Below are 72,089 nucleotides of genomic sequence, written 5' to 3' on the forward strand. Positions count from 1 at the left end.
GAGACCTCAACTGGAATTTTGTGTATGTGTGAGTGCCACATTATAGGAAAGTAAAATACATTGGAGAGAATGTAAAGGCAATTTACTGGAATGGTTGCAGAAATGAGAAACCTTAGCTGCATGCATAGATTGAAGAAGTTGGGGCTGTTCTTCTTGAGGAGTACAAGGGTAAAGAGAGATCTGATTTCCAATTCATGAGCAGGCTGAACAGAGTAGTTGGGGTGAAGTAGTTTCTGCTTGTGAAATAAAGAAAGAAAAAGCAAGATTTAAAATGACGTGCAATAAAAATAAGGGTGATGTGAGAAAGAAAAACCTTTTCAGACAGTGAGTTGTTAGGGTGTGGAATGCACTGCCTGCGATCACGGTGGAGGCAGCTTCAATTGAGACATTCAAAAGGGCATTGGACGATTATTTGGATAGAAGTGGTATGCGGAGACATAGGAAAAGGCAGGAGAATGTCACGAGGTAATACAACTGGTACAGAGAAATGATGGGCCAAAGGCCGCCTCCTGCTCTATAACAATTCGATGATTCTGTAATTAACTACATTTTGGGAGTGGGGAGGGAGGGTTAACAAGAGTTGGAATTGGTGATAATGAAGCATTGTTTTACACTAAAGTAAGAAAATAAAAGTGTGGTAGTATTTGAAAGGAAGTTCTATGGTCTGCCATGGTGTCAGTGGTTCAGAAATAATGAAAACAGTAGGTTGAAAGAAGCATTTCTCTCTGATATCCTAGATCATATTTGCAGCAGGTATTTTTAAAAACACATTTTCACCTTAATCTCTGTTCAAACTGAACTCACATAAATGACACTGAATCACTAGGAAGGTGCTATGTATTACGTTCCACTGGTATTGTTTAAAGCTGGATATGCATCAATCTAATTTCCATACTGGTAGAAGGACACCTTGTGACATGCAAAACATTCCATGAGCCTGCGTGTTTGCTACTCTTTCCCTTGACAGCCTGATTTGCAGCGACCCTTTCACATTGCTGGGGACTATACTATGCAAATCACTGTTTCAACATGTTCAGTTCATTCGGGGCACTAAAGTATTTCCAGTGGAAAATGTGATTGAACGGGGCTTTTTTTTCAACAGGGAGTTGAAGTTTTGATATGTGATAACGGTAATAAAATCTAGTGGAAGTAACAGCCTAGAGCATGTTCCATGTCATGTTGCTACCGCTGTGGCCACATCCTGCAAGTGCCACAAGGTTTTTTTTTGCTCTCAACAAGTCTAGCACTGGGCAGAAAACAGGAACTTGCAGTTATCTATTTCTCCTCTTCAAAATCCACTATACTGCCTACTCACTGTCTACCACCATAAGGGCCCATCCAACATGTTCCATTGTGACTCACCTTTAACCTATTAAAGACAATCTAAATGTGTTAGAACAGATGAAAACCCCAGACAGACAGACACACACAGATGTCTAGGTTGAATTGTAAGACATTATTTCAATGCCTCTGTATCTCAGTCACATTTGCAATGTTTGCTTTTAATTAAGGTGCTTCCCCAAAGCTTAGGCATTTCTACAGGCTGCTACATCCTAGCACTGTCATAGCATATCTGCAGTAGTTCTACTTTTGCTAGTCTGATGTTTTATTTAAATGTTAAGCTGGATCTTTTTTTAAAAAAAAACAGCATGACTCCATATTTTTGACTGATTCTGTTTTAGTATTTAGCATTAAGAATTTTTGTTTTCCATTCAAAAGACATTTTACTTTGCATTTTATGTTCTTAGGAAGAGAAGTTTCATGCTATTTTTGAATTTGATGCATTTTAATTTCTTCGCTTGTCCAGAGGGAGCTGATGGACAAAAGCTGTGTTGGCTAAATAAAAAAAAAGTGGTTGGTAGAAATCTGAAATTAAGGTGCTGGAGAAATCCAGAAGACAATGCAGCATAGAGAGAAGCAGAGTTAATTTTTTGAGTCCAGTTTGACTTTTATTCTGAACATAAAAGAAATTGTTGAATTTCTCCAGCACTGTTTTTATTATTGGTTCTTTGGTATCTAAGTGGATTTTGCATCAACTTGAATCATGGTAGGGTATTCAACTATGGAGTCGATAGGCAAGTATAGTTCTGCTGAAGCCAAATACTGCAGATGTTCAAAATATGAAATAACAACAGAAACCACTGAAAGTCCTCTGCAGCTCTGGCAGCATCTGCAGAGAAAGAAACAATTAACGTTTCAGATTGATCGCCTTCCATTGGAACTGGAAAATGTTAAAGATATAACAGATTCTAAACAAGTTCAGAGAGAAAGGTGTGTCTGTGGGTAGAGGAGTGGGTTAGTGGGGGAGGGGTAGGATTAGATCAAGCTCAGTAAGGGAGACTGAAAACAATGAAGATAAGAGAAATCCACAGCAATCCTATGAAGACAGCACATCTTCAACATCAGCATTCCTAGAAGTGGCAATAAATGAAACATTAATATTAAAGAAAAATACTGCACATTTTGGGAAGACTGAAATATGAAGAGAAAATGTGGGGAATATCCAGCAGGTCCAGAAACATCTGTAGAGAAGTAAACATTTATTAATGGGTTGAAGTTTACCAGAAATCTACTAAATGTCAATTTTGGCAGATTCCAAGGAGAGTCTCTCTCCATGATCACTAGCCACATTTCTCATGTCCTCTTCCCAGACTTGCCTCAATAACTGTGCACCATGCCCCAAGGTGCTGTAATCTCCAACTCATCACAGGCAGAAGTACTTGCTACTGGCATCATCTTCAAGCTGCAGTTGTGCTGTCTACGTGGTCCCTGTCATTTTCCATGCCCAACAAAGGGGAAAGCAGGCAGCTCACTTTGCAGATGGAGCGCTGGAGATCCTGATGGATAGGGTGGTGTGGAGGAGAGCAGTCTTCTTCCTCCAGAAATGGCAAGGAGACCATGACACCACACCCTGCCAGCCTGCTCTGAGTTTGCTATCCTGGTCAGTACAATACTCAGTTGAAAGGAATACCCAGGAAGAATATCAGCATCAGGGCAAGTGCCTCTATCTTCTACTCATGCTCTACCCTTCTTTATTCCATGCAACAACATCTTCTCCCACTCGCTCTCACCCACACCTTCCTACCCTCTGTGCTGCCTACTCAGGGCATTGTTCAGGACCGTTCATCTCCTTTCACCTATTTGCACTAGCATCAGCAGCCACTTCAATCCCACTCAATGCCTCCCTTTGATGCACTCAGTCCACAATGTGTGGCAGATAGCCAGAACAAATTATGGGGTGCCCAACATTTGGCTCCTCAAACTTTCACACAGAGTATCCTGGCTTTGGTTAGTGCAGCCTGTGACCCCTCACATACTGATGCTGAAACTTCTAAGTGAAAATCAGTGTCCATTTCTGAGCTGGTCTCCCCATTACCACCTTTTTGGAACATGCCCAAATATCTACCCCTTGTCTGCGATGCATTTACTTTTGACTTCTTCAGGAGTGGGAGTGGTGTTGGCACATTCTCAGCAGCAGCAGCAAAATGGCCAGCCCCACAAGACATTCCCTCCTCTACCTCTGAGGAACAAATTACAGATCCCTCCAAGGATATAAGCCAGGGCTCTCTCCTGCCCACAAATACTGGCACTTTGGTCTGTTTAAAGAAGGAATAGCTCAGGATGCTGGCACTTAGAGGACTTCCAGAGACCAGGCACCTGCTGAGGCCCAGGCAGGACAGCAGTCATGGTGTCAGCAACAAAGAACTCTATTCAAGTGCCCAAGCAGACACAGGAGCAGCAAGCTGGTTTGTCAGAGGCACTGAGTAAACTGAGTCAAAACTAATGCAGTTTGTATCATGCTTTACTGAGCCTGACTACCTCCATGGGCAGATTGAATGTTTGCCATGGATAGTCAGGTCCAGTACACTCAGAGTCTGCTCGATATATGTGCAGACCTACATTAAACATTGATGCTCAGCACCAACAATAAGGTGACAGGGGGATGCAGGAGCTTAACCACACTCCAGGTGCCCCTTCCTCAAAAGGAAACAGGGCAGTGCCAGGGTGTGAACAGTCAGAGGAGAGATCACAAGAAATCTACTGCCAGGATAGTTGTAAGATGACCTGGTCTTCCACCTCCACACCCTGCCTGCCACCCTCAACCCTGTGGGAGGTCAAGCTGAGGAGGGTGTATTTGCCTCTGGTCAGGACATACACAGCAATCTTTCGGCCTACCACAAATGCCTCTGAGGTCACCAGACAAAAACTCAAAGGCCAGTGGGCTCCAGCACAGGCAGACTCCCTCCAGCCCAGCCCTGGGACTGCATGGAGACATGGTGGCAAGGGAAGGAAGCAGACCTTGTGAGGGCACGTGGATGAAATTTCATTGCAAATAAGCTCTCACATTTGTGAGTACACATTTGCTTTTCTTCATCAATTTTGTGAGTTAATGTCTTCTATCCACAACTATAACATTGAGGGTACAAAGCCCAAGCACTGCGGGATGTTTGATGGTCCAAGCCATGAACTGAGCATCGTGTAGAAACCTGGAAGGTGATTATTAATTTGCCAACCAGGATAAATCCTTTGAGTTATGTAAATATTCAGACGAGATCAGAAACCTGGATGTGCATGTGCAGGTAGTGTCAGATCTCAATGTCTCAGCCATAGCTAAGGTTCTTGTAATTAACTTTGTGTCTAATGCACTTTGCCTGCAGAAGGACCGTGATAGGAATGTTATTAATTTTCAGGATGGCCTTCGGCTTTCCATTATGAGCTATGTCAAAGAGAGGCCAAATTACCTCGGGCTGCTCTGCCAGCAGTCAGTGAGCAAAATTATTAGAAACAGCCTGGCAGAATTTCACCTCTCCTCTCTTTGTCAGGAGATGTGAAGACAGGAGTACACATAAAAAGAAAAGGTTGTATAAATCGCAATGTTTTGGTAAAAAAAAATTTAACAATGGAAAACACGAGATTTATTATTTTAACATAATGAAGTTCCCATAAATTTGGATTTTTTTGCCAAAATCAAATTTGAGTGTCATACAGTGAAACCCAATGCCTACTTTTACTTACCAATTTTTTTTAAAACAAATGATAAATTCCACTTTATAGCCTATTGCATAAAGGATGGACTGTTTGTGGTTAATTTGATTTTCCATAATGGAACATACTGCTGTGGCTACAAAGAGGGATCAGAGACTTTGTTTAGAAATTGGAGGTAAATATTTCAAGAATCTCAACTACTGTCCTGGTAATATTTCTCTTCCTTTCTAAGATTATCTTTTTCTTAACTGATAACTTTAATGAAGATTAGTCAAGCAAATTCACTGCTTTAGACCTGCATCCACTTTTCCACTACAACTGGCAAGTCGAGGAGAACAGTCATTTATTGCTATAGGTATAAAAATGCATCTCAGGTGTCTTTATTTGTGCTCAGTAAAGTGATGGCTATGGAATGGAACACATTACCAAATTTTCCAGACACTATCAGTCTGAAAAATCTCCCAAATTGAGAAAATATACACAGATGGGATACTTAATTCAGAAACATTGATAATAAAATAGGCTATTCAGCCCATTGGGCCTACTCCACCAATCAACACGCGATCATGCCTGATCCTTGATCTCAATACCATACATCCATTCTCTCCTCATATCCCACGATGTTTTTAACCTCTGGAAATCTATCCATTTCTTTCTTAAGTATATTCAGTAACTTGGCCTTCATTAGGCCTTCTACGGTAGAGAATTCCACAATTTCACCATCATTTAAGTGAAGAAATTTATCCTCATCTCAGTCTGAAATGGCCAACTACTTATCCTGAAATTACAATCCCTTGTTCTAGAACTCCAAACCAAGGGATGCACCATCTCTGCATCCAGCCTGTCCAGCTCCAGCAAAGCTTGAAATCATTCAATTAGGTCCCCTCCTTCTTCCAAAATCCAATGTATACAGGCCCAAATAACCCAATCTCTCATACAACAAACCTATCATTCAGGAACCAGACTTGCGAACCTCCACTGTTCTCTTTCTATGGTAAATATATTGTTTCTTTGGTAAGGAGATCAAAACTGCACACCATACTCCAGGTGTGGTCTCATCACTGCCTGAGATTTGGCATTTAGAACAGAATGCTCAACATGTTTACTTCAATTATAAGTCATAGCAGCAGCATTAGGCTATCCAGCCCATCACATTTGCTCATCATATTTTGGCTGATGAGTTTCTCATCCTCATAACCCCTAATCCCCTTCATAATCAAGAATGCTTTTGACAGTATCAAAGCTCATTTTATTCATTAAATTTATTTAAGACTATTGCACTTTATAAACAAATATCATCTCACATTGTGGGTAAGAATGAAGTCAAGATCATGAAGATGAAAGGACATAGTGCTCACATGGTATAAATACGTAATTTCTGTACAATGGTTTGATTTGCATTTTGGGGAGTCTGAAGAACAAGATTGGATGGAGATTAAAAAAATTCAGTGAAAATCTTAAGCAAATCAAGAGACGTGATAATGGGTGGTATTTATTGGCCTGTTCTATGTTTGAAGTAGGAGTATCTAATCAAGTGACTGGGTGCTATGTGGGATCCCACAAGGGTTCAGGCAAGACCCAATTAATTTTGTGAATGGCCTTCATTATTGAGGCCATTATGTGGGTAACTACAGCCCACTGTGGGTCTCTCCTACAGCATTAGGTTCTGAACACCGGGAGGCGGGGCAGATGCCATGCAGAAAGTCTGAAAAGCAAACCTTATTGCCTTTAGTTGCAAGAAACTGGTCAACAGGGTTTGGAGCCAGGATGGTAGGTATGCACGGTGGTGGGGGGAGGGAGGGTCCCCTCATTCTCATGTACTCAGAGCCTAGTGGAGGAAACCAGCATTGGTCACCCCTAAAAGAAGTTGGTAATGAGCTGTAGGCTATGTAAAATACAGACACCCACAGTGAAGTTAAGGAATTATAGGATTTTGACCCAGCACTATTGAAGGATTGGCGATATTGTACCAAGTCGTGTATGACTTGGAGGGCATGTTCTCATGCATCAAATGCCCTGGTAGAGGCAGTGGGTCAGGACAGTGTTGTTGAAAGAAACTCAGTGAGGTGCTGTGACACATTTTTAACATGGCACACAACTGCCATGAAGGATCAATGCTGTACCTGTGGAGGGTGTGATTATATCAAGCGTTGGATAAGTGTTGATTAAAGGGATAGTTTTGTCCTGGATGGTATCGAGCTTCTTGAGTATTGTTGGAGTCTCAGTCGCACAGGCCGGTGAGACATGTTCCATCACACACAAACACAGAGCTGAAGAAACAAAGCAGGTCTGGCAGCACCTGTACTAAGAGAAACAAAAATTATCATTTCATGTTTTGAGTCCAATATGATTGTGCTTCAGAAGTTCTGAAGCACAGTCACATGAGATTCAAAATATTAACTCTCTCTCTATCTCCACAGAAGCTGCCAGACTTGCTGAGTTTCTCCAGTGTTGTTTCAGATCTCAAACATCCACAGAAGTTTGCTTTTGTGCGAATATTCCATCAAAATCCTGAACTGAGTCTTGTGGATGGTGGACAGGTGGTGAGTTACTTTTGTAGTCACATTATTCATCATGTTCGTGGACATAGAATGCTTCACTATGAGGATGTGAATGGCACTGAAAAACTGGTCATCAGCAAACATTCCCACTTCTGACCTTATGATGGGTGGAAGGTCATTGATGAAGCAGTTGAAGATGGTTGTGCCTAGGACACTCCACTGAGGAACTCCTGCAGAGCTGTCCTGGAGCTCAGAGGATTGACCTCCAACAATCTTGGTCTAACAATGACTCAAAATAATAGGGAGTCTTTCCCCAAATTCCAGTGATGCTCACTTTGCTATAGCTCCTTGATCCAAAGCTTAGTCAAATGTTAGCTTGATGTCAAGGGCAGTCACTTTCACTTCTCTCTCAAGTTCAACTCATTTGGCCATATATGGACCAAGGCCATGAGGCAGTCAGGGGTCAATGACCCTGCCAAAATCCAATCTGTGAATCAGTGAGCAGGTTACTATGGAATGGGGTCAAGAATATATAGGAGTGGAACAGGGATTTAGGGCAGGATGTCTTGGAGTAACCGAGGAGGGCAATTGGATGTGACTGAATCCTGAATGCGGTGGAACAGATGTCTGCAACAGTTGGGAGCGAGAGCGCGAGAGAGTGAGAGAGCGAGTCCTCAGGACGGCATCAGTCCATTCAAGGCGATGCCAATATCTAAGTGCTGGCTGGTAGAAAATTCACAGGCTTTAAGTTCACCTAAGCCACCTCAATTACTCTCAGGCAACATCCAAGACAATTCATTGGGAGGCTGCTGAGCCTACAAGTTCCAAAGAATTGTGAATCGAACACTAGATGTTTAACTTGATAATTCGATAAAACGTGAAGAAAATAAGGACATTGTTCCTTCCACAGTACAGGAAATGTCCATAGCTCCCTGTAACAATCATGTGGATATATTTAATTCTCTGATTAAGGTAGTCTTAACAACGAAATAGTGAAATTTAATTTTGAAAAACTGGCATTACCTTTTCAGGTTTGACCTTAAATGGTAACATCGTTGGACAGGCAAGTTGAGTTTGTGATGCAGAGCCTCTCAGTTTGACCAGGGATGTAGCATTATCTGCTGACTCAGGTTTCACCAATGAAAAGTTTCCTCTGCTGCTAAATTGAACGTGTTTTGCACACCCCTGACACTTAGAATTTTAATGATCAATCTTACAGAAAGAAAGCAGAATTACAGCATGGATCTGTTACAATCTCAGCAATGACACATTGTCAACAAAATCCCTATTAATTGTTTCACTCCACAGATGCCACCTAAACTACTGAGTATTTCCAGCATTTTCTGCTTTCCTATTCAGCTTTCACACTTGCTTTATTACCAATAATTTAAACATCAGCTCTGAGATGATTGAGACTGGTTTCTTAAAAGATTGGGACAAAATCATTACTTAAATGAGAAAATTAGACTCAGTTGAATTAATATGTGCATTAAAATGACAAGGGAAACCATCTCATTATCAGTCCCTTGAGGATATCCGGTATCAGTCTCTCCTCAAGGATGAGACAAAATTCATCAGGTTAATGATCAAGTATTTCAATGAGAGTAAAATGTAATCTGTGCAGGTCTGTTTTCGATCCAGAGTTTCATGTTGTTTATCAGGCTGCTAACACTGGGTTGGTATTTACAAAAACTGTACACAATGTATAAAAGGATTTCACACAGATTGAAAGCTGATACAAAAGAAAACAGTTTTTATAGCTTTCCCCTCCATTAAAACCAAGTGCAGTTCACAAACTGTTCTGAATCCTAAAGGCTTCAATCATTTAAACTGATCAAGTGACAGGAATGTTTTGCTAATTATACAGCAGCAATGTGGATACTTTTATTTTGCTTCCAGTAACTAATTCTCAAAGAAGGGCTGACTGTAGATACCTTGGCAAATAACAAAAAATAGTAGGTTTTGCTCATGAAATCAAGTCATTTGTGTTTGAGCAATAGCCTCACTTTATGTAAAAGTGATAAACATATCTTAGATATGTAGTTTAAAACAAGAGCTGTGGGTACTGAAGATCTGAAACAAAGATAGCAATTGTTGGTAAAACTCAGCAGGTCAGACAGCATCTGTTGGGGGAAAGAAGAGTGTTTTTTCAGGTCTGGTTATTCTTCATCAGAACTTCATAAACGTCTTAGTAGCAATACCCTTTTTCCAGTACTTCCCCAGAAGCAAGAATTAAAGGAGAAGCAAGATTAAAGGGTATGTGACCTCAGCAGGATAATTGGATTCCCACAGTAGCAAGGCGCCACTGGTTCTTTGCTGGTGGGTGTGCAGCCCTACCACATCCCACAGAGTGAGGTACAGGAACCACAAAGGGTTCCAGTCCAGTTTAGGGCAACATGGTCATTCAGTGGTTAGCACTGCTGCCTCACGCCAGAAACGCGGGTTCCATTCCATCCTCAGGCTGTGTGGAGTTTGCACATTCTCCCTGTGTCTGCATAGGCTTTCTCCTACAGTTCAAAGATGTGCAGGTTAGGTGGATTAGTCATGGGAAATGCAGGGTTACAGCAATGGGGGTGGGGGTCGTTCATCTGAGTGGGATGCTCTAAGGGTTGGTGTCGACTCGATGGGCTGAACTACCTGCTTCCACACCGTAGGGATTCTATAATTCAGTTGTGTGACAATGCCAACTTCACATTATTGCTGCCAGGTTGCATTCAACAATGCGTTCAGTTCTTTGCCACCTGGCTCCATCCATCTACTTCAGCCCTCTTAAAAGTACGAGAGGGTGGCTATTTGGGGACAAGGACTAAATACTCTGCTCATCGTTCATTACCTGCTCTGCAAAGAGCACATGCATACAACGAAAGCCAGGTATTTCACAATTCCAATGCTGGCATTACATCAGGGTTACACGTTTCCAAAGAATCAGATTGTAAACATTTTTTAAAAAAAAAATCATTCGGGGATGAGGGCATTGCTGGTTCGGCAGCATTCATTGCCCATCCCTAACTACCCAGAGGGTAGTTAAAAGGCAACACATTTCTGTGGGTCTCGAGTCACGTGTAGGCCAGACCAGGTCAGGATGGCAGTTTCCTTCCCTAAAGGACATTAGAGAACCAAGTGGGTTTTTCCTGACAATCGACAATGGATTCGTGGTCATCATTAGACTCTTAATTCTAGATATTTATCGAATTCAAATTCCACCATGTGCCATAGTGGGATTCAAACCTCGGTCCCCAGAACGTTACCTAGGTCTCTAGATTAACAGTCCAGCAATTAATATTACTAGGCCATCCCCAGTATCATAAGTCAGGAGGCAGACGGGGAGAATGAAAGCAGTACCCCAGCTCTAGCTTTGAGGCCCTCCCACTCCACAATGGTGACTCAGCAGCCACGGCTAATTTTAATTACTTCTCTTTTAAAAAGTTGCTCAGTACCTCAAGTTAGAGGCTCCTTCATTCTCCGTTACGTCCAGTGGTAAGCTGAAGAGCCTCCTACTGGTGCTGCAGCTTTGACCTGCCATGGTCAGCACATCATTTGACCACTAACTGACCCATTCAGGGATGATCACTACCTGATAAATAGTAGGGGGCACCTTTACTAACCAATATCTGGGTAAACTGTAGTGAAATTCTGCAAGAGTAATGATAACACAAACTCAACATAATGTATCACATGATCTCCCACTCTGAACATTCACTGGATCTACTCTCATAACTTGGAGCTTTTGCTATTTAGGCACTGCATCAATACGTGGTTTTATTTATTTAAAATACTTGATTGAACAGTAACTATAAGACCATGAAAAATACATCACTACATTTTCAAAAAATATTGATTAGTAAATGTGACTTTGTTAATGTAGTCTTTCAACAAAAGCTATGCAGCCTGAATTTAGTTTAGCTTCCATGCTGTGCTAGCACAAAATTTAAAAGACACATCTGTTCCACTTTTGATCAGAAGACAAAAAAAAACTTATTGTCAAGCAATAAATTTGACTTAATAAAACCTATATTTTATTGAATTACCAATTAAAAGGTAATACCTGGCATTTTATATAGTGCTTTTAGCAATAAAATATCCTATAAAATATCCCAAGATATTTTACAGGATCAAACAAACATTTGATATCCAGGTGCACAAGATGCTATTAGATCATGTGACAATATTTTATTAAAAATATATTTTAAGGAATATCTTAAAGACACAGTGTAGGGACGGAGCTCAAGAAATTAAGACATCTAAAGGCCGAGCTACCAAGCTTGGATCTACTAAAACCAGAGACACCTCAAGAAGTCAAAACTGGACAAGAGGTATCAGAACTGGGATTTGAGAGCATTACAAGCAACCTCAGATAATCGGAATGCACAGTAGGAAATAAATGCAATCTAATTTGCATAAGCATAATGTATTGGCATATCTTTATTCCATCATGTCTACTATCTGGAAAAAGGAATGGAGGAAGCAGGATATGCTGTCTTGATATTTATATTCCACATCTTAAAAGAACAAATACAAAATGAACATCCAGGTTTTTGTTCTAACCTTCAAACGGGTTCAGAAACAAGCACAAATTAAAATATCATTTAGAATAGTTTGATGACTTTAAGGCAACCCCCTAAAGACAACAATTATTCAATAATGATAATGATATGTCATTTCTCTATGGGCCAACAGTTCCCACAGGCATCATTAAAGACTGTGGTTATTAATACCTTATAAGTTGGTGAGTTCACCTACCTGTTGTGAACCCTTTGCGGCAGTTCCATTTTCAGAATGATTTCTTTTAAAACTGAAAAAAAAAAATTTCCTTTCCAGAAATCCGATAGTTGGAAACTCATTGGTATGGCTGAAATCATAATCATAAAGCCCAAACACACAATGATAATGAATACACCACGATAAGACTGAAATCCAAATGAAACAGATGAAAAGCCAATGACATAACTACAGCAGGATCTTTGTTATTCAAGTGGTTTCACATAAGATGACAACTGTGAGGTCAGTGAAGTTAAAATCTTGGGACGCAACTTATCAAAAATGAATTACTGAAAGACAAAAGTCAAAGCCACCTCCAGATTACTTCCGATTGAAACAGCTAGAGGAAAAGGTAAATTGGTGCAACCATATTTGTAGTCAGATGACGTTTACCTGAAGTGATTAATTTTAGATATTGATTTTTTTTGTTAATAAAAGTTACTGGTCTCCAACTTATTATGTATGCTGTAATATGAAGGTACTTTCAGAAAGTACTTTTTTTTCAGTATTGTTCCTACCCACGTATTTGCTAACATCCATGTGCAATGTGAACAGTGAGATAGTGAGGAAATGAGAGATTCTGGCACTATGCCAATAGACATGGATGACTGGAAAATAATGGTCAGAGAACTTGAGGATTGTTAACATGGTACCATTGTTTAAAAAAAATGGACAGAGCCAATAACAATAGGCCAATTAAGTTAGGACTACAGTAGATAAATTACAGAAACATTTCTAAGGGACATTTTTAATTGTCATTTAGAGAGGCTCAAGCTAAGACAAGGACAATTGATTAAACCATTTGTGCTTGCCAGCAGATTCATGAGTTCTCATGGGTTCACTAAAACAGATATTAACCCAAGAATATTCTTGGGGTTATATATTAGTATAGGATGAATCGGGACTTTGCTATCCACATACACAAAATCACAAAGCTAGTAGCACAGGTTTAAAAAAAAAAGTTAGTTCAATGTCAGCCTTTTATCTCAAATGTGACTGAAATGCAAAAGCAATTGATAATTTGCTTGTATATCTGGATCAGTGTTCACTTTTTACCTGAATATATTTTTGTGCATATTCCAATAAAGGGTTACAATAAGAACAAACTGCATAAATGTATTTTGTATTCCCATGAATTTAGACGATAAAGGATGATCTAATCAAGGTCTTTTAGATAAGAGGTGGCACAGTGGCTCAGTGGTTAGTACTGCTGCCTCACACTGTGAAGAGTTTGCATGTGCTCCCCGTGTCTGTGTGGGTTTTCTCCAGGTGTTCCAGTTTCTTCCCACAGTCCAAAGATGTGCAGACTAGGTGGATTAGCCACGCAAGATTGCCCATAGAGTTCAGGGATCTGTAGATTAGGTGAGTTATCGGGGGAGTCAGTCTGGGTGGGATGCTTCGAGGACCAGTGTGGACTTGTTGGGCTGAAAGACCTGTTTCCACACTTCAGGGGTTCTACAACAATAGTTTTTCTGTGTTCTCAAAAATCCCACTTCCTTGGGTGAGGATATCCGTAATGGGAGGTTCATTATTTTAAAAATTCAAATTAGGCTATTTTCAAGTCAAATTAGGAAGCACTTTTACACTGAAGAGGGTAGTGTAATATCTTTCCTCCTAAATGCGGTGTCAAAATGTATATTCAACATCAAGATTAATAGATTTTTCTTCAAGTACGTGTGTTCACAGATGCTGCCAGACATGCTATGTATATCCACCGTTTCCTGTTTCCATTTCAGGTTTCCTACATTCATAGTATATTTAAAATTATAACAATGAAAATAATGTTATTTTGACAGGTTGCAGAGCACAAGGCACAGCAAATTTAAAGGCAGTAAGAAAACAAACTGGATTCTTGGTTTTGTAAACATGGTCATTGAATAAAATAAACAAAGATTTATGATAAACTTTTACAAATCACTGGTTCAGCATTAGTCACAGCGTTGTGTACAAGTCTGGATGTCAAAGTCTGGAAAAGAGTACAGGGCAGTATACCTGGATGACACCAAGAATGAAGGGCTGGTTATGCGCAGAAATCACAGAAAATAATATTGTTCTCTTAAAGCAGAGGAGATACAATAAATGCATTCAACATTATGATAAGTTTTGATACAGCAAGACTGGAGTAATTGGTTCCTTTGGAAAATAGGTTGGATTGGCAAGAGAATCAAAAAAGAATCATTGCTTCAAAATGCAAGATCTGGAATTCTCAATGTGAAAGGCACAACAATAGAAAAAAAAAATTAAAAGGCATCTGAGGATTTTCTTCATGAGGAAGAGTGTGCAATTATTATATAAGACAAGATCTGGGACATTATCGGTCAGCTCTTGGCCAAACTTGATAGGCCAAACAACAGTCTTCTTCTCTGTTTGGAGATTCCAGGTCTGTTAGTTTTATTGAAATGAGACCTTCCATTTTTGCTAGATTACGTGAAGAACTTATGAATTAAGTCTACACTAGATTTCTCCAACAATTTGCCTGAAACTGAGCAGGGCATTTCTTGCTGCCACACACTAGTTGCCCCGCTCCGGTACAGCAGCCGTTTGGTGATGTCCATGGCAACTTCATCTTTTCAGGAAACTAAACAGGCAACAAAAAATTATCTGGATTTAAATTCTCATCTCATGGATGAAATATCAGTCACTAGATCCCATCTCCTTACTCTCTCTCCAACTCACCAACACCTCAATCAAAGCCAAGGCTAGCAAAGGTCTACTTGGACATTAAGAGAAAAGAGTATTTTTAAAAGGAATCTTACTGAGAGCAGGCTCTTTCTGATAATTATTTCACATTGATAGAGTTAAAAATCTGCATTTTCATACGTTATAAGGTCTAGCAGAATATTCAAAAGTATGTCATCTGCCACAATTTAGACAGAGAACAAATTACGTAGGAAGAACCTTTATGCTGAAAAGACACAAACATGGAAATAAGTAATAACTTTTTTTTTATTGCTGAACATTAGTGTGTTGTTTTACAATAAAAAAAAGGTAAAACAAAAATAGGAAAGAAACTTCCAAAGATTTCAGAAATCCAACACATGGTCTCTTCATGAAAACTGGGAAAAAGGATCGAGCTGTTATTTCCTGCTATTGAGAGATTCTTCACATCAATTTTCATCAGCGGAAGGCGAGGTTTAATACGTCAAAATTCAGTTCCTATAAAAATAGGCATTTGGTCCAGAACGAACAAAAGCATTAAGTTGAAGCTGAAGTCTTGTCTATGATCGGGTGTACTTTCCCCAGATGTGCAGCATAAATACTGAAGCGATGAACAGTAGGCTCATAACAAGCACTGGTACAGGCCCACTGGAGGAGAGAGGGAAAGAAAATCAATAGAAGCACATTTAGCAGTACGTTCACCACTGCTTGCTTTTATAGTTTCAATGTCAATGCAAAGGCAGCAATATAAGGGACAAAAGGGACACCTAGTGGTATAGTAAGAGGACCCACACAATACCAGTTTTACTAGCACTGTTGGAGAAAAGCATAATAAATATCAAAGCAGAGTTATTGCTATATCCTTGTCTTAGGAAGGATTTTGTTGTCAGAGTTATACAGCACGTACCATTTTGTTCACCCAGCACAGAAAAGCTACATAATACAACTATACCTGAAAAGATTTTAAATCCAAGTGAAGAATATGAGAAAATAAATCTTGCTTTCACAGATACAATCTTAGAGAGGAAAATTAAATTTCCTCACTGGGCAAGGGAGTAGTGAAAACAACGTACCAATCGGCACTGCACAATAGCATCAGCAGATATCAGGGCGCATACCAGTTCTTAATTGTGAGGCTCCAACACTGCTTTAAACTACCCACACCAAAAGATAGCTTAGATTACAATGTAATAACACAATAATCTATACTTTAGACACAAAACAAAGTCTTGTCGTAAGCAGAATTGTTCACAGCTAATTCATCAGTTTGTGGAGAATCCATAAGTTTAAACAAATTAAGCCAATTGTGAAAATTTAGAACCATTAATGGTTCAGTTGCCCAGAACCAGCACAATTTTTAATAACGTGAAGTTATTCAGGTAGCAAAAATTATTTTTCTTTTAGAAAACTTAACCCAAACTCCAATAAACTTAAGGGCACTTATAGTAATTTTTTAAAATAACATTACCTTTGGTTTTAGAACCTACTGCATTTTAGCTGCTATCATACACTGCATAATCATGTTTCCGTTTATTATAATCCACTTACACTGACCTTACATTGAAGTTAGGGGCTAAAATCAGACAGAAGACTTTATTCTAAGTCAATTTTAAAACATTTAAACTTCAGAAATTCCATTTCTTGCCCCAAAATATTAATACTTGAATTTAGAATTTATAGAGTCTTACACCACAGCAGGAGACCATTCAGCTCATTATACCTGTGAACAACCTATTGAAATACTCCCACTCCCTGCTCTTCCCCATAGTTGTTATTTTCTCTTTTCCTGGTATTTATTCAATTCCCAATTAGATGGCTATTAATGTCAGACACAGATCACACTACCACCACATTATTACTTGTATTGATCTAAGCAAGAATAATTTGCAACAGACATTTGCACATCCTTTCCTGTGACTATTAGCTCAGAATTATGAAGACATTAAAGAAATTAGAATATATACATTTTTTAAAAACTCAGCTCAATGAAGACAAATAGACCATGCATTTAAAGTCCAAACAATTAGCCAAAGAAAAATAGCTTAAAAAAGGGATTTATTGGTTTGTGTTTTCTTCTCAAATAATTTACTTATATTGAACTTTTCTGGTAGAATTGGAGTCTAAAAATATTTGGATTTTAAAACATAGGCAGTCATAGGAATGATTTCTGAAAAATCCTTCAAATCCTGAACTCATCTGTTTCACTGCAGTTATTGGATGAAGAATGGACTCTGACATAAAGCTCCAGTTTCATTTCCCAGGTGTAAAATGAACACAAAGTATTGAAAGCCTCAGATCAATGTGTGCATATACACTGAAACACAGTCAAAGCTGATAAACGCATCTACCCGTGACATACACAGTGAAGGTACTTTTTGACCTTCAAAAGAAACATGGGTGAAAATACCTGAGAAACTTAATTTTTTTACCCTCATTGCTAACTCATGCCATCTAAACAAATTATTTAAAAGACAAAGCAAGGAAAGAAACAAGGATTAACACAATGGTTGTTACCATCTAAAAGAGGAATATTAATAAAGGTGATAATTAAGTCTTTAAAACCAGACACACTCGGAATAAAGCTCCAACTTTCAATCTTTTTAGCTAAAGTGACCAAATTTTTCAAAAAGTGACAGAACACTACATTTATTTTTCACCTAACATTCAAGTGTTTGTCCCTTTTTGTGATTTACAAAGATTTATTATTGGAGCTCTTGTATTGAAATAAAGGTTTGAAGAAGGCCTTCAGATTTCCTACACTCTCAAGAGAGGCATGTCGCCACATCCTAATGCCATCTGATGATTCTGAAGGATGTACACAATTGCAGGGTACAACACTTTAGTTTGCACAATATCCCTTCGATAAAGGATACAAGCCAACACATTCCTCAATGAGGCCCAATGAAGTTTGTGTTTAGCACAAATGGGTAACATAGTCCTAAATTATACTCATTTAACCTAATTCCACCTGCTTCTACACCTGCCACCAAATTGCACAACCACGCTTTCGTTATCTCTAGACCTGACTAAGTCAATGCACTCCTGGTTGGCCTCCCACATTTCATCCTCCATAAAACGTGTGGTCATTTAAAACTCTGCTGTCCCTGTCCTCACTTGCTGCACTAAGTTAGTGACATTCGGATAATCAACATGTTGATTATAAAATTCTCATGCTTATTTTCAAATCCTACAAAGGTCTTACTGCTCTCTGATCTCATCCAACCTCAAAACCTTGCACATATTTGTGTTCATCCATTTCTGACCTTTCAGCATCTGAAATTATCTGTTCTGCACTGAGCACTCAGTACTTCTTCCTCTCATTTTTTGGCAGAACACGCCAATATTGTCCTATGCAGTTAGATTTTTTTTCTGATACTGTTCCTGTGAAACACCTTGGGAAACTGTATTTTGTTAAAGACACCATACACAATTTGTTGGTGCGAATTTAATGACATTAAATGAAATTTAATGAATTTTGATCTATTAAATCTGTATGCCTTCTTCTGCCCCTTGTCACCTATGGATTCAAAATATAGTAAATAAATTCCAATCACAAAAAGAAAGCCACTCACTGTCCAGTTACAACATAACCACAGTTAGAAATTTAGAATTTGAATAAGTTAATACCCAAACTTTAGTGACATGAAACTCTCTCCCTTCTCCCCCAGGCTAGGCAGCATGACATGGTTAAAGGTTAGTAAAATGTCAAGTTTTACTTGAATTAAACTTTTTTTTCCTTACTAAACTGTAAAATTGGAAAAGCCACATTTAGCAAAGTATTTCTTCCCAGCAATTTAACTCCTTTGTACCAATGTATGAAACTGAGTCAAGAGTTAAATGGAAGCCAGTAAACAAAAATATTTAACAATATTCCCACCAGTCATTACTGCCAAAGAAATTTATTGTTAAGTACAGTCATGTCTTATGGTACAAAGCAGTAGTGGTGGCCCAAGTTTGATTATGTAGAAGCTAAGGTGACTTTTGTCCAGCTTAAAGAATTGATGGGTCACATGCTATTTAGTTTTCTTAATTGTTTTGAATTCTCACCTCTGTAGCCTAACTCCCTAAAGAAATGGCGTGGGATGCGATTTAATCAGATTATCATAGCTCAGATTATCATAGCACATCTTATCTCTCAGAACCTAAGGCAGGCATCACGTAGGAGATAATTTGCTTTAAAGCAAAGATAAAAAAGACCAAATTTGAAAGGTCATTAAATGTGGGAGTTACGAGACAGTTGTCATTTTTTTCTCATCAAAATGACTGCATTCTAAATTTCAGCTTGCAAAGCACCCTACTTTTCTTCCTTTGAAACACAAGTGCCTGCATTGAGCAGGTTACTGCCCTAATCATAACCTGCTGCATAGTTACAAAGTTCAAAATGCAAAATAATAACTCAATTTATTTGTAATTATGCTGCAATTTAGTTGTCAAGCTAAAAGGTAGGATGCTTATGCAATTCTACTTTGCATACATTTAATCCTGCAATGCTGATCATTTAATTATAAATTAATTCAACCTGTATAATATATCCATTTAGTATCCAGTATGGTAAACTTGCAACAATGCACTAGTTAATCAATGGGCCAAGAGGCTGTTAAAAGGAGGAACTTGACTGATTGGACTTTTCTCCAGTTAACTGTTAAATATGCCAACGTGTCAAACCATCTGAAAGAATTAGACTCTCAACAAAAATCAACAGGAGTTCAGGATTCAATTAATTGATTGGCACTACCTTATACAAAGTAAGGGAGGAATTTGTCATCTAGTTTGAAATCATTTCTGCACAAAAGCACTTGAGGCAATAACTAAAGTGTGCCATTTAACCTGCGCTATGCACAGTAATGCCTTATTCTAAAATAGCAAAGATTTGAAACTACAGTTCACAATTTCATTTAATGATGCTGTGATTTGGAAGATAAGAAAGAAAAACCTATTTTTAAATTGTAAAAAAAGTATTAAAAATTACTCCATAATAGCAATAGAATGCATGAATTTATGAAAACTTAAATCACAAGTTACTTGCACTCCAAGTATCAAAGAAATTGAGAGAAAAGGGAAAGACTAGAAGTTTCAGTAAAGTGACAGCTGTATCAACATTTACGAAAAGAAAAATGCTAACCTGTCTTTGCACTTTACAGATGGCAACCTGCTGTGTACTTTCAGCATTTCCCGTTTTTATTTATGCTGGCAACCATTAGCTAAGAGCAGTTAAAGGTCAAAAGGTAGGACAAGAATAGTTTAAATTTTTTTTTTCAGCAAAGCCTGCGATTTGCAAGAAAAATGTTAAAGGTTTTACTCTAGGAATAGCCTCCTTTACAAAATAAAAAACTAGAATGAATTACAGAACGTGTTTTTCCTCTCTCTGTTGCTTAAACAGTCAATCCTGAGGACATCAGGACGTAGCTTGAAACAGTACTTTTTTTAAAAAACTCTAATATGGAACTGAAGTCACTTATTTTAATAAGTCCAGAATTCCACCTAGGGAAGTAATGCTAAACCACTTCATAGCACATTTAAATCACAAACAAAACTGTACATTGGATTAAGGTTAATTTTAAATATTGGAAGAGTGGTCCCAAAGTCCTATATAATTGTAGCAATTATATTGCTTAATAACATTAACCCTTAATACCATTAGTCTAACTAGCCTGTTCTGTGCTCATTCTCCCTACTTTCTTGAATGGTGGGGTTACATTCACTAACTTCACTGGTCATTGCTTGACAAGTGTGTGCAGGAATGCAACTTATAAATAGAACAGGTTTCCCGTGAAGCTTTGTTCTTCCCACATAACAAAAGAAATTGGAGCAGGTGAAGACCACATGACCTCTCGAGCCTCCTTTGCCATTAGGCTGATCTTGGGTTTCAACCTCATTTTGAACAAATGAAAAAATGCAGCACAGGAACCGGCCCTTCAGCCCTCCAAGCCTGTGCCAACTATCGTGCCCTGATTAATCTAAAAACAAACCTGCCATTTCTCGATCCGTATCCCTCTATTCCCTCCCTATTGATGTACCCATCCAGCTGCCTCTTAAATGTCTTCAATATACCCACCTCCTCCGGTAGTGCATTCCAGGCTACTACCACTTTGCATGAAAAACTTCCCTTGCACATCTTCCTTAAAAACTTTCCCTCTTTGACTGTGAACTTTTGCCCCATTGTAATTGAAACTTCAACCCTGGGGAAAAAGTCTCTGAATATTTACCCTATCTATGCCTGTATCAGGTCTCCTCTCAGATGCCGTCTTTCCAGTGAAAGCAATCCTAGTCTTTTTAAACTTTCCTCGTAGTCAATGCCCTGGAGACCAGGCAACATCCCGGTGAACCTTCTCTGGACTCTCTCCAAAGCTTCCACATCTTTCTGGTAGTGTGGTGACCAAAACTGCACACAATACTCCAAATGTGGCTTAATAAGGGTTTTATATAGCTGCAACATGTTTTCTAACACTTGTACTCCATGCTCCGGGAAATGAGGGCAAGCATGCCATATGCGTTCTTATTCACCTTGGCTACCTGTGTTGCCATTTTCAGGGAACTGTGGACCTGCATGCCTAGATCTGTCTGAATATTAGTGCTCCTAAGGGTTTTGCATTTACGATATAATTCACACCTAAATTTGATCCTCCAAAACGCATCACCTTGCATTTGTCTAGATTAAACTTGATCTTGCCATTTCTGTGCCCAAATCGCCAATGTATATCCTGTTGTATACTTTCACAATCATTGTCACTATCAGCAACTCCACACATCTCCATGTCATCAGCAAACTTGCTTATCAGACCACCCACACTTTCCTCCAGATCATTTATATACACCACAAGCAACAAAGAAGCTGAGACTGACACCTATGGAACACCACTAGTTACTCGTCTCCATTCTGAAAAACATCCTTCCACCACTACCCTCTATCTTCCATGACCAAGCCAATTTTCTGTCCATCCAGCCAGGCCATCCCGAATCCCTTGCGATTTTCATTTTTGTACCACCCTGCCATGTAGGAGTTTATCAAATGCTTTACTAAAGTCCATATAATCTACATCCACAGGCATTCCCTCATCCATTATCCTCGTTACTTGTTCAAAAAATTCAATTAGGTTGGTGAATCATGACTTTCCCTGGACGAAACCACACTGCCTGTCACTAACTAGTCCATTTTGCGTCAAATGCATATATATCTTGTCCCTCAGTATGTTCTCCAAGAGCTTGCCTACCATAGATGTCAAGCTCACCAGCCTGTAGCTTCCTGGATTATCCCTGCATCCTTTCTTAAATAAGGAAACAACATTTGCTTGTCTCCAGTCCTCTGGAACTTCACCTGCGGTCAACAAGGATGTGAGGATATCTGCCAAAGCCCCAGCTATTTCCTCCCTTGCCTCTCTGAGTAACCTGAGCAGATCCCATCTGGTCCAGGGGATTTGTCTATCTTAATGCAATTTAAGATTCCCAAAACCTCCTCTTTCAATATGCTGACATTCTCTAGAGTATTCAGACACTCATCCCTGACCTCAACATTATTCATGTGTTTCCACTTAGTGAAAACCAATACAAATTATTCATTCAGAATCTCCCACTTCCTGAGGCTCTACGCATAATTTCCCTCCTTCATCCTTGAGTGGGCTACTCTTTCGCTTGTTACCCTCCTTCTCCTAATATATGCATAGTTTCCTTCCTGTTTCCGTATCCTTTGATTTCCCGGGAGACTAAAAAAACAACCTATATATTCCAGCCTTAAATATGTTTGATAACGCAACAACAACTTTCTTCCTATCTTGGTCTTAAATGATGGCTGCCTTATATCGATGTTGTTTTGTTCCCATGTTCTAGATTCCCCATCTAGGTGAAAGAACCTCTCCATCTGCATCTTACCAGGCCCCTTCAAACTTCATATACATTTGGTCCTATGTACTCAGTCTCTCACCAGAGGAAAGCCCTGTCAGCCCAGGAACAAATCTAGCGAACCTTCAAGGCCTGTGACATCTTAAACATGAAGGCTAAAAGTTGTGTACTGAACTCCTGGTATGATCTCAAAGTCCTATATAATTGAAGCAAGACTTCATTCATAATAGGAAAGTTTAAATACTCTTTTGGTTCTCCGTGTTCATGCCCCCTCCTTTCTTAAATCATTCCATTACATTTCCTAAATTTAATGGCCACTGCCCCTGGCAATTCTATAGCAAGAATGCAATTTACCATTTATCAGCTCATATTTAAAACATTTTAATTGCTGGAGGTGCTGCAGAGATAAATCCTGGATAATGAAAGAACAGAATTCCAAAGGAAGTTTGGAAAGATGCAGGTTTTTCAACTCAAATTAAACGACTGGGACACAATCTCAAAGTACAAAGTACAGAATATAGTGAAATAGTGGAAGAGGTAAATTGAGTACTTTAATGTAATTCAATAGTAGGACAAGGAACAAAAACAAAGTTGCTGGAAAAGCTCAGCAGATCTGGCAGCATCTGTGAAGGAAAATATAGAGTTAATGTTTCCGATCTGGTGACCCTCAGAACTGAGGATAGGACTTGGGGTCACACATGCAAAACAAGTCTGGAACATATACCAGAAAAAGGTCATTCCATATTTAATTACTTTTTAAAAAACAATATGAAGAATGGACTTCCAAGTTTGATACTGGAGGTAGAAATTAAATGAGAGAAGATTGTCTGATATGGGAAGCTGACTGCTCTCCTTAAATAATTATCGTGTGATAACTAGTCTTAGCAGTTTGAGCGAAAAGGTGTTACAGCTGCAGATGCAACCCTCTGCAAGGTTTCTTGCACAGCAGCTCATGCTATAACATGTACAGGAACAATCTGTTCCAGACAACAAAGTGGGTAGATCAAAAGACAAATATTCAGAGTTACTTTCGTGATTTTACAATATTTCTGTGTTCCTCCAATTACAAACTCCTAGCATCATTAGGTTTTCTGGGCTTTAGGGCAAAGGGATGGTGATGGTAATGCCATCAGATCAATAATACAGAATCCCAGGCTGATGTTCTGGGTGCATAGGTACAAATCCCAGTACAGCAGCTGACAACATTTGAATTCAGTAAAATCTAAATAAACAAAACCTAATCGAATGGCCATTGTTAGTTGTTGCAAAAACACTCCTGATTGGTTCGCAAATGTGCTTTAGGGAGGATAAAGTGGTAGATTACCTGGTCTGTCCTATGTGTGACACCAAATCCAGAACAGCATGATTGTCTGTTAATTCCCTCTGGCTTTCTAAGCCATTTCAATCAAGGGGAACAAAAGATCGGTGACCCCTGCATTCCATACACAAACATACAAAATTTAGTACTAACTAATTTGTTCATACGTACATGTGACATACTGGTGTTGAACACAAATACAGATCTTGCTTGGATCTGATCTTTGCTGCATTTTAATTATTTTGTTGCTGCACAGAGTCCTATTAGGCTTACTTTAGAGCAGTTATGAGCATTTTCTTAATTGTCAATCATTTCATAATCACAAAGACCACATTGCATTATCATCTTAACACATCCAAGAGAACACAAAAAAAAATTCAACTCTACCCCATCACCCCAAGGAACGTAGTGATTCAAGAAGGTAGCTCACCAACTTCTCAAGGGCAATGAATGATAGCAATAAAATGCTGGCTTGGCCAACGACACTCACATATGACAACGAACACAGAAGAACGTCAAGGGGCATCGGTTAATTTTCTCTAGTTGGAAATGGTCATCCAGGCCACCCAAGTGCCAAACAGTGTAACTTGCCACACCAAGCCTGAATGTTGTCTAAGTTTTGCTGCAAATGGACATTGGCCCCTCATTGGATTAGTAGTTTAACTGGCAAGTACTATCACAACTGGAATTGGCAGGATTGCAGAGCTTACATCTGATTCACTGGTCATTGTATTGCTCAGCTCTGTTTATCATTTATTACTTATGCTGTTTGGCATTCAATTTATCATGCTGATGCCTTATTTTTAGATATGCCTTGATTTGTCCTCCTGCACTCTTCAGGGAACCAGGATTGATCCCCTGGCTTGATAGGATTGGTAGTGGGAGATATATGCCGGGCCCGCAACTTTATAGATTGTAATTAAAATACAATTCTACTTCTCTGAATGCCCAGCTGTGAGTTGCTAGACCAGTTCAAAGTCTATTCAATTTAGCAAGATGGTGGCACCACACAACAAGATGGTGGGTACCCTCAATGTGAAGACTGAACTTTACCACCACATTGGCTGTGCTGTGGCCATAGATGCGTCTATCACAGACAAGGATCGGGAAGGACAAGGTCAAAAGGGATTTCCCTCTTTCACCGACTGCAGACCAATTCTATTACCTTTAGGATTCAATTAGCTCAGTCTGTAGTGGTTCCACCGAGCCACTATTGCTGACAGTCACTGAAGACCCCATCCAGAGTATATTCTGTGTCCTTGCCATGCTTAGTGCAAGACCAGACACAAAATTGAAAAAATATGTAAAACACATCATTAGCATAAAACCAACAGTGTGACAAATTTAACGAGATTCACTCATTATCCTGGATAACTTTAGTATCAAAGTGCATCAACATAACTCCATTATACAGGTTCAAAAATCTATTCCTAGGCAGTATATTCAAATGATATCATTGTTTATTAAAGAGTGATTTGCCAAACAAAACTACAAGGATACTGAAACATAAAGAGGATGTTACAAACAATAAGACATGAATAACACACACGTTGATTCTACAGCAACACAATTGCAGATTGCAACTCAGTTTCCTCAAAAAACACTTACACTTTAAGCCCAGGAGAATCTTCTGTGTAGAATCGCCACATACCCCCAGTACCTGCCGACGTGGTTCGACCAGCACGGCTCACTGCACTACTTGTAGCTTTTCTGAGATAGAGAGTTAAGGATGAATAAACATTAATATACAAGAGCCACAACCAGGAATGGCATGTTGTTAGCAGTAATCTACTTTAACTCGATTAATTTTGGTTCAATTAAAAATCTGTCAGACACAAAACAATATAGTTCATGACTGAGTTTTTTTTTTCCCCATCCTCAATTCTTGTCTGCTTGCTTTCTCCCTAACTGAATAAGGTCTAGAAGAAAATATCAGACACTACGAATAGCACTTTACTAAAATGTAGATCTTTATTCTAAATTTTAAAAAAAGCTGGAAAGAAATAATATTTTAACCAAGAGATTTGGTAGCAAAGTTCAAGCCTCTTGGTTGAAACTTAAGAATTTGCAAGGAAAAAAAAAACAGATGGCAATGCTGAGCAACAGTATTCTCACATTCAGGGTGTGGGAAGGAAGGGAGAGAAGCGACAGATCGGGGTAGCTTTCACCCCTTTCCATCATACAGGGCACAACAGGGGAAGCGTAGTTCTATCAGGTCACTATTTGATTATGGCTGATGTTAGCCAGAAATGGGAATTAAATTATAACAAGGAGCTGTGTGTGGTGCTATTCAGTTACGCTCATTAAAACAGAACTTATATTGAAAGGTATCAAATGTCCGATTACATTTTAAGTTTGCTATTTCACAACAGTATTTAAACTATGTGAAGACAGAGGCAGACATTTCTTGAAATCTTAAATAATATGATGTAGTACATCAAAATATTAATTAGTTTATGACAAGGAAATAGACAATTGAATATTAAACACAAGTACAAAACAATATTTTAACCACTGCTATTACAGTGGTTTATATCAATAATTTTAATGCCAATAACAATGTTGAAAACACTCCCCAGTTGTCTTATTTAAAAATTAGTTTTTAAATAAGATAATCCATACTTCAACTTCTTTGTTTTAGGTTTGGACTGTCAAATAGGTAGATGCACCAAACAACATATTTTCATAAATCTGTGATGTAGCAGCCATTATACATTTTGATTGTATGAAGCTTGCAGAAGGATCACACTTATAGATTTAGTTTTCTGGAACTGACTATTCTAGAAGTAATGTAGATCACAGACAGCCAGTTTTGGCTAGCTTCCAGACATTAATTCAGGCAGGGGGAAGCATCAAAAAAAGGGGTAGGCCAGTACAAAAAAAAGGTCGTTCAGCTGATCGAGTCTGTTCTGTCATTTAACGAGATCATGGCTGATCTGATAATTCTCAACTCTGCATTCCTGCTTTTCTCCCCAAGCATTACTTTTCTGAATCTTTCTAAAAATTTGTATTTCAGCCCTTGAAAATTCTTAACAAACCACCCTGTGATAAACAATTCCAAATTCACTAGCCTCGGAGAATAAATTCCTCCTCATCTTGACCTTAAATGAAAAATGTCTTTTGTTCAGGTTATGCCCTCTAGTCTAAGACTCTCCAACCTGTCAAGCTCCTCAGAAATCTTATACATTTAAATAAGGTCACCTCTGATTCTGCTAAAGTCTTAACGAGTACAGGCCCAACCTTCTCAACTCTCGTCATAAAGCAATCCTTTCATGGCGGATATCAATTTACTGAACATTCTCTGGTCTGTCTCCACTACCAGTACGCTTTCCTTGCTTCAAGGAACCAAAATTGTATCCACAGTATTCCAAGTATGGTCTGACTAGTGCTTTATATAGCTTCAGGAAAACTTTTGTATTTTTATATCTTATTTCCTTCGAAATAACAGCCAACATTCCATTTGCCTTCCTATTACCTGCTGAACTTGTATGCAAGCTTTTTGTGATTCATGCAAGAGGACCTTCAAATGCTGCAACTTTCTCTATTTAAATAATTCAGCTCCTATTTTCTTCGCATTAAAATGAAAAGTCTCATTTTCCCCACATTACATCCCATTCTGTAAAGTTTTAGCTCATTCACTTAACCCAACAATATTCTGTAGACTCTTTTTCTCATGCCTATCCTCACACCTAATTTTGGTAGTCATTCTAGCTGTAATTATTTTGCCTTTTCATAGGGAAACTCAAATCTAAATAATTGTGGACTTGCCCCAAACCATCAAGTGAAGCGTATGGCTAGGAATGGTAACCCCCATAAATGGCATACGTTCATGTTAAACCGAAACGAAACTAAACACCAGATTATGCTACTTCTCTAGGGAGAGCTATATTATTTCTTCCTAACATCTAGATATCAAAGACCAACTGTCCCCCACGGTATGGCCAATATCACCAATGGCAAACAAAGTAGCATCTCTAATTTTTCTAAGAATCAACCTTCTTGGACTTGCCCTCCATTCTCTAACAATCACTTCCAACAGGATTTGTTCCTGTTTAGTTATTTACATCTGAAACAACTGGCAGCACATTGACTTAAAAACAGAGACAGATCAAAACATATTTAAACTCTGACTAATGCACCATGCATTTGTCCAGCATGTGAAATTATATGAATAGCAAGCCAAAATAATGCCGCATCAGTTGTTGCAGCCAGATGTGTTTTAGTCAATACTAGTGGAAACAGTGCAAAAAAGAACTTCACAAACAATGCAACATTCCCTGAAACATGACAGACACTGCAAGAGTTCAGAGAATTTAAACAATTCTGAACACAATTTACTCCGCATTGTCCTGTGTGGTCAAGTGATACAATCCTTATTCAAGATTCATTGTTATCACAGAATTCATGTTCTCAGCTGGATTGTATTACTGTCATCTAGGAGGTGCATTTGTTTAACTCTCCATCTTGAAAGCTTTGCATTTAGAAGAACATAAGAACTAGGAGCAGGAGTAGGCCATCCGGCCCCTCGAGCTCGCCCAGCCATTGTTCACCCTTTGGGTGAAGAAGTTCCTCCTAACCTCAGTCCTACATCTGCTTCCCTTTATTTTGAGGGTCCTAGTCCGAGTATCTACTTCTAATTTCATCTGCTAGTGGAAACAATCTCCCTGCCTCCATCTTATCTATTCCCTGCATAATCTTATAAGTTTCTATAAGATCTCCCCTCATTCTTGTGAATTCCAATGAGTATAATCCCAACCTACTCGGTCTCTCCTCATAATCCAACCCTCTCAGGTCTGGAATAAACCGAGTGTATCTCCTCTGCACCCCTCCAGTGCTAGTATCTCTCTTCTCAAGTAAGGAGACCAAAGCTGCACACAGTACTCCAGGTGTGGCCTCACCAGGACCTTACACAGCTGCAGCATAGACTCCCTGTTTTTAAACTCCATCCCTCTAGCAATGACAGACAAAATTCCATTTGCCTTTTTAATTACTTGCTGCACCTGCAATCCTACTTTTCTGAGTAATTTAAAAAATGAAGCTCAAACCATGACCAATTTCGAACAATATTCCATGTAGGTGCATGGTACAAATTTATGAGGAATTCTCATACTAAAAACAGTTTGTGACAGTAGCTCAACTTGGGATGGCATTGGCTGGTAAGAGAAACAAGGATCAAAAAGGGGAAACCAGGAAACTAGGTAATTGCCCAAGCTACTCAATCGCCTCCTAGTGGTTAAAACTGGCATAGGTGGTGGTGATGCTGCTGTATCAAGGGTGGATCACGTAGAATCTCAATCAGCAGTAGACTATGGATCAAAGCAGAGATAATGGGAACTGCAGATGCTGGAGAATTCCAAGATAATAAAATGTGAGGTTGGATGAACACAGCAGGCCAAGCAGCATCTCAGGAGCACAAAAGCTGACGTTTCGGGCCTAGACCCTTCATCTGATGAAGGGTCTAGGCCCGAAACGTCAGCTTTTGTGCTCCTGAGATGCTGCTTGGCCTGCTATGGATCAAAGCAGACTGTGCAGGAGTGGAAGGACAAAATAAGGTTTGAGAGTCTATGTCCCCAAAAGGGATATATTTATTTGAAGACAGAGAGAAAGAAGGAGCCAGATCGATACTTTGAGTTAGTATAAACTGCAGCCCAAGTATCACATTATACACCAAAATTCAGAACAGATACAGTGAAGTTAAGAATTTCAATAGCTCTTTTCATAAGGTTATAACAGATACACGAGAAGGCTACTCCACCCGTCAAGCCTGCACTGCCATTCAAAAAGATCCGATGTGATCTGATTGTAGCCTCTACACAACTTCCCTGCCTATTCCCCATAACCCTCAAATTCTTTGTTGATCAAGTCAAATTCAGTCTTTAATAAATTCAATAACCCAACCTCCACTGCCCTCAGTGGAAGAGTAACAGTAACAATAGCAATCAGATCAGCTGCAATCTTACTGAATGGCAGAGCAGACTCAAGGGGCCAAATGCCTAATTCTGTTTCTATTTTGTATGAGCATAACCAACCACCAGAAGAAATTCCTTTACATCACCATACCAAATGGGACAGCCTTTTATCAACTGCGCCCCTAGTACTATATTCCAGTCCCCAACCCTCAAGATTAAATACCCTCCTATCATTCGCTTTGTCATGCCCCTCAAAATGTTATGTTTCAATAAAATCACCTCTCACTTTTCTAAATTCTGATAAGTATAGCTCCGTAAACTTTTCTCATAAGACAACCACTTCTCCATGGAATCAGACTGGTGAAGCTTCTCTGGACACCTTTTAATGCAATTATATCCCTTCTAAATAATATGACCAAAAAATGTACAAAACACTCCAGGCGTAATATCATCAATGCCTGATACAACCATAAGAATTCGCTACTCCCAACCTCCTTGAAACATTCTATTTGCCTTGCTGGTGAAACTCAGCAGGTCTGGAAGCATCTGTAGGGAGAAAGAAGAATTAATTGAGTCCCATGAGTCATTAGTATAAATGCTAATTTTGGTGCCAACTCAACTTACCTTCATCCTTGCAGATTTTTTTCTTTCCTCTTCATGACTTTCTTTCCTATCTTTGTGAGTTCAGCAACTTTGGCTATAGGCTGTCCCTTCATCTAAATCAATATGTGAAACCCCAGAAATAAGCCCTATAACATTCCACTAGATAGTTTTCAAACCTGAACGTGACCCATTTATAATAATGATCTGTTTTGCAAGTTTGTCAATCTATGCCAATATATCATTGCCAACATGAGTTCTTATCTTATCCAGTAACTTTTTAACATGAAACCTTCTCGAATGCCTTTTGGAAATCTAAAACATAATTGACACCAGCTGTTGCACCCTCAAAGAACTCCAAAAAATTTGTCATTCTCAATTGTGCTTTTGGCAATATCATGGAATGAGGTATTTTCCTTATGGTAGGTGTCATAAAAACTGACCTATACATATCCATTTACTATCTTTTTCATTTCATGAATAATAGTGCTAAACTGGCAGTATTCCAGTCTGCTGGGAGCTTGCCAGAATCTAAGGAATTTTGGAAGGTTGTAACAAGTGCATTCACTTTTTTTGCAGACATTGTTTTCAGATATCTAGGACACGGGCCATCCAGTCTACTAACCTCAAAATAGGTGTAGAAATTTGTTCCATATATAAACAGAAATTTCCATTACTACACATGCTAACAATTTATACTGACTGTGCGATCATACAAAAAACGAAATGTGCCAGAAATGGCCTCTTATTACATACCATGGGGCATTTATAGAGCCAAAGTTTGCTGCAAACTGTGAGATAGCAAGAGCTGCTGATGCTGGAATCAGAGATGATGCAGTGTGGAGCTGGAGGAACACAACACGTCAGGCAACATCAGTGGAGCAGGAAAGTTGACATTTCGGGTTTATACCCTTCATCAGTACTGGGGAGGGGGCAGGGAGCTCGGAAATAAATAAGAGAGAGGGAGTTGGGGAAAGGTACGTGGGATGGTGATAGGTGGATGCAGGTAGCGGGTAGTGGGGAATGGTCAGTGGGAAGGGTGGGGTGGATAGGTGAGAAAGAAGATGGACAGATGGTTGTGTCAGATCAAGGAGGCAGGGATGAGAGCACTGAGGAATTCTACATTGAGGCCATTAGGCGACGAGCTCCTGAGGTGGAATATGAGGTGTTGTTCCTCCAGTTGACATGTGGCGTCATCGTGACACTGGAGGCGGCCCAGGATGGACATGTCACCAAGGGAGTGGGAGGGTAAGTTAAAGTAGTTAGCAACCAAAAAGTGCTGTTGATTGTAGGATACAGAGCATAGATGCTCTGCAAATCAGTCACCGAGTCTGTGCTTGATCTCACCAATGTAGAGGAGACCAAATTGGGAGCAACGGCTACAGTAGATCAGGTTGGAGGACATACAGGTGAATCCATATTGGATTTGCAAAGATTCTTTGGGGCCTTGGACAGAGGTGACAGGGAGAAGTGTGGGACAGGTGTGGCATCTATAGCAGTTGCAGGAAAGGGTACTAGGTCAAATGAGGCAGTTGCGGAGTGAGCAGACTCTACGGAAGGCAGATGGAGTGGGAAGAGAAATCTCTTCTTTTGTGGAGGGGTCAGATTGCAGGTGGCGGAAGATGATGTGTTGGATTTGCAGGTTGGTGGGGTGGTATGCGAGGACTGGAGTATCCTGTCCTTATTTTTGATGGGGGTGTGGGGGCTTGAGGGCAGAAGTGCAGAGATGCAGTTGAGGTCATTATGAATCACCAAAGGGGAGAAGTTACTGTCCTTGAAGTAGGAGGACATCAGGGATGTCCAGGAACGGGACGCTCCACCTTGGGAGTGGATGTGACAGAGATAGTGGAATTTGGAGTATGGGATTGCATTCTTGCAGGAGGGGGCATCAAGTTCCTGTTGTAACCGGCTCAGCACCGATATCTATTTCAAACAAACTGACTCACATAGCTACAAGAACTTGACTTCTCACCTACTGTCCTGCAAGAATGCAATCCTATATACTCCCAATTTCTCTACATCTACTGTATCTGTTGCTCTCAATGTGGTCTCCTCTACATTGGTGATACCAAGCACAGACTCAGACACCAATTCGTGAAGTATCTGCACTCTGTACGCTATAATCAACCTTCTGGTTGCTGATCATTTTAACCTTGCCGTCCCAGTTCCTTGATAGCATATCCATCCTGGCCCTCTTCCAGTGTCACAATGATGCCACACGTAAACTGGAAGGATAAATACCTCATATTCTGCCTCAGGAGCTTACAGTCCGGTGGCCTCAACATAGAATTCACTAGTTTCAGAATCCCCAACCCCAAACTGACACAATCTGTCCATCTTCTTTCTCATCTATCTGCCCACCCTATCCATGACCCATCTGCACAAACCCCACTTGCATCCACTTATCACCATCCCATCTACCTTCCCCCTCGACACAGCCCTCCATCTCTTTACTTCTGAGCTCCCTTCCCCCTCCCTAGACCTGTTGAAGGGTGTAAACCCAAAACGTTGACTTTCCCGCTCCTGTGATGCTGCACAACCTGCATTGTTCCTCCAGCTCCACACTGTTTTGCTGAAAGCCAATATTTGTTTCATTCAACCTCTGATCCACCATTTTGTTGAATCAGGTGAAACGTGGACTGACCAGATGGTTTTTAAATATAATTCTAATTGTATTGTTTTGACATTGTAGCCATGATCAGCATTCTTTACAGAAAAGTAAATGTTTTGTTTCAAAGGTTAATAACAGTAGCCTTGAAATGTACAAATCCTAACAATGCAATGATAATAACGATGAAAAATGTAGCAGCTAATCAAATGGTGCAATATTAATTATCCTTTAACACTTCTCAAGCAGCTAGTCAATTAACCAATGTCAAATGCTGAAACTTGCTAATCCAGCCATAGCTAAAGTGGTTAACTGTCAGCATTGCATAGCATGACTCAGTGAGGGTCTACTATCAATAGAAATTCTCATACACTAAAGTAATAACATTCTCTTCATTCACAGACAGTCTCCAAAAATGTAAAGACAACCCCAGAGTGCGGCAATACAAAAAGGATGTAAATGCTGTAAAAATTTACATAAATGAATGGAAAATCAACTGTGAAAAATCTACATGCCATAAAATATTGGCAAAGTTATACTATGTAATATTTAAAATTAAAAACTATGAAAACAATGCAAGTTCTATTATTGATGTAATAGAAAACATACTGCAGGAAGGAAAGTGCCCGAGAAAATCACTATCACCCTCAGTCCCACTGCCCAAATGCCAGAAGAGGGTGGTGGACCCAATGACCTTAACCCAAACCGCTCCACAAAGAAGTCATCATTGGATTTGTTCCTCAGGGTGAGCTCAGAGACATTTGATATATGAAGAACTGAGGGAAATGTACAACTAATGAAGGTGGTGGTAGTGGTGGTGGAGGAAATGCACCAGAGGGGATGGAAATGATTGAGCAAATTCAAGAGCTTTAGGGAGATAATTCTGAATTGTATGATCAATTGGTTGAAGACACCAAGGGCAGAAAGAACTGGATTCAAGCAGGGATGTACGCTGAAAATTAGATCCAAGCTGAAATAATGTCAAAAAGTATTGAAAATATGATGAAAACTTTGAGAATTAACATGTTCAATGGGGCACAAGGAGAGGTGAGAGAGACAATGCTGTGAAATACAGGAGAACAGAATTCTAGATCAATTCAATAATACTTGCTCTAATAATAAAAGACTTGATCTTTTCTCACTAGTCTCTTTAGCTCCCACCAGTACTGAAAAACATGAATCACCAATTAGCATTTTTCACTTCACACACACTACACCACTTTTTGCAGATAACACAATGTGGAGCTGGAGGAACACAGCAGGTCAGGCAGCATCAGAGGAACAGGAAAGCTGACATTTCGGGTCGGGACCCTTCTTCAGAAATTTCTGAAGCATCAGCTTTTCCTGCTCCTCTGATGCTGCCTGGCCTGCTGTGTTCCTCCAGCTCCACACTGAGTCATCTCCGACTCCAGCATTAGCAGTTCTTACTACCACTTTTCACAGTATAGTTTTCAGCAAAATGAATAGTGAATGAAGAGTCATTGATTTTCTTTTAGTTTTGCATGGGATGGGAAACAGAACAGATCTTTATGAATACTTAATGGCTCTAAGATGTGATTTGCGAATTTGTATTTTGTACAAATACTTACCAAACATTGTCTAAGTTGCAATTTCAAACGCAGGCATTCAAATAAACTGTACTACTTTTAATTAAAACAAGCAGTATTTGTTGATATGCCAGCATTATGCCATTTCACAATGCTATCCTTTACAAGTCAATATCTTATTGAGACTGATTTTCCTCAAAGCCAAATGCTTTAATATTTTAAATGTGCTCAATCATCCACTAAAGAACTGACATAGCTCTTTAGATTACTAATTATCAAATAGTGGAGAGATGCCATAGTAGTAATGTTACTAGCATAGTAATCCACAGGCTCAGAGTTATGCAATGGGGGCATGGGTTCAAATCCCACCATCACAGCTAATGGAATTTGAGTTTGATTAATTAAATCTGGGAATAAAGCTAGTCTCAGTTATAGTGTTTATGAAATTATCATTGATTGTTATAAAATGAATGCCCTTTAGGGAAGTAAATCTGCCATCTTTTTCTGGTCTGGCCTACATTTGACAACACCCCATAGTAAAGTGTTTGACTGCTGAGAGTCATCTGGAAAGGCCTAACACGTAAATCAGTTCAAGGTGCAATTAGTTTTGGACAACAAATGCTGGCCTTGCTAGTGACACCCAGACACAAACAATAAAAAAAAGCAACTGAATTACAACCTCAGTCAACAAAGCTCTACATATTTTTCACAATTTACCAAGTCCTCTATAATATGGAACCTAATCTTCTGACCAGTCCACCATACAAAATTGTAATAGGATCAGTGCATACTGTTGAATCCAACAGTTTTTCCTAAAGATCTTAAATGTTATTCAAATTCAATATCTCTATTGAGCAATCATTTTCTAAGAATGTGGAAATCTCACTTTTTTTGTTTCTCCTGAAGGTAATGGCTCTTTATGTAATAGTCTTCCCAGCTACCCAGAAACCTTAATTACTTACCACAAATATACATCTCCCATGAATGACAAGATAATTGTCTGTCAGCAGATTGTGGAAGCATCACAATCATAAGCAATCTTTTCCCCATCAGGCATCCACGCGCCTTATCCTACTATAATCTCATTAACAATAGTAAACCAAACCCCTATTTCAACAACGTAACAAGCCATACAGAGCCAAAGGTCACTGGTTTGAGCATTAGTTCAGCAGTTGAAACAGGACAGATCAAGACTCAACCAATGACCTTGTCACCTGAATAGCTTGTTTCTGTGTTTATTTCCTACGCAATCAAAGGACTCAATGCTTTCACAGATAAAAGCATTTGCCTTGAATAGTTCTCTCATAACATACAGCACATTGCTGACTGCCAAATACATTTTTAATATTAGCATCATATTCCTTTTACTGTCGTAAAAGGAAATGACGAATGTTTATTACAATATCTACATTTGTTTAAAATAAACACAAACTGATGTAGGGTTATATTCAAAACATGAATTTTGTTCCTTTTGCTACCTGGGTTGGTCAGTTCACACAGCTTACAATTAATAATGGAATAGTAATAATGAATGTATCTTGCAAAATCTCAATTTAATTTCCAATTTAGTAATAAAATCAAAAACAGTTATCGTATGGAAGATGACTGAAATTAAACCCCTTTACAATACGCAGTCTACAAATTCCCTCACTGTTCTTAATATGCATTAAATGAGCAAAAAGTTACGTGAGTGAAATACAATTCACCTGAACTGTAAAGATTTCGGATTACTTATGTATGTGTATCTCAAGTATAAATCTTAAAGTTCAAAGGGCTTTTAAGGGGAATCTTTTGACAGATATTGTTGGCTTAGTACATAAAAATTGCTGGCTTTTCCAAGAACGATTTAAGTAATATTACCAACAATAATCAATTCAAGATAATAAGATTAAACGTAGGCGACTACCAATCCATTGTCACATTTCATATTACTGAAAACAAATGTTAGCTCAAAATGTACAATATCACTTCTGTATTACTTACCTCTGCCTCACTGTGGATCCACCACCAGCATTGCGGGGTGCAACAGCTTTGCTGGGTGATCGGCTAGAGGCACCGACATTTGTTGCACTTGCAGCAGGTCCAGGCTAAATGGTGAAAAAATGTGTTGTCATTGAGAGAATAAAGAGCTCTTTTCACACAAAATGTACAGTAATTCAAAACACCAAAACAATTGGCATTAATTGTTTTGGGTCAAATGGATGTCAGGAGTGGCGGCAAAACAGTTTTTTGACCTTACGCTCAATAGCAGTGAAATAAAATGCAGTAGCCATCAGCACTATATAGTATATCGATTACTTAATGCCACTCTGAACACAAACTGATTCAATAGTCAAGTTTTCCAAACCCACTGAATTAGCTGAAAGGGATTAATGAGGAGTTTGTGTCACATAGAAAAAGGTCATCTTATTTGGTGTCTAGATACAAGCATAGGACACAGACACTAATAACAGAAAATGCTGGAAATATTCAGCATTCAGATCTGGTAGTATTTACAGGGTCAGGAAAAATATCAATGTTTGAGACTGATGACCTATCATCAGAATGAGCATTTTCACAGACAAATGAACAGCCAGGTTTCACCTCCAAAAACTCAAATGAAAAGCGCACTCGGCTTCAACTTAACATTTCACACCAAAGAGCAGGTCCAAGCTATAATATTACATTGAAGTGTTAACCTAAATTTGGTGACAAGAGCAGATTTGGAACTGTTAGAAATAAGGTCAAAATGAGAATGAGCTATCAATCTCTCCCATGCATGCTCTCATGAAATCTTCGAACTCTTTAACAAACTTGGATAGCTATCCACACATAAGTTATGAAGTATGGAAAAGGATTCAGACTTTCCTACCTCTCACTAGCCTTTTCTCAAATCAGACATTTTATTTCCATAGTTCTAATGTGAAGATAATAAAAGCAGAGAATTGCCACAGCAATTAAAAACGTAGCACAAACTAAACTGCATTTAGTGAAATGAAAATTCTGAGAATGAAAACCACCTAAACCAATACACCAAGTTATAACAATTACATTGTAAACCCTTTTCATTTTATTCAAGAAAAATGATTCCAGACAAAGATCTTACAGCTTAGAAAAGGGCACTTCAGCCCATTGTATTGCTAGTAATTAAGCATCTGTACTATTTTCCAGCACTTGCCCATATCCTTGCGCACGATGGAAACTGCACTCATATAAATACTTTTTAAATGTCTCTCATAGATCCGGCTTCTACCATCTTTTTAGGCAGTGATTCTAGATATCCACCACCATCTGGGTGAAAACATTTTACTTCAAATGCTCTCTAAACCTCCTACTCCTTATCTTTAGATTAAGCCACCTGGTATTGGCCCTTTCTAAAAAGGGGAAAAGTTCCCCATCTTTTCCCCCTCATAGCTCTGTACACCTCAATTTCGTCCCCTGTCCACAGCCTTCCTTCCTCCAAGGAAAGCAACTCCAACCTACCTAGTCTCTTTTCGTAGTTCAATTGCTACAGCCCAGGCAATATTTTGGTGAATCTTAGATTAGATTCTCTACATCGTGAAACAGGCCCTTTGGCCCAACAAGTCCACACCGTCCCTGCAGCATCCCAACCAGACCCATCCCCATATAACTCATACACCCCTGAACACTACAGGCAATTTAGCATGGTCATTCCCCCCTAGCCTGCACATCTTTGGACTGTGGGAGGAAACCGGAGCACCTGGAGGAAACCCACGCAGAATGTGCAAACTCCACACAGACAGTTGCCCAAGGCTGGAATCGAACTTGGGTCCCTGGCGCTGTGAGGCTGCAATGCTAACCACTGAGCCACCGACCTGCCCCTTTTTTAATTTTAAAGCTCCCAGGTGATTAGATTAGATTCCCTACAGTGTGGAAACAGGCCCTTTGGCCCAACAAGTTCACACCGTAATCTTCTTCGTATCCTTTCTAGTGAAATCACATCCTTTGTATTGCATGCCTAGAATTGCATACAGTACTCTAGCTGTAGCCTAACATTACATTTACCTCCTTGCTTTTGTGTTCAGCCCCTTGACAAATAAATACATGTATCTGATATGTCCTTTTATCCATCTATTTGGCCTGCTGTCTGCAAGGATCTACAGATCCACACATCTAGGTCCCTCTAATTCTCTGCATTCTAAGCTTCCTACCATTCAATATTTACTCCCCTGCCTTGTCAGTCCTGCCAAAATGCATCACCCTACACTTTTCAGGATTATATTTCATTTTCCACTGTTCAGTTCATCTATATCACAGTCTAAAGGCTCTTCTCCTCACTATTCAACAGACCAACCTCTATGTCATTTGTGAATTTATTGATTCTATGTCCTATAGTCATGTCCACATCATTAATGTACACTGCAAACCGTGTGGAGCACTACTGAACATGGTTCTAGTAACAAAAATACCCTTCATCCACACTGTGCTTCCTTCCACTAAGCCATTATTGGATGCAATTTGCCAAACTGCCCTGGATTCCATGGACTCAAAGCTTCTTAACCAGTGTATCATGCAAGACCTTGCCAAAAATCTTAATTACATGCATGATGACCGCCAACTGCACTACCCTCACCCACACAGCCAGTCACCTCCTCAAAAAAAATTTATTAGACCTGATCTCTCCCAAACAAAGCCATGCTGAGTCGCCTTGATTCATCCTTAGATATGCTAGAAATCTGAAACAAATACAGAAAATGATACAAAAACTCAGCAAGTCTGGCAGCATCTGTGGAAGGACACAGAACTGACGTTTCAAGTCAGTACGACTTCAGAGCAGACCAGACTCGAAGTTGCCGAGTTTATTTAAGCGTTGTGCTGATTAATCCTTGCCTCTCTAAGTGGCAATTAATTCTGTCCCAAAGAATATTTGTTCTAATAATTTTGCGACCATGTTAAATCCACTGGTGGGTAATTTCATTACTGCAAACGCATTTACCTTAATTTGAGGCATTTGGGTTTTGATTACTGCTGACGTGGCGTTGTTGTGAGCCACAAACCTTTTGATGAGTTCAAACAAACAGACTGAAACGCCGGATCACGGACGTTCCTCGTCCATGACAAGAGATATTCGGGACAGAATGTAAGTTCTCTAGCTCTTGTGATATTGCCGGTGAAATACTGAACGTGCGGCGGTCAGAGAAGCTGAAGGCCTTGGTGGGGCCTACTAGATCGCCATTGCCCTGTATCGGTCTCTAAGCCGCACATACCCCCAGCGCTGCCCTGCTCTGGAACTATAGCCAAGCGGTAGAAGATCTCCCGTGAGATGCTCACTCCGTGTACAATGGGTTATTACCATGTTGTTGCACTGCACCGGGCCCTCGACTTCACTCCACTCTCCTCGCTCGGCTACTCTCCTCAGGCGGCCACGACACACAACTCAGGACCCCGCTGCTTTGGGCCCTTATACCGCCTGACGAAAGGGACACAGCACAACAACGGTAAAAATACTTTCGAAATTAAAGGAGAGAAAAAAAATAAAACTACAACGCCGCGCGAATGGCCTTGCATCAACTCGCTTTCTGATATCAATAACTGGCACGATGAGGCTGGATATTATGGGGGGGACCTTTTCTAAATTCAGGCGTGACTGAGGACAGGCCGGTCTGACGGGGAAAAGAGACGGAGAAGGGTCCTCTCCCTGACACCGTGGACACTGTTAATCTGGAAAGCGGCAGCGGCCCGTGCCCGTGACTGTGCGTTTGCGACAGATAGACGGACGGACCGGACGGACGGACGATGGTGGAAGTGGTGTTTCTCCACCCGGATTTGGGAATCGGCGGTGCCGAGCGGCTGGTAGTGGACGCGGCGTTGGCCCTGCGCAGGCGCGGTTGCGGAGTACAAATCTGGACGGCTCACTTTGACCATGCGCACTGTTTCTCGGAGTGCCGGCGGTTGGCACTGTCCGTACACTGTGTGGGGGACTGGCTGCCCCGGACACTGCTAGGCCGCTGCTCGGCCTTGTGTGCCTACCTGCGGATGCTGTACGTGGCCTGGTACCTGGTCTTCCTCAGCGGCGTTGAGTTTGACGTGGTTTTCTGCGACCAGGTGTCGGCCTGTATCCCCGTGCTCAAGTTGTGCCGGCGAGCCAAGCGGGTCCTCTTCTACTGCCACTTCCCGGACAGGCTGCTGCAGAGCGGCAGGCCCGGCCTCTGCCAGCGGCTCTACCGCCTTCCCATCGACTGGCTGGAGGAGTACACGACGGGCCTGGCCGACCTGATACTGGTCAACAGCAAGTTCACGGCCGGAGTCTTCAGGCGCACCTTCCGCACCCTGTCCCACCTGGAGCCTGATGTCCTCTACCCGTCGCTCAGCTTCGCCGAGCCTGTGGGCGGCCAGCACTTGGAAGAGGACGAGCTGCTCGGGCACGTCGGGGACTTCGTCTTCCTCTCCATCAACCGCTTCGAGAGGAAGAAGAACCTGGGCCTGGCTCTGCAGGCCTTGCACTGCCTCCGGGACAGGTTAGGCCAGGCGGACTGGCAGCAGGTTCACCTGGTGCTGGCAGGGGGCTACGACCCGCGGGTACCGGAGAACGTCGAGCATTACCGGGAGTTGCAGGAGATGGCGGCCCAGCTGCAGCTGGCCGACAGGGTGACCTTCCTCCGCTCATTCTCCGACCAGCGGAAGGTTTCCCTACTCCGCCGTTGTCGTTGCGTCTTGTACACGCCGAGCAACGAGCATTTTGGCATCGTGCCATTGGAGGCCATGTACAGCCGGCGGCCGGTCATCGCTGTGAACTCAGGCGGGCCCCTGGAGTCGGTGGTGGACCAAGTCACCGGCTTTCTTCGGCAGCCGTCACCAAGCAATTTCGCTGAAGCCATGGAAAAGCTCGTTAGGAATCCCGATTTAGGGGCAAAAATGGGGGAGGCCGGAAGAAGTCGAGTCCTGCAAACATTTTCTGTGGATGCCTTTACAGAGCGATTGTATCAGTACATCTGCAAGTTAACACAATGAAAGTCGCTCGTGTAGAATAACAGCGGCAAGTTAAAAATGAAGATTCATTTTGCATAATGCAAAATCAAACCTGATTCAGTGACTACGCAAGGGAATGCATAGTTATTTTCTGTTTTGTGACTATCGATTGTGCACCCAATTACTGTGAGTGAAGAGAAATTTGAGGCTTGAACTGCGGTGTGCGATGAAGTGTGTGAATCAGTTGCTTAGGAAGACGCTGGAAAAAGAACAATTCAACTTGCTACTGGGAGGAATGAATCTGGCTGTCACACAGGGGAATGGTCGTTTGCTGGTTAGATTGTCTTGTAGTGATACAAATGGAAGAATATCTGGCAGAAATTCTTGATGCAGATATCTTAAAATTGTCAGTACAAGTGCAAACAAATTTTTGTCCTGAAAAATCCAGTTTGAAAAACTAAGGTTTCAGAGAGATGTCAGTTTGGCTGATTTCAAAAGCACACTTGTTTACAAAAAAATTCTAATGGTTTTTAAAGGAATTTTTAGAGAGGAAACCAAAAAAGACTGATCCAAGGATGAGGGTTAAATAAACTGGGATTAGAAGAGTTAGATGTTATGAGGTGGAAGGATGATCATTTGATGTGCAAACAGTGTCTGGCCAGTTGCCCAGTCAGCCAAATAGCCTGTTTCTATTGTTTTTAAACATTGACCAGGAAGGACAGCCCTGTTAGTGCTGGACCTAAAACAAAAGGCAAATAGTTATCAGAAACATCAAAATTTAAATTAAAATCTGATTCCTGGGGGTAATGATGCAGTCTAAGCCTTGCAAAGGCTGCTGGAAAATAGGTTGTTCCGATGTTGTATGACATAGAAAGTTGACCAGCTACTGAATATTGTGTAATATTTACATGGGGTTTCTGTGATTACTAATCCATTTGAAAATAGATCCTCCAACCAAAGAAGTTTGAGGATCACTGCTTTCTTTATACATAGGGCTACACTTCCTCTGATATATTCTTTAAGTATATGACTAATGTCAGAACATATTGTGATCAGGTGCATTAAATGGCACAGTGGTCAGTACTGTTGCCTCAGCACCAGGAACCCGGGTTCAATTTCAGCCTTGGGTGACTGTCAATGTGAGGTTTGCACGTTCTCCTGCTATCTGTGTGGGTTTCCATTGGATGCTCTGGTTTCCCCTCAAATTCTAAAGATGTGCAGCTTACGTGAATTGGCCATGCTAAATTGCCCCATGGCATCCAAGGATGTGCAGGCTAAGTGGATTAGACATGATAAATGTAGGGCTGCAGGTAGCAGCTAGGTTTGGGTACAATGTTCTTCAGAGGGTCTGTACAGATCACTGGGCCAAATGCCCTCTTCCTGTACTGTAGGGATTCTGTGTACAATGCTAACAGGTCATTTTTGTTTTGTACTTGTAAAGCCATTTCAGCTTTGCATTTTGGGTTTAAAATCATTTAAAGCAATTAGACAAGAAATCAGTGTTTCCACTGGACATAATTTCTTACCACTTCAGTTGTAATATGGCCACAGTGGAAATGCCACTGCCATAAATTAGAATTTCACAAGGTCCAAGGTAGCAATTTTTAAAAACACTTAGAATCTGTTTTATGTAAGCAGGGTCAAATGCTTAGTTTCACTGCTATAGTAAAGTTCAACAGACTGTCAGAACAGTTGAGGAATATGCAACTGAAAATGTAACTTGATCTGTTCTCTCTTGAAGAGACACCAGTATCTGAAATGATATTGTTTAAATGGGACAATGTAAACATCAGTGCAAGAAATACTACTGAATATCTTTCTATTGATATTTTAGAGAATAAATTGATCTTGGAAGATGTTGGGGAATTTTTGTACAAATAAAGAAACAATGTTGTAGAACAAATTAACACTTATTTAACCTCCATTTTCATTTTCTGATGAATGTGTAGTTGCATGTTTGCAAGGACTAAATTCATACAACATAGACTTAGAACTTTGTGATTCAGATTAAAGTCGCACAGTGGGGCTTGAGCAGAACAATCAAGGTTAACAATCCAGTATGGTACTGAGCAAGTCCTGTATGCTGAGGTATTGTCTTTCAGATGAGACAGCAAGACACAGCCGAATCTGCCTGCTCAGGTTGATTTTAGAAGATTCTGTGCCTTTATTTAGGTAAAGAGAAGCTAATTGAGTACTTTCAGACATGTAGTCACTGTCAAAAATCACAGCAGCTAAATTGAGCTCAGGAAACTGTCAAACAATATTGTTTGACAATGACAGATAATCTGTTTGTTCTGATGCCCGTTATGGAATGGATATTGTCCAGAATGCTGGATTAACTACCTAGATCATCTTTGAAATAGAGCCATGAGATCCTTTGCATCAACATCTGCAGGCAGATGGGGCCTTGCGTTTAATATCTCATTTGAAAATGACAGCACTTCTGATGGGGACCAGGTTCCTTCAGTATCTTCCCCATTTTTATGTTCGAGTGAAATGGGACTTGAACCTGAGCCCTTGTGCCTTGAATATCAGCTAGGGAACTGGTCTAGTTGAATCGGTGTGCTGAGATCACGCATAGATTCCAGTCTTGTTTAATGTGAATATCATGGATCTGCAATCACTTTCCAATTAAATGACTGGAAAAGACACCTGGTTTCATTTAAGTTTTTGAGTTGTATGTATTTATTTGTCTAAATAAGATGAAAATTCTCCAACTCCTATGGGTATATGCATGTGGTCTGGTTCACGTATACAAAATTAGGTTACAAGGTAGGATGAAACATTTTAAAAGTCTACTTCAGATTAAAGTGGTATGGCTTTTTCAAGGTGATGTTTTGAGAGGGGGGCCCATCTGGGAGTGGCGGATCTTCTGCTTTTGCCTTTCAGGCAGTTTAGAGATGCAAGTGGATGGTTAATCTGTGTTCTTCTGGACCCAACAGGTCTGTGTTAAAATAAAAACAAAAATACAGGGGAATCTCTGGTCAGGCAGCATCTGTAGAGAGGAAAACTGAATTTGACATAGACAGTCTAGTATGATTCTTCAGAGTCTTCTCCTTGGATCTCTTTCCTCCTGCCTGCCCACTTCCCCAAAAAAAACATTTTTAGAAAGGATAGCTTCATAACAGTAGTCCCAAAACACAACAAATGCAACTATTTAAGGCCGTTACAAAAGGGATTGGATATTGAATAAAGTTCAATGAATCAAATTAGCTCTAATGCATTTTCATCAGATAGAGTAGTGGCTGGCCGCCCTCCAAGTGGTGAGGTGTCATTTTGAGACCACTTCATCTATAATGACACTAAAACTGTATACCGAATTGGAGGTGTGGTCTCAACAATGCCCTTATGTTTATATTCCCTCTCCCATCTCCATTGAGCTTATCTTGCCCACGAAACCTATCTCTTTGTCTCTTGGCCCTAATCCTATTAAACTACTAACAATCAAACTGACCTTCCTGGCTCCTATGTCAGTGGATAGGACTTTCTACTCCTGATCCGACCCTCTTCAAATCTGCAATCGTTAACCTGTTCTCAAAGGGCCAACCCTTGATCCCTCCATCATTGCAATCTGTGACCCCATCTCCAACTTCCCCTTCTTCAAGAATCTTAAGCATCTTACTGGCCTTCACATTGATCATCTTCCATGTCTGAATCTTTGCAATCACATTTCCAGTTCTTGATAAGTACCAAAACAATTATTTGAAAATGTCACAAATAACATCCTTTGTCATTGTGACAAAGGTGAACTATTCCTCTTTGTATTCTTAACCTGTTTGCAACCTTTGACACAGTGACTATGACTGAATAACTATATGGCCATCCTTCTCCAATACCTATCGCCTGTCGTTTGGCTGAGTGGGACCGTACTTAACTATTTCCCGTCTTACCCATTTACTGCTTGCCGCACACTCACTCAATGGCTTCTCTTGCAGCATTATTTGTGGGTTACTCTGAGGATCAATCTGTGGTCCCCATCTATTTCTCAATTCTTGCTGTTCTCAGTGACATCATTTGAAAACACATTGCATTCCAATCACCTCTCTTGATTTGACCTGTTTCTGCTGTCTGGTATGCCATGTTTATCTGTCTTGCCCCATCCATGTAGTGCATCTGAAACCACATTCTGATATTTATGTCCCACCATGTCAGGGTCAACCTTTCTTTTCAGTGCCCTCCACTTTGCTGTCTAGAACGGATCTCTTTTTTTTTCAGCTCCAATCAAGTGGCTGAAGTATTTTCTTTTCCAGATGTATTTCTTTTTAGCTCTTTTTTTTCCCCTTCTGACCTGCATATAGAACTTTTAGCAAGTATTAGCATCATATTTCAAAGGCCTATACTTTCTGCAAAATTGTTTTACTAATTAGCAGGTTTTTGAATCATCAGGGAGGTGGATAGAATGTGGTGTTGTATGAATAGGTTTCTTTGTTGTACACTTGAGATTGCTTGCTGTTAACATATCCTTCATCTTCACAAAATGACTCAGGCTATGATGGTGGAGATAGCCAATACCAAATGGCAAATATCAGGCTAGATAAAGGATAACCAGACATCTTTCAAGAAAAAGGAGTATGTCAACTACTGTAAACCAAAGTAATTTAGTTTATACACAAAAAAAATTCAGAATTAAATGAGCTTCTTGGGGTAAAATTGAAGGCAAGACCATAACAAAATTTGTTCCTTCCCTGTTTCTAAATTAATAGGTGCTCATCTGAGGTCTAATGCTGGATGAGCAGAAATTTCACCACGTTTGTATTAGAAAGATTGAAATCATATCTTTGTTTCACATTACAGACACTACTAGCTCCATTCATCTCTCTTGTATTTGTCTAAGGCTGGTCCAGATTGTTCATAGCTTCTGTATCACGTTTGACCCCAATACGAGTTTTCAAACAGTTATCCAAGTAATCACTAAACCTGCCTATTTCCATTGCATAACAATATCTGCATATCAGCCCTTGTATTTCATCTGCTGCCGAAATCCTCACTCGTGCTTTTGTTACCTCCAGACTTGACAACTCCTATGTGCTCCTGGCTGATAACCCTTGTTCATTCCTCAAACTTCCAAACCTTGCTACCCATGTCCTAACCTGCACTAGATCCTATGTACCCATCACCACTAACTAACTAACTTATGTTTGCTCCCAGTTAGTAGTGCACTGGTCTTTGTATTCCTTTCTATTCGCAACTCCCATGATATCATCTCTACCTCTCTATAAATCCCTAGTCTCATGACCCTCGCATTCCTTCAATCTTACAATACTGGCATCTGGAATATCCCCGATTTTAACACTTATTATTGATGGTTATGCTTTTAGCCGCCTGCAACCCCAAGTTCTGGGATTCATCTTCTAAACCTCTCAACCTCGCTTTTCTCCTTTTTAATACACTCCATAATACCTAAGCTTTTGTCTTACTATCATCTTTTGTTACTTAGTTTTCGTTTTGTTTTATAATTCTTCTTGAGAAGAACTTTATACAGCAAATGTAACATCATAAATACAAGTCTGTGGAATTGATTTTGAAATGACTTGTTTCTGCTAAAATGTTAAACTTATCGTGTTGCAAACATGTAGGGACTATCTCTTTTAAATCAGTATACATAATGTAATTCATGACATGAAATGCACTAGGATTAGAAATTGTATGACAAAGACCAGGACAAGAATTATTTTTGCTTTGTTTAATTCATGCAAATGAGCCTTGTCTTATTCCATGGGTGACATGCTTTCTGAATACAACTGGGTACCTTTGTTTCTAATTCATGTAGATAAGTCAGAATGTATTCAGCAGGCAGTGTGTGAATTTATTTTCTTGGCAAATGAAATATGAGATGAGATTCTTCATTCATTTGCAGCTTGTCTGCTGACTGGAAAAGTTGTGTTCCACTGCCTCTGGAGATGACTTTCATTTAGTATAATAAAAATATTTATAGATTTTTGAGTGCTTTAGGATTTTTATTTTTGTTGTGTGCAATGTGTAAAGAAATGTTGCAACTTGCAAATGGAATAATTCCTGACATATGTACATTTTTTTATTAAATGTCTCAGATACCTGGATATATGAATACTAGACAAATAATTGCCACATTTGAAACAATTTCCTTTTGTCTATTATTTGAAGATAGGTCTTATTCTGCTTAAAACATTCAATTTGGATGTATCTGAATGTGGCTAAATAAATGTGTGATAATATCACGCAGCATGTTCGAGTTCCACTTGACAGGAGTGTCAGTCAGGCAGGAGGGGCAGGTGATGGTATGGTGAGAATCTCATTGTGTCAGTAGTTCAGAGGCCCAGGCTATTGCTATGTGGACATACGTTGATTGCTGTAGTGCGATTTTAAATTCAGTTAATGAACAATGACAAACCTAACCCAAAAGGCAAAATTCTCCTCGTTAACGGTGGAGGTTGTGGCAAAATTGGGAAAGCTGTATCACAGACTAGTCGAGCAACAACTTGATGTCCATGGGATTATACCTTACACAATGCAACAGACAACAACCATCATCATTCCGAATGTGTCATGTCCCATCTGCAGGACAGACTCAGCAGAGTTGGTGGCACATTGGTATATAGTTGAGATGAAGTTGGCCTAAGAGCCCTTAACATTGACTGCAGACCCCATGAAACCTCATGACATAAGATCAACCATGGCCAAGGAAACTTCCTAATTAACACACCCACAACCACACACCTTACTGAAGAATCAGTACACCTCCATGTTGAATACCATTTGGAGGATGCACTGAGTGGCAAGAACATATAATGTACTCGATAGGGACCTTAATGCCCTTCACCAAGAGTGGCTCATAGCTGCAAGAATGAATCTTCAAGAGATGATGAGGGAGCCAATAGGCAAAGACATACTTGATCTCGTCCTCACCAGTTTAACATTGAGCTGTCTGTCAAGTCCTATATCCTATCCATCACCAGGCCTCCTTAATCTTATCTCTTCGTCATTGGTTATACCTACCCTCTATTGTCACTGTTCCCCCAGAAACAAAAGTCCAAACTTGCATTCTCAAAATTACTTGCTCTAGGTTTCATCATTCACAGTCTCCAGCTGGTCCATAAGTCTGTCTCTTGCACTTTGTCCCTCTGGCTGACTCACCCCCTGTCTGCTCACTGCCCTGTTTTGGAAACGCTCTGCACAGGGTGACCCTCCATTCTGTATTTTATGGGACTGTCCCATCATTTAACCCTTATTCTGCATTCCATCTTTTTTTTATCTTTTTGGAACCACCTCTTATTTGTGCTCTGTATTGTGTGTTACATCACTACTACTATTCACACTTCAGTAATTAATAAATCCTTTATAATCACAGGAAAGCCTGGTTATATGGTTCAATTTAAAGGAAAAAGATAATTTGGGTCTGGAAAAGTAAAGGAAGCCTTTTCAAATTAAACTTGTTGCAACAACCAAGGAGGAGAGTGGGGGGGAAGAAGGGAGTCAGTTTATCCTGCTTCATCTAGGAGTTTAACAATTTCAGGTATCCTGTCTCGAACTGTAACAAATTGGAAAATTTCACACGATCTGATTGTAACAAATGTGAGAGCTGAATTAGACAGATTCAACTTCCCACATTCATAGTTGCATTGGCCTAGCATGAACATGGCTGACGAAAAGGGTGATTCTTTAATCCAGCAGCTAGGTAGAGAGGTGAAGCTCAACGAAACTTCTAGAAGGTGTAAATATGCCATGAAAACAGAATGCAATCCATAGGTGGTGTACAAAATAGTTCAAAGCTGAGAAAAATTGGAACAGTTACAAATTATGCCACTGGGAAGTATTAAAAATGAAGTAAATATATACCTTTTAAAGGAATATTTATTACGGTATTCATTACTGAAGAATTACTGGGAAGTAAAAGAAAATTATTCAGTCACTGGTGTCTCCATTTTACTGCTGTCTTTTTTTCCTGTACAGCTGTAGATCATAACTATTCTAACCAAACTTAAACAGGTAGTGAATGTATGTAAATTTGTACAGCAGCTATAAATATTTTAATTCTTTAGTGGGTTGTTAAACTTTATTATTCCTGCAAATAGATGAAATCTATCACTAATAAGTCGATTTATAATTGAAATAATCCATTGGATTTTGTTTTAATGCAGCAGAGATCAGAATCAATTTTTCTTAAATGAATCAATTAATGATAGAAAATAAAGTAGCATTTTTAAAAAGAGTATTTGTTACCATTTTGTGACATGTTGATATTGAATGAATTTACATGTATAAATGTTCTTCCAATTACACTGGAAAGATGTGAAATTATCATGTTAGAGGGAGTTTCCTCCGCAGCGGTGTGATATTAAAGTGTATCACATGAACTGAGTAACATAGGAACAGTTTAGACCCTCCGGTCTGTTTCACCATTCAGTAAGATCATGACTGTTCTGCCACCTAACTCCACACATCTATTTTGTTTTGTAAATTCATCCATAGGATGTTGGCTTTGCTGCCTAGGTCAACATTTAATACTCACTTCAATCGTCCTTGAGAACGTGATCTTGTGTTGTCATCTGGAATCATTGCAGTCTTGTGGTGCAGGAACATCTACAGTGCTGTCTGGAAGAGAGTTCCAGGTTTTGAATGGGGCAATAGTGAAGGGATGATGATGAACGTCCAAGTCAGGACTTGGAACATAAGTTGCAGATAGTGCTGTTTCTAGGCTGTTCTTGTCCTTTTTAGAGGTTGTGCATTTGGAAGGAGTTATGGAAATAGCCTTGGTGAGCTACTGTAGTGCATCTTGTGCTCTGCCCCCACTGGCTAGTGGCATTGAATGTTTCAGGTGGTGGATGGGATGCCAATCAAGTGGATTAGTTTTTCCTGGATGGTGATGATTTTTTTGAGATATTTTGGATCTAAACACCCCCCAGACAGTGGAGAAATCCCCAACACAATTCTGATTTGTGCCTGCTATATGGTGGGCAGTCTTTGGGGAGTCAAGTGAGAATCATTTACTGTATGATTCCAAGCCTCTGGCCTCTTATGGCCACAAAGCATTTATATAGTTGTTCCAATTCAGGTTCTAGTCAATCATAATCCCTAGAATTGATCATGGAGACTTAGCAATGGAAATGTCATTATAGGCACGGGAAAATAGTTACATTTATTGAATGTTACTTGCCACCTACCAGCTCAAGTGTAAATATGGTTCAGGTCTTGCTGCACACTGACATGGACTGCTTTAGTATCTTGAGAGGTGTGAATGGTTCTGAACAGTATGCAGTCATTAGACAACATGCCCAATTCTGACCTTATAATGAGGAGAAAGTCATTAATGAACAACTGAAGATGATTGGACCTGGGCCACTATCCTGAGAAATGAACTGCAGCTGAAGTGAGTGACCTTCAACAACCACAACCATCTTCCTATGTACTAGGCATGACTCCAGTGGAGATTTTTTTCCCCAATTCTCAATGACTCGTTTTGCTCCACCATATTCCTTGATAGACTTGCATTATCTGAAGATATTAATCTCAATCATAAAAATTGTAATGGACCCAGCATCACACACCATCTGCAGAAGAGAGTTCCAAACTTTTACCACCATTGATGTATAGGAGTCCATCCTGACTTTACTCCTGAAATGGCTGTCTCAAATCTTCAAGCTATGTCTCTTGGTTCTAAATCTCTAACATTAGAAATTATTTCTCTGTTTACTGTCTGTTCCCCTTTAATATCTTTAAGACTTCAAATTAACATCTAATTTTATAAATTCCAGAGAATACAAACTTTATTTGTTTCATCCCTCCTTGTAATTTAAATCTTGAAGTCTAGAATCTAGTAGTGCATTTCTTTTCTAACTTGTGGTGCCCAGAACAGCTTACAGTACACCAGATTTAGTCTAATCAGGTCTTCATAAGCTGTAACATGATTTTTACTTTCCTGTATTCTGGTGATTTAGTACAGGCCAATGTTCCAAGACCACTGATGGATGACAAAAAGTGTTTTCACTTATCATCATTAAATTCTCAAAATTACTCAACATGCATGTGGAAGGCATTATAAACACTAACTCAAAATAAAAAGGACCCATACATAAAACCAATCTTCTTTTACTCCAATTACACAAATCTGCATAACTGCCAAATTCAATTCCTCCTCTGTAATATTCATGATGCTTTGATTAAAAAAAACAAAATATTGCACATGCTGGAAATGAGAAGTAAAAACAAATGCTGAAGAAACTTAGCAGGAGTGACGGCATCTGTGGAGAGAGTAACAGATGATGTTTCAAGATCAGTGCAACACTTCTCAGAACTCATTTAAAAACATTCTTTGAGGTTTATTTACACAAACAGAAGGTGTTATGTACTAAGTTTATTGATGTTTAAATGTAGAGTCAAAAGGAATATGTGATGAGTGATAATGGAAACTGCAGATGCTGGAGAATCCAAGATAATAAAATGTGAGGCTGGATGAACACAGCAGGCCCAGCAGCATCTCAGGAGCACAAAAGCTGACGTTTCGGGCCTAGACCCTTCATCAGAGAGGGGGATGGGGTGAGGGTTCTGGAATAAATAGGGAGAGAGGGGGAGGCGGACCGAAGATGGAGAGAAAATAAGATAGGTGGACTTCACTAGCTTCAAAATCTCCCCTTCCCTCACCGTGTCCCAAAACCAGCCCAGTTCGTCCCCTCCCCCCACTGCACCACACAACCAGCCCAGCTCTTCCCTTCCACCCACTGCATCCCAAAACCAGTCCAACCTGTCTCTGCCTCCCTAACCTGTTCTTCCTCTCACCCATCCCTTCCTCCCACACCAAGCCGCACCTCCATCTCCTACCTACTAACCTCATCCCACCTCCTTGACCTGTCCGTCTTCCCTGGACTGACCTATCCCCTCCCTACCTCCCCACCTATACTCTCCTCTCCACCTATCTTCTTTTCTCTCCCTCTTCGGTCCGCCTCCCCCCCTCTCCCTATTTATTCCAGAACCATCACCCCATCCCCCTCTCTGATGAAGGGTCTAGGCCCAAAACGTCAGCTTTTGTGCTCCTGAGATGTTGCTGGGCCTGCTGTGTTCATCCAGCCTCACATTTTATTATCTAGGAATATGTGATATCTTGTTAATTTTACGAATTTCCTACCAATGCATAATCCCAGACCGGAGTATTAATAAGATATCATAAAAAAGGATTTTGTTCTTTTACTCTATTAGTACAGATTGGAAACGCTGCAGTAATCAACTTTAACCCTGAAACTTTCACGCTTCATCCCAAATGGTAAATATAGACTTTTTTTCGTTATTTTGATTTATTTCCAAACCCCTCCAATGAATGATACTGGGAAACTTGTGACCCCAACGTTACCTGCTAAGCATGAATAAGAGATTAATTTCACAATTGTCAAGAAATTTGAAAGAAACCATTGACAAAAATCATATAAAGTACTCAAATAAAAGGGAAATACTGTGGAAGCTGGAAACCTGAAATAAAAACAAAGTGTTGGAGAAACTCAGCGGGGTTGTCAGCATCTATGGAGAGAGAAACAAAATTAATGTCTCAAGACTGATATGATTCCACTTCAGTTTTGAATATTAGCCTTCGAATGTTAACTCTATTTTCTCCACAGATGCTAATATAAAGTGGTGTGTGCATTTAACCAGGGCTGTCTCTGAGCTGATTGTTGACTGCACGAGATTCTTCAAGAAATGGGGACTCTCTTCTTCCAAAAAGCTGTTGAGACTGGGTCAATTGAAAATTTCAAAATAGATTTTTGTTATAAGAGGATTAAGGGATATGGAACAAAAGCAGATGGGTGGAATTAAGATCAGAGATAATGGGAACTGCAGATGTTGGAGCTGGATGAACACAGCAGGCCAAGCAGCATCTTAGGAGCACAAAAGCTGACGTTTCGGGCCTAGACCCTACATCAGAGGCCTGAAACATCAGCTTTTGTGCTCCCAAGATGCTGCTTGGCCTGCTGTATTCATCCACGTCTACACTTTGTTATCTTGGGTGGATTTAAGGTACGGATCAACCAGGGTCTCATTGAAAGTGTAAGAGGCTTGGGATTCTGAATGAATTCCTGTATTTCAATGCACCATACAACTCAATTTAAAAACTTTAAGAGACAACAAGAGGCAGATAGAAGATGGATAAAGGAGAGGATAGGTGGAGAGGAGACAGGTCAAAAAGGCGGGGATGGAGCCACTAAAGGTGAGTATAGGTGGGGGTTAGGGAGGGGACAGGTCAAGGGGGCAGGATAAGGCTAGTAGGTAGGAGATGGGGGTGGGGCTTGAGGTGGGAGGAAGGACAGGTTAGGGAGGAGGTGTACTTTAGGTAGCTGTGGGAGTCGGTAAGCTTGAAATGGATATCGATTTCCAGGTGTTTGCCAGAGATGGAAATAGAGAGGGCCAGGAAAAGAGAGAGAGGTATTGGAGATGTTCCAGGTGAAATTAAGGTTGGGGTGGAAGGTGCTAGTGAAGTGGACGAACTGGTCAGGCCTGTGAAACAGGAAGAAGCGGAGGACCTTTTGGCCATCTGCATGGGAAATGTAAGTATATAGGGACTGGACATACATGGTAAAGGTGAGGTGTTGGGGACCAGGGAATCAGAACCCTGCAAGCCAATGGTATCCACGTGGACTTCACAAGCTTCAAAATCGCCCATTCCCCGACTGCATCCCAGAACCAGCCCAGCTCGTATCCACGTCCCTAACCTGTCCTCCCATCTTTCCACTCCTCCCACCTCAAGTCCCACCCCCATCTCCTACCTACTAGCCTCATCCTGCCCCCTTGGCCTGTCCTTCCTCTTTGGACCAACCTATCCCATCCCTAACTCCCCACCTATGCGCACCTTTACTGGTTCCAACCCTGCCTCCTTGGCCTGTCTGTCTCCACTCCACCTTTCTCCTCTATCCATCTTCTATCTACCTCCCCCTTTCTCCCTACTTATTTCAGAATCCCCTTCCCCTCCCCCAATTCTAAAGAAGGGTCTAGAACCGAAACGTCAGCTTTCCTGCCCCTCTGATACTGCTTGGCCTGCTGTGTTCATCCAGCTCTACACCTTTTTGCCTCAGATTCTCCAGCATCTGCAGTTCCTACTATATCTCCTTAACAACTTAATGAACTGTTGTAAATCAGGAACAGAAACAGAAGTTTCCCTGCTAAGTTAAAGGCAGTGAAAATATTGCAACATGCTCAACAAGTTGTACCTGGGTCACATAATTTAATTTCTGGATGGCAGTCAACTAAGAGCCTATTTCCGTCCTCGTCTCCTCTTCCAGTCTGTAATTCAACTTCCTCCTCCAAATGCAGCATGTTGTTCTTTGGACCAATGGGAAGAGCATGCTTTGTCAGTGCCTCTTGCAGCTGGCTGCTGCGTTAACTAGTATGCAACTGAAGAGAAGTGAACACAAGCAGAAGTAACAATAGGTGAAAAAATACAATTTTTCCAAAGGCCACGGCTCAGTTGTTTGAGTCCAAAGCAGTACAAAAGATGCAAGTTTCAGTAAAACCACAGCTAGCTGAAATTTTAGAGTTCTCCAATGAAGTCCTTTGAAATTCATCACCAGGACTAAATCACAGATGTTAGTACAATATTGCAGTGTGCAGCAAGGCTGCAATTGCCCAATCTGCAATGGAAGTCACACTGGATTCTGTGCTGCAGTCTATCCACCTGAATCCCCAATCAAACATGCTGCCGGAACAGATATACTCCATAAACTCAGTGTCTGGCAGATGCATGAAGGTCAAAGAGATTTATTTCTTAATTAATAAATATTCTGATGACTGATGCCATGAAAGCTTCATGGATACATCAGGGGAGAAAATTGCTTAACATCAATGCTTGACCTTTTGTTAGTTTGTCCCCCGTCAATAATGTTAGGCAAATAAGGGAGAACAGAATGAATTCGTTCATTGATTGATCAACAATAAACAGAAGATAGGAACAAAATATTCTTTTTTATTAAAGGATTAAGAATGGGAGGGCACAGATAAAATAATTTGCCGAAGAAAATCATGTGATGCGAATTTTTTTTCATACATCAAGTAGTTAGGCTCTGGAATACACTGCTTAGAAGTGTGGTGGAGGCAGGTTTAATTCAAGCATTCATGTGGGCATTGAATGATTATTTAAGTAGAAACAATATTCAGGATTATAGAGAAAAGGCAGGAGAACGGCACTGAGTTAAGATGCTCTTTCAGAGAGCCAGACACAATAGGCCAATGGTTTCTTCATTGTAACAATTTTGGAAAAAAAAGGAAGAACATTTGTCTGTTTTGTGAGTTGACATTAGCAGAATATTTTTCTGCTTAGTATGTTGTAGTTTTAGTCATTATGTGTCACAAAGCCTTTACATTGTTCTACAACCTTGTATTGTGCATTGAATTGCTTTTCAGACTGAAGTCAAATGTTTGTATCTTTCTTTCTTCAGGATCATTATGCCAATATAATGAGGTGAGTTCCTTGTTAGAATTGGTGACAGGTAATTTATGTTCACATTGTGCCATGCATAAAGCTGTCAGTCTAGTGCTTAGTTGATGCTTAGTTTATGTGGAAGAAAATGAAATAGAGTCATCAGGTAAACTTTAATCCCTAATTTCTAAGGCTCCTTGAAAGATGTTGACAGGACACCATCAATATGGTAATGTTCTCAAAGGACTAACATGAATGTGTCATCAATGATTCACAGAGTTTTCATCTTCACTTCAGTTTCAGATAGAGCCTTTGTTTTAATTGTGATACCTCAAATTGTTGTCTTTCAGTTAAAAAAGAAAACAATTGCATTTAGGTAGTGCTTTTCATGTCCAAAAATGATTTACAGCAAAGTAATTTTGAAGTGTATTTATTTATTTAATGGAGGTCCTGTGAGAGACAATTTGTGCACAATAACCCCCCCCCCAGTGACGTGATAATGACCAGATTTTGTGATGTTGACTGAGGGGTAAGTATTAGCACAATTAGCTGAGGGATTTGTTCAAAAATCAGAAAGAAATTAATTAAACAATGGCACAGCACAAGTACAGGGCTTTCAGCCCACCATATCTGTGCTGACCACGATGCCAAAACCAGTCCAACCTGTCTCTGCCTCCCTAACCTGTTCTTCCTCTCACCCATCCCTTCCTCCCACCCCAAGCCGCACCTCCATCTCCTACCTACTAACCTCATCCCACCTCCTTGAACTGTCCGTCTTCCCTGGACTGACCTATCCCCTCCCTACCTCCCCACCTATACTCTCCTCTCCACCTATCTTCTTTTCTCTCCATCTTCAGTCCGCCTCCCCCTCTCTCCCTATTTATTCCAGAACCCTCACCCCATCCCCCTCTGATGAAGGGTCTAGGCCCGAAACGTCAGCTTTTGTGCTCCTGAGATGCTGCTGGGCCTGCTGTGTTCATCCAGCCTCACATTTTATTGTCTTAAACTAATCCCATCTGCTTGCACGTGGTCAGTATTCCTCTATTCCCTGACTGTTCACGTGTCTGACTAAATACCCCTTAAATTTTGTGACTTTATCTGCTTTGACAAGCACCCCTGGCAGTATGTTCCACGTACGTACAACCCTCTGCATTAACAACTTGCTTTGCGCATTTCCTTTAAACTTTCCCCCTCTCGCCTTAAACCTATGCCCCATTGCATTTGGCATTTCCACCCCGAGATAAAAGCTCTAACTATCCACCCTATCCACGGTGCTCATAAATTTATGTACTTCTGTCAAGTCACTCGTCAGCCTCTGAAGTTCTAATGAAACAATTCAAGTTTGCCCAACTTCATAGCTAGTACAAACCATTCCAGGCAACATCCTGGTAAAGTTCTTTTGCACTCCTTCCTTCCTGAACTGCATGCAATATTGCAAATGTGGCCTAACTAAAGTTTTATACAACTGCGATATGACTTGCCTCCTTTTATACTCAATGTCCCGACTGATGAAAGCAAGCATGCCATATGCCTTTTTTTACCACCCTTTCCAATCATTTTGCCACTTTCAGGGAGCTATGGACTTGCACTCCAAAATCCCTCTTGTATATTGAGGCTCCTAAAGGTCCTGCCATTTATTGTATGCTTTCTCCTTTTGCTATTGACCTCCCAAAATGCATCAACTCACAATCATCCAGATGAAACTCCATCTGCCATTTCTCCACTCAACTTTCCAACTCATTTATATCCTGCTGTATCCTTTGACAAATTTCCTCGCAATTCACAGCCCCCCAATTTTTGTGTTATCTGCAAACTTACTAATCAAACCACTTACGTTATCATCCAAATCATTTATATACATTACAAACAACAAAGGCCCCAGCACTGATCCTTGCACAACACCACTGGTTACAGACCTCCAGTCAGAGAACTACCTACCACAACTACTCTCTGTCTTCTATGACCAAACCAGTTTTGGATCTAACTTACCAATTCACTATGGATCCATGTGCCTTAATCTTCTGGACCAGCCTACCATGAGGGGCTTTATCAAATGCTACAATAAAGTCCATGTAGACAACATTCACTACCCTACCCTTATCTTCATTACTTCCTCAAAAGACTCAATCAAATTTGTGAGATGAGATATTCTCCCACGAAACCATACTACCTCTATTTTTCCCAAATGCAAGAAAATCCTATCCTTAAAAATATTCTCCAATAATTTTCTACCCACTGATGTAAGGCTCAGCAGTCTATAATTTCCTGAATAATCCCTGCTGCCCTTCTTCAATAAATGAACAACATTGACTATTTTCCAGTCTTTCGGGACCTCACTTGTGGAAAAAGATTTCTGTCAAGACTCCAGTAATCTTCTCCGTCATCTTCTTCAGTATCCTGAGATAAATCCATTCAGACCTTGGGGACTTAGTCACCTTAATGTTTTTCAAGATACCAAACACCCCTACCTTCTTAATATCTTCTTAATGCCCTGAGAGAACTGCGGAAGCTGTGAATCAGGAACAAAAACAGAGGTTGCTGGAAAAACTTAGCAGGTCTGGCAGCATCCGTGAAGAAAAGAATCCGAGCTTTTTGAGTTCTGAGGAATGGTCACCGGACCATTTTCTGTGAACCTGTGAAGAAGAAAATCAGAGATAACGTTTCAGGTCCGGTGACCATTCCTCAGAACTCAAAAGGCTCGGATTCTTTTCTTCACAGATGCTGCCAGACCTGCTGAGCTTTTCCAGCAAATTCTGTTTTTGTAGCTATTTTACTTGTCCTCCCCACAAAAAACATATCCAGCAGAAGCATGTCAAATCCAGCTTCAGAGTTTGGTTAGATTTCTGTTCAACTCATTCCGTTTGCAGCCACGTTAGTTCCCATCCTATGTAGGTGAAGTATTTTCTCAACTGGGACTGGCTGTCGTGCACCAACCTTTCCAGTGTGTATCAATACTGCTGAGTAACTGAAATGCCAGAATTTGTCTTTTAATTTCCAACTATTTCAACTTAGTTGTTCAACAAATAATCTTAGGCCAAATTTCAATTTTCAATGCTAAAGTTTTCTTAATGGAAAGCCTGTGAATATTGATATGGAGAGAGAGAGAGGTAAACAAAGTGTACCTTTTGTTTGATGATCTCTAAACAACATAGACAGTACAAAAGGTGAAGGCAAAACAGAAGTATTTTAAATTCTGTTAGTGCAATAGCACCATTCAAACTGTGGTACAGTAGGACTTCTGCACACTAATCTAATGTCATCATGACCTTCTCATTCATTGCCCTTGACATCAAGGCTATGTGAGCGAGACATGAATCAATGGGAATTAAGGGAAAATGCCTTGTTCACTGCAGTCATACCTGGCACACAGGAAGATGGTTGTGGTTGTCGGAGTATAATGGAGCATTATGTAGGGAAAATGTGAAATTGTCCATTTTGGAAGGCAGACCATGATGAATGTAGATAAGGTGAATAGCAAAGGACTTTACCCTAAGGTTAGGGAGTTCAAAACCAGAAGGCATAATTTTAAGGTGAGATGAGAAAAATTTAAAAGTGACCTGAGGGACAACCTTTTCATACAGAGGGCAGTTCATGCCTTGAATGAACTGCCAGAGGAAGTGGTAGATGCAGGTACAGTTACAACACTTAAAAAGTCACTTGGACAGGTAAATGACTGGGAAAGGCTTAGAGGGATATGGGCTAAATGCAGGCAAATGGAACTAGTTTAGTTTGGGAAACTTGGTCGGCTTGGACGAGTTGGACTGGAGGGTCTGTTTCCATGCTGTATGACTCTGACTTTATAACAGAGTAATTACTTAAATGATGAAAAGCTGCAAAACAAGGGGTCTTGGGCTACTTGTGTGAAAAGCTAGCACACAGCTGCAGCAAGTAATTGGGAGGGCTAATGGAATGCTGGCTTATTTCCAGGGCATTAGAGTATCCGAGGAGGGAAGTCTTACTGCACCTGCACAATGTGCTAATGAGACCATATCTAGATTATTGTACAAGTTTGGTCTCCTTACTTAAGAAAGATATTATCTCATTGGATGCAGTTCAGAGAAGGTGCATGAGGATGATCTCTGATGTGGAGGGATTGTCTTATGAGCAAGATTAAACAGGTTGGGATGCTATTGTTGGAATTTGGAAGAATGAGAGGTGATCTCATTGAAACATTTGGGTTTCTTAAGGGGTTTGACAAGACAAATGCTGAGGGAATGTATCCCCTCATTGAAGAGTCTAGAAGGATAATCTCAGGCATAATATCAAAATAAAGGGGAGTTAATTTAGTACTGAGATAAGGAGAAATTTCTTCACTCAGAGGGCTGAGAGTTTTTGGAAATCCTTGCCACAGGGAGCTGTAGGATCTAATCATTTTGTACTAAGCTAGATAGATTCTTGATCAGTCGTGAAATCAAGGGTTGTGGGAAAAAGGTAGGAAAGTGGAGGTAATGAATGTCCAATCAGCCATGATCCTGTTGAATGGCATAGCAGGCTCAAGGGACTGAACAGCTTTCTCCTGTTACTTAATTCTTATGGTCTTCTGGGTCAGCTCCAAGACATCTCTGCAAGAGTTCCTCAGGGAAGTGTATCCCAGGCCCAACTATCTTCAGCTGTTTCATCAATCACCTTCCCTCCACCATAAGGTCAGAAGTGAGCATATTCACCGATAATTGCACAATGTTCAACACCATTCGTGGCTCCTCAGATACTGTAGCAGTCCATGTTCAAATGCAACAAGATCTGGACAATATCCAGCCTTGCACTGGCAAGTGGTAAGTGACATTCATGCCACACAAATGCCAAACGATGACCATCTCCAACAAGAGAGAATATAACTACCATTGCTTGACATTCAGTTGTGTTACCATCTCTAAATTCCCTCAGTGGGCGTTGCCATTGACCACAAACTGAACTGGATTCACCACATAAACACAGTGACTACAAAAGGAGGTCACAGGCTGGGAATACTGCAAGAAATAACTCAACTCACCCCACAACCTGCCCACCATCTACAGGGCGCAAGTCAGGTGTGTGATGGAATTTTCTCTACTTACCTGGATGGGTGCAGCTCCAACAACACTTAAGAAGCTTGACAACCATCCAGGACAAAGCAGTCCACTTGATTGATACCACGTCTGTGAATATCTATTCTCCTACCACCAACGTTCAGTAGCAGCAGTGTGTACCAACTACAAAATGCACTACAGAAATTCATCTTGGCTCTTTAGACAGCACCTTTAAAACCCATGACCTCTCCCTCCTAGAAGGACAAAGACAGCAGGCACATAGGAACACCACCGTCTGCAAGTTCCCTTCTAAGTGAGTCATCGTCCTGACTTGGAAATTTATCGCCTTCCTTCAATGTTGCTGAATCAAAATCCTGGAATTCCCTCCCTTGTGACATTTGGGTTTACCCACAGCACATGACTTCAAGACAGCAGCTCACCACCACTTTATCACACACAACTAGAGATGGGAAATAAAAGCTGGCTGGCCTAAGATGCCCATATCCCATGTATGAATAAAAAGGAATGGGTACAGATCATTTAAATGTTTGGAGAGGCAACCTAATCTGTATCAATGCTATATATGGATTTACCCAGAAGACTCAGTTGTAATTCAAAGTAGTACATTGTTGCTCCATTGGAATCTCGTCGAAAATCTACTTGCCCCACATATTCAACATGGATAGCTTATCATAACATAACACAAGCTTTGAACATATGGATGTTCCAAAAATCAGAGACTTTTCTTTGCACGGGCATGGGGTTATTTGAAACATGAAGGGAAATTAAGTTTAAATAAGGTATTATTTAAACAATGTCCATGTAATGAAGCCCATGAATTACATGAGGTTGAAGAACCCTTTGTCTGAATGCCCCCCTTCCCATTAGCCCTCCTTCCACCAAAGATATCTTGTTGTCCCAGCAAGTGTCCATTTGACTACTCCATCGGCCCTCCCTCATAGTTGCCACCTGCTGGTGCTGGCATCATTGTGGCACTGCAGGAGGCCCGGGATGGACATGTCGTCCAAGGAGTGGGAGGGGGAGTTGAAATGGTTCCCGACTGGTAGGTGCAGATATTTGTCGCGAACTGGGTGTAGGTGTTCCACAAGGCAGTCCCCAAGCCTCCACTTGGTTTCTGCAATGTAGAGAAGGCCACATCGGGAACAGCAGATACAGAATACCACATTAGTAGATGTGTAGGTGAACATCTGTTTGATGTGGAAGGTCTTCTTACGGCCTGGGATGGGGGTGAAGGGGGAGGTGTAGGGCAGGTGTAGGATTTCCTGCAGGCAGGGAAAAGTGCTGGGGCTGGTGGGGAGTGTGGAGCAGACAAGAGAGTCATGGAGAGAGTGGTCCCCCCGGAAAGCAGACAAGGGTGGAGAGGGAAAAATGACTTTGATTGTGGGGTCAGATTGCAGATGGCAGAAGTGTTGGAGGATGATGCGTTGGTTCTGGAGGTTTGGTGGGATGGTATGTGAGGGTGAAGTGGATTCGGTTTTGGTTGTTATTGCAGGGAGGGGGTGTGAGGGATGAGTTGCAGGAAATGCGAGAGAGACGGTCGAGGGTGTTTTTGACCACTGTAGAGGGGAAGTTGCAGTCCTTGAAAAAACAGGACATCTGGGATGTCCGGGAGTGGAATGCTTCATCTCAGGAGCAGATGTGGTGGAGGCGGTGGAATTGGGAAGAGGGAATGGCATTTTTGCAGGAAGGTGGGTGAGAGTGGGTGTATTCTAGGTAGCTGTAGGAGTCAGTAGGCTTGAAATGGATATCGGTTTCCAGGTGGTTGCCAGTGATGGAATCCGAAGGGTCCAGGAAGGAGAGAGAGGTATCGGAGACGGTCCAGGTGAAATGGTAGCTTTGTCAATCGTATACTTGTTCTGGCCACATTGTGTGAGTTGGACCACCTGGATGTACCAACTCAGCCGAAATTTGACACATTCATAAGATTGGGTACAGTGAGGTGGGTGAGTGGCAGGGGTGGGGTTTAGGTGGCTAAGTAGCTGCCTGAAACACAGTGTGACCCCTTCACTGTACTCTACACCTTGCCAACCACCCATCAATCTCAGCCTCACCCAATTCCCACTAAGAAACCATTAACCTCTCTTTGGACTTCATTCTGTCAATATCTGTGGTTCTGAAGAATAAGCCCTTTGAGGAATCCAAAATGCATAATGTAATACTGCAAAATGCAAAGTAGCTAGGGCTTCAGTCCATGAGGTGTTGACAGATGTGACAGCGGCAATATCAAGCTTTAGAATGAATGTGCTGGGGGTGGTCACAAAAAATATACTGGGTCAAACAATAGTACAATAGGAAGTTTAGAACACTTGTGTACAGTGGTTTGCTCAAATATCAACTTTGACAATGATTCAGACTTATCAGCGTATACAGCTTGCGTGCCACAAATGATTGATGCTGTGAGTAAATTTAACACCTTTGTTTCCATAAGCATTGTTCTTACTTTAAGAGCACAGTTTCATTGTATTACATTTTTTGCCATAGCCAATCAGTTTTGCAGATTTCCCTTCCAGAACAAAGCATAACTCACTCCTGTCTCCCTATGGGCCTGGCTTATCGACAGCAATGTTTGTCCACCCCGAACACCTTGCATCAGACAGCTAATATTTCAAGAGCAGAGTGAGACCTTTTCTTTTAAAAACTCACTGGGATAATACAGGCTTCTCCAAGTGTGCAAAAGGATGAAGAAGTCATTGACAACACTTTATGAAACTTTCTTGTTCTGGACCGGATCAAATCCCTTAAAATATGTCAAGAAGATAGCTTAGACCCTACCTTTTTCTTATTTTAAAGGCAAGTGCCAGGCGTTGTGTTCTGGGTGCAACTGATTGGTCAAACTACCATGCTTTAAGCAAAATACACTTTATTTATACATTATAGTTAAAATACAACAAAAGAAAGAAGAAATTGGAATAACTGAACTTTGTTGGAAAAAACTTAACAGAATAATAGATTATTTAACTACTAAATACTAACTGTTCCAATATAGTAACATCCCAGAAACACAACCTTGGCAAAGGCAAATTCAATAAAATAGATTGAATTTAATGTAATTTTCTAGTCCAAAAGGAAAAACATGAAGAGAAAACTCTGAGAAAGAGAGAGTAGCAGGGAGAGATGTACTATAGCTTCCAAACTTAGCTGCAAGACCTCAGAAACTGCTCCTGAAAATCTAAATCTGAAAATCCTGGTTCTGTGGGAGCCTGACACCATCCATTCAGACTGCTTCTATTGTTCTATCTTTACAAATAACCTCAAGGCCTCACAAGCTGTTTACTTATTTAGATTCAAATAGACAGGTTGGTCCTTTTGTCTTCAAATCCCTCTTCAAAAATGAACTAAATACACCTACTAAAGCCCAGCATTGTCTCACTTTGCATAAATCTGCGTTTGACCCATTTCTTACGTTTTTCTCTCACTTGCATGCCCTGCTCCCCAGGACCATGATTGGGTTCCACTTGTCCTGACTTTTCACCCACCAGCCTCCACACACAAAGGCTCCGCTTTCATGATTAGTGCCACCACAGTGGGATGCCACGCCCCAACACACATTGCCCTCTCAGTCAGTATTGCTATAATCCTGGTCAATTCCTGAATCAGCCCAACACCTTGCTCCCTTGCAATATCTGTCCTATTATCTCTTCCGTCCTCATTGTCCAAGGCCCCAAACCAATATTCCTTGTCTCCCTTTGTTGCTGCTGCGCAGACCTGCAAGTCTCTTACACGGAAGACCATGAAGTGCCTTTACATGAGCCTTTGACATAGGGATCTCATTCTGACGAATGCAGCATCAACCAAGTCACACAAATGTAGGAGGAGGTTGTATGTGCTGTGTGATACCTTGAACTGCCAACTAACCTCACCCACATTCAGCCAAGAGAGGCAGCATTGTCTGTTGACGAATACTTTCAGTTCGAGATGAGGGAGAGTTAGTTGTGTGCCATGAGATCGGACTGTCCTTGTGAATAGTCGCCCACAGGTGCCACTGACAAATGTCACCTTTGATAATTTTTACTTCACAAAGACAACTACCTTAAATCTGCAATGACAAGTAACGTGGTCAATCATAGAGACAGAAGAAAACAGGAGCAGGAGTAGACCATTCAGTCCTTTGAGCCTGCTCTGTCATTTACAATAATCATGTCTGATCATCCAATTAAATAGCCTGTTCTTGCATCACTTCCTTTCCTTTAGCCCCAAGTGCTATTTCCAACTCCTTATTGAAATCGTACAATGTTTTGGCCTTGACTGCTTCCTGTGGCAGAGAATTCCATAGGCTTACTGCTCTCTGGGTGAAGTAATTTCTTTTCATTTCAGTCCCATACAGTTTATTCCTCATCCTTAGGCTGTGATTCTGGCTTCCCTGCCATCAGGAACATCCTTCCAAGATAATAAAATGTGAGGCTGGATGAACACAGCAGGCCAAGCAGCATCTCAGGAGCACAAAAGCTGACGCCTCTCCCTATTCATTCCAGTTCCCTCCCCCCATCCCCCTCTCTGATGAAGGGTCTAGGCCCGAAACGTCAGCTTTTGTGCTCCTGAGATGCTGCTTGGCCTGCTGTGTTCATCCAGCCTCACATTTTATTATCTTGGAATCTCCAGCATCTGCAGTTCCCATTATCTCGGAACATCCTTCCTACACCTCCCCAGTCTAGTCCTGTTATAATCTTATAGGTCTCCGTGGCCTACTCTCTCATTCTTCTGAACTCCAGTAAATATGATGCTAACTGATTCAATCTCTCCTCATACATCAATCTTGCTGTCCCAGGAATGTGTTTAGTCAATCTGCACAGTACTCCCTCTACAGCGAGAACATTCTTCCACAGATAAAACGACTAGAACTACACCCAATATTCCAGGTGTGGTCTCACCAAGGCCCTGTATAACTGCAGCAAGACACCCCTGTTCCTGTATCAAATCTTTCACTGTGAAAGCCAATATACCATTTGCCTTCTTCACTACTAGCTGTTCCCTCATCTAGATCATTACTATATTGTGGATAGCTGGGATCATAGCACTGAACCCTGTGATACCCCATTAGTCACAACCTGCCATTCCTACTTTTTGTTTCCTGAACCAGTTTGCTATACAACTCATTTCCCAAATGTAGAGGATACCACATTGTGAGCAGCGAATGCAGTAGAATAGATTGTGGGAAATGCAGGTAAAATGTTGTGTCACCTGAAAGATATGATTGGGCCCTTGGATACTGAGGAGCTAGGAGGTAAATGGGCAAGCTTTACACCTTCTCTGGTTGCAGGGGAAGGTGCCGTGAGGGTAAGGACAAGGGGAACCATATCTCTGTTACGGGAGAGAAGAGAGGGAGTGAGGTCAAAGGTGCAGGACATGGGTTGGACCTGGTTGAGGGCCCTGTCAACTACAGTGCTTGGGAATCCTCATTTGAGGCAGAAGGTGGACATTTCCGAGGCTCCCATGTCGAAGTTGGCCTCATCTGAATATGTGTAACGGAGATGGAGGAACTGAGAGAATGGAGTGGAGTCTTTACAAGAAACAGAGGATGTATAGTCCAGATAGCTGTGGGAATCAGCGGGTTTATAATGGATATTAGTGGCCAGTCTATCCGCAGAAATGGAAACAGAGATGTCGAGGAAGGGAGGGGAGGAATCAGAGATAGACCAAGTGAAAGTGAGAGCAGGGTGAAAATTGGAAGCAAAATTGATGAACTTTTCCAATTATGAATGAGGGAAGCAAAGCAGCACCAATAAGGTCATCGATATATTGGAGAAGAGTTGTGGGTGGGGTCCAGAATTGGACTGGAACAAGCAATGTTCCACATACCCCACGAAGAGACAGGCATAACTAGGGGCCATGCAGGTACCCATGGCAACCCCTCTTACCTGAAGAAAATGAGATGAGTTGAAAATGAAGTTGTTGACGGTGAGGATGAGCTTGGCCAAGCGGAGGAGGTTGGTGGTGGGTGGGGATGGTTCAGGAAGAAGTGAAGAGTCCTGAGACCCTCCTGCTGGGGACGGACATGTAAAGGGATTGAAAGTCTGTGATAAAAAGGAGCCGGCTGGAGCTTGCAAACTGGGAATTCTGAAATTGGTGTAAAGCATCAGAGGAATCACGGATGTACGTGGGCAGGGATTGGACCAGGGGAGAGAAGACTGCGTCAAGGTGGGAAGAGATGAGTTCCGTGGGGCAGGATCAGGCTGAGACAATGGGTCGGCCTGGACAGTCCTGTTTGTGGATTTTTGGGAGGAAGTAGAAGTGAGCTGTGCGGGGCTGGGCGACTGTCAGCTTGGAGGCAGTGCTGGGGAGGTCACCAGATGAAATTATGTCCATTACCATAGTTGATACATTGGCCTGATGTGTCATGGTGGGGTCATGGTCTAGGAGAAGGTAGGAGGAGGTATCTGAGAGCTTCTGCAATGTGGAGATCAGTATGCCAGACTACAACAGTACCACCCTTAACGACAGGCTTAATAACACAGTCAGGTTTGGATCTGAGTGCAAGGAGTGTAGTCAGGGAGATAAATTGGATTTGGTGAGAGGGGCTGAGAAATTGAGGCAATCAATGTCACATCGACAATTCTCAATGAACAGATCGAGAGCAGGTAACAGGCCAGAGGGAGGGGTCCAGGTGGAGAGATAGTGTTGGAACTGGGCAAAGGGGCCTGTGGAACAGGGAGAGGATTCTTGTCCAAAGAAATGGACACGGAGTGAAGACAGCAGAAGAACAGTTTGATGTCATGTCGTGCCTGAAATTCGTTAAGGTGGGGGTGCAGAGGAGTAAAGCTGAGGCCTTTACTGAGTGCAGAGCGTTCAACATCAGTGAGCGGAAGGTTAGGAGGGATGGTAAATACCCAACAGGAGGTGGGATTGTGAAACGGGATGGAGTCAGAAGGAACGGGAGGAGATGAAGGTTCTAGAGGGCCATAGGTATCTCTGAGTTGTTACATCTTGCGGGCCTTGAAGCCTACATTATGAAAAGAAAAAGTTTCTTGTTAGCACAATGAATGAGCTGGAGGATGAAGTGGAACTGCGGAGTGCTGCAGCCCTGAGCCAGCACGTTGCAGTGCTGTTGGAGAGAAAGGTTGAGAGTGCGCATGTGATGCCACATGGCACTGAGTGTGGATCTCAGGATGTGGGGAGAGCAGCTGTCTATGGAACACTAAACATCACGGAGATATCTGTGATCCTGGGAGGATTCAAAACATGAGGGATGAAACTTGAGTTTAATCCACGTGGAGTGAGTCTGAGCCGGAGGCAGCCACTGCAGAATGTGACATGGCTGTGGAAACAGGTTTTAGCAAATACCTAGTCAAACACCAGGAGTTGCAGTGAAATTAATGTTGGTGGGCAAGAGAAAAAATTGGAATGGAAATCCCATCGGAGAGAGGAGCAGAACTTCTTCAAGGTGGGCAATCCTAGAAAAGACATAGAAGTGTGTTAAATACTACATTAAAATCAAAAGAACTGTGGATGCTGCAAATCAGGAATAAAAAGAGAAGTTACTGAAAATGCTCAGCAGGTCTGGCAGCATCTGTGAAGAAAAAAACATAGTTAATGTTTTGGATCCAGTGACCCTTTCTCAGAACTGATGGTTGCTGGGAAAACGTCTATTTATATGCAGAAGATAGGGTGTGGGGGGGTTAAGTAATAAATGATAGGTGGGCATAGAGCCCAGGGAGAGAAAAGAACAGTTGGACAAAGGAGCTGATAATGATCTGACTGAGACGGTGAAAACAAAATGTGAGGCTGGATGAACACAGCAGGCCAAGCAGCATCTCAGGAGCACAAAAGCTGACGTTTCGGGCCTAGACCCTTCATCAGATGAAGGGTCTAGGCCCGAAACGTCAGCTTTTGTGCTCCTGAGATGCTGCTTGGCCTGCTGTGTTCATCCAGCCTCACATTTTGTTATCTTGGAATCTCCAGCATCTGCAGTTCCCATTATCTCTGACTGAGACGGTGAATAGCTATTAATGGAGACTGATAGTGGTTAATAATGTGTGTAATGGCAGTCTGTGTGATAAATGGGCCTGGTGGGCGGGTAGCGGGGGGCTAGGATATGGGAGAGTTCAGGCCTTAAAATTATTGAATTCGATATTAAGTCCAGAGGGCTGCAGGGACCTCAAATGGGAAATGAGGTGTTGTTCTTCCAACTTGCGTTGAGCTTCGCTGGAACACTGCAGCAAGCCAGAGACAGATATGTTGGCCAGGGAACAGGGTGATGTGTTAAAGTGGCTGGCAACTAGAAGATCAGGGTCTTTTTTGCACGTAGAGCATAGATGTTCTGCAAAGTGGTCACCCAGTCTACTGTTTGTTCCATGCTATGCTTCACACTGTTTACCTTCTGGGATTCCCTATCAATCCTACGAGTGCTGAACTTCCACATATCCCCACATACCTCTTTCAATTACAACGGCCACCCTCAACATAAATTCTGGACCTACAGTTTAGCCATTTCAACCGTTCTGCTGTATTGTATCCTTTCAAAGAGTCTTTGACTCCCTAGTCCTGCAGTATTCCATGTCTTCCGTTGCTGTATTGTCTGCCCTTCTCCTCTTAAATGTTGAGTTTTCCCCTTCACGATAGTTGCACTTTCTGACTCCCAGCATATTGCCTCCAATCCCAGAACTGACGTCCCCAAATCCCCTGCCACAGCAGTGGACCCTGATAACTCCACTTGCCTTTCATTGAGCAAACCCTAGCACTGACCATGTCCCACTGCCCTGACCAACTTGAATGGGCAGTCTCTTCTGCTCAGGAGCAAATAAATAAATGGCAGCTAGAGCCTAAAAATATTTAAGAGGTTTATAAATGCTCAGCAGGTCAAACAGCACCTACAAAGAGGGAATCAGAGTTAACTTTCCCACATTTTGATGAATATATTTTTGGGAGATCCTGTTCTACCACATCCACAGTGACTTTCCAAATGTAGTCCTCTGCTCTCCATCACAATAGTTATGCACCCAGCCTCTTCAGTGCCATTCTCATGGAAATGTGACAGGAGAGGAACACTTGTGCCACTCATGCCATTGGTCCCATATTTAAACCCCAGCTGTTCACCATTTCAGACATGCTGTGCCAGGAACTGCCCCTCACACCGTGGCCCTGTACTGTTATCCTGAAAGAAATGTTCCAAAACTGCCACTAAGATCCTGAGTTCACCAGCAGGTAGGAGGAAGTGCTGGTGCCCAGGGTGGTAGAAAGGAGCACTGTGCTGTATCCTGCTGAACATGCCACCAGGTTGAGCCAGACCCAGATTGTATACTGAGTAGAATGGCAGTGTTCTGGGTGAAATGCATTGGCTAGCAGTGCAAGAAGAACAGTGCAGGTTAATGATTTTCTGCATTCTGTATCTTCTCTCTGCTACCTCACCTTGATAGGGCTAGCACGCACTCTCACAATGTACTGTACGTGGCTCTCCCCAAGGCGCAGAGATGATAATTCTCATCACTGCATGTGTCATGTCCACTCGAATAGGTCATGTCCACCTCAACCTCCTGAACTGCTAATCCTTCCTGTTCTCACTCGTAGGAACAGCTCATAAGCTCACCTGCTAACTGCTCTCCCAGCCCCTGCTTTCACACTCCCTTCGTCTCATTGCAGGAAAAGTTGCACAGCAAATTCCAACACGGTGTGCTAGCACAGCAAGGTCTTTGTCCAACAGCAGGCTTGGGAGGGATTGTTGGGGAGCAGGCTCCTGCTACAGGGACAGAAACATAAACACACACACACACACACACACACACACACACAATCTACAATCCGACCCCACCACCAAAGACATTTTTCCATCCCCATCCTTGTCTGCTTTCCGGAGAGACCAACTCTCTCCGTGACCCCCTTGTCCGCTCCACACTCCCCTCCAACCCCACCACACCTGGCACCTTCCCCTGGAATTGCTACACCTGCCCTCACACCTCCTCCCTCACCCCCATCCCAGGCCCCAAGATGACTTTCCACATCAAGCAGAGGTTCACCTGCACATCTGCCAATGTCGTATGCTGCATCCGCTGTACCCGGTGTGGCTTCCTCTACATCGGGGAAACCAAGCAGAGGCTTGGGGACCGCTTTGCAGAACACCTCCGCTCAGTTCGCAATAAACAAATGTACCTCCCAGTCGCAAACCATTTCAACTCCCCCTCCTATTCTTCAGAGGACACGTCCATCCTGGGCCTCCTGCAGTGCCACAACGATGCCCCCCGAAGGTTGTAGGAACAGCAGCAACTCATATTCAGCTTGGGAACCCTGCAGCCCAATGGTATCAATGTGGATTTCACAAGCTTCAAAATCTCCCCTCCCTCCACCACATCCCAAAACCAGCCCAGCTCGTCCCTGCCACCCTAACCTGTTGTTCTTCTCACCTATCCCCTCCTCCCACTTCAAGTCACACCCCCATTTCCTACCTACCAGCCTCATCCTGCCCCCTTGACCTGTCTGTCCTCCCTGAACTGACCTTTCTCCTCCCTACCTCCCCACCTACACTCACCTTTACTGGCTCCATCCCCACCTCTTCAACTTGTCTGTCTTCTCTCCACCTATTTTCTCCTCTATCCATCTTCAATCCACCTCCCCCTCTCTCCCTATTTATTTCAGAACCCTCTTCCCCTCCCACATTTCTGATGAAGGGTCTAGGCCCGAAGCATCAGCTTTCCTGCTCCTAAGATGCTGCTTGGCCTGCTGTGTTCATCTAGCTCCACGCTTGTTTATCTCACCTTATTCACCTGCTTACCACAAGATAATGGGAAGTGGAGACAAAATGACGCCTGGAACAAAATAATAGAAAAGCTTTTTTAAAAAGTCACAAGTAAAGTATTATGACCTTACAAAAAATCATTGAGGTTTTATAGAAGTATTATTCAATGACTGGCATTGAGCTCTGGTGACAAGAGAATTAACAATAATTCTGTCAAAAGTTTGGAAAACCATGTTAATGATGTGAACAGTTTTCAACTCCACTAAAGGGCCATCAGCAAACCAAGTTGAGTACTGTATGTAGAATGGCTAGAAACGGCCTAGTCCAAAAACCCATTTTGATGGATATGATAAACAGTTGTATCTGTAGATGTTGGTTAAGGTAATGGATATGAAAGG

At 41.2% G+C, this 72,089-nt stretch overlaps 2 protein-coding genes across 2 annotated transcripts; one reads left to right on the forward strand and one right to left on the reverse strand.

Moving 5' to 3' along the window:
- Positions 1 to 15,173: 15,173 nt before the first annotated feature.
- sec61b (SEC61 translocon subunit beta) lies at positions 15,174 to 40,496 on the reverse strand. Its single transcript, XM_048556928.2, has 4 exons — positions 40,015 to 40,496; positions 36,705 to 36,808; positions 25,666 to 25,767; positions 15,174 to 15,551 (listed from the first exon to the last, which is right to left on the reverse strand). The coding sequence occupies exons 1-4, from the start codon at positions 40,015 to 40,017 to the stop codon at positions 15,464 to 15,466; spliced, it is 297 nt and encodes a 98-aa protein (XP_048412885.1). The 5' UTR covers positions 40,018 to 40,496; the 3' UTR covers positions 15,174 to 15,463.
- alg2 (ALG2 alpha-1,3/1,6-mannosyltransferase) lies at positions 40,185 to 47,568 on the forward strand. The gene has a single exon (XM_048556913.2). The coding sequence runs from the start codon at positions 40,458 to 40,460 to the stop codon at positions 41,670 to 41,672; it is 1,215 nt and encodes a 404-aa protein (XP_048412870.1). The 5' UTR covers positions 40,185 to 40,457; the 3' UTR covers positions 41,673 to 47,568.
- Positions 47,569 to 72,089: the final 24,521 nt, after the last annotated feature.

The sequence above is a fragment of the Stegostoma tigrinum genome, chromosome 2 (assembly GCF_030684315.1).
Source record: "Stegostoma tigrinum isolate sSteTig4 chromosome 2, sSteTig4.hap1, whole genome shotgun sequence".
NCBI classification, from domain to species: Eukaryota; Metazoa; Chordata; class Chondrichthyes; order Orectolobiformes; family Stegostomatidae; genus Stegostoma; species Stegostoma tigrinum.

Bases quoted from the DNA above. Each gene is read 5' to 3' on its own strand.
- sec61b (XM_048556928.2), bottom strand. The intron at 25,768-36,704 runs GTAAGTAATACA...TCTCTATCTCAG, and splicing joins GGATCCACAGTGAGGCAGAG to AAAAGCTACAAGTAGTGCAG. The intron at 15,552-25,665 runs GTAAGTGTTTTT...TCTCTCCTCCAG, and splicing joins GATTCTCCTGGGCTTAAAGT to TGGGCCTGTACCAGTGCTTG.
- alg2 (XM_048556913.2), top strand. From the start codon at position 40,458: ATGGTGGAAGTGGTGTTTCTCCACCCGGATTTGGGAATCGGCGGTGCC.